Below are 68999 nucleotides of genomic sequence, written 5' to 3' on the forward strand. Positions count from 1 at the left end.
CGATTCTGCATTGAGCTCTGTATCTCAGGGAGGTTTCTGCAGACAGCTCTGTATCTCAGGGAGGTTTCTGCAGACAGCTCTTTATCTCAGGGAGGTTTCTGCAGACAGCTATGTATGTCAGGGAGGTTTCTGCAGACAGCTACGTCCCTAAGAAAGGTTTCTGCAGAGAGCTCCGTATCTCAGGGAGGTTTCTGCAGACAGCACTGTAACTCAGGGACCTTTCGTCAGACAGCTCTGTATCTCAAGGAGGTTTCTGCAGACAGCTCAGGATGTCGGAGGTTTCTGCAGACAGCTCTGTATCTCAGGGAGGTTTCTTTAGACAGCTCTCTATCTCAGGGAGGTTTCTGCAGACAGTTCTGCGCCTGGGGGAGGTTTCTGCAGACAGCTCCGTGCCTCAGGGAGTTTTCTGCAGACAGCTCTGTATCTCAGGGAGGTTTCTGCAGACAGCTATGTATGTCAGGGAGGTTTCTGCAGACAGCTACGTCCCTAAGAAAGGTCTCTGCAGAGAGCTCCGTATCTCAGGGAGGTTTCTGCAGACAGCTCTGTATCTCAGGGTGGCTTCTGCAGACAGCTCTGTATTTCAGGGAGGTTTCTGCAGACATTCCGTGCCTCAGGGAGGTTTCTGCAGACAGCTCTGTATCTCAGGGAGGTTTCTGCAGACAGCACTGTATCTCAGGGACCTTTCGTCAGACAGCTCTGTATCTCAAGGAGGTTTCTGCAGACAGCTCAGGATCTCGGAGGTTTCTGCAGACTGCTCTGTATCTCAGGAAGGTTTCTGCAGATAGCTCCGTGTCTCAGGGAGGTTTCTGCAGACAGCTCTGTATCTCAGAGAGGTTTCTGCAGACAGCTCTGTATCTCAGGGAGGTTTCTGCAAACAGCTCTGTATCTCAGGGAGGTTTCTGCAGACAGCTCCGTATCTCAGGGAGGTTTCTGCACACAGCTCTGTATCTCAGGGTGATTTCTGCAGACATCTCCGTGCCTCAGGGAGGTTTCTGCAGACAACTCTGTGTCTCAGGGAGGTTTCTGCCGACAGCTCTGTATCTCAGGGAGGTTTCTGCAGACAGCTCTGTGTCTCAGGGTGGTTTCTGCAGACAAATCTTTATCTCCGGGAGGTTTCTGCAGACAGCTCTGTATATCAGGGAGGTTTCTGCAGACAGCTCTGTATCTCAGGGAGGTTTCTTTAGACAGCTCTCTATCTCAGGGAGGTTTCTGCAGACAGTTGTGCGCCTCGGGGAGGTTTCTGCAGACAGCACTGCGCCTCAGGGAGGATTCTGCAGACAGCTCTGTGTCTCAGGGAGGTTTCGGCAGACAGCTCTGTAATTCAGGGAGGTTTCTGCAGACAGCTCCTTGCCTCAGGGAGTTTTCTGCAGACAGCTCTGTATCTCAGGCAGGTTTCTACAGACAGCTCTGTATCTCAGGGAGGTTTCTACAGACAGCTTCATTTCTCAGGGAGGATTCTGAGGACAGCTCTGTATCTCAGAGAGGTTTCTGCAGATAGCTCCATATCTCTGGGAGTTTTCAACAGACAGCTCCGTGCCTCAGGGAGGTTTCTGCAGACAATTCTGCATCTCAGGGAGGTTTCTGCAGACAGCTCTGTGCCTTAGGGAGGTTATGACAGACAGCTCTGTATCTCAAGGAGTTTTCTGCAGACAGATCTATATCTCAGGGACGATTCTGCATTGAGCTCTGTATCTCAGGGAGGTTTCTGCAGACAGCTCTGTATCTCAGGGAGGTTTCTGCAGACAGCTCTTTATCTCAGGGAGGTTTCTGCAGACAGCTCTGTATGTCAGGGAGGTTTCTGCAGACAGCTACGTCCCTAAGAAAGGTTTCTGCAGAGAGCTCCGTATCTCAGGGAGGTTTCTGCAGACAGCACTGTAACTCAGGGACCTTTCGTCAGACAGCTCTGTATCTCAAGGAGGTTTCTGCAGACAGCTCAGGATGTCGGAGGTTTCTGCAGACAGCTCTGTATCTCAGGGAGGTTTCTTTAGACAGCTCTCTATCTCAGGGAGGTTTCTGCAGACAGTTCTGCGCCTGGGGGAGGTTTCTGCAGACAGCTCCGTGCCTCAGGGAGTTTTCTGCAGACAGCTCTGTATCTCAGGGAGGTTTCTGCAGACAGCTCTGTATCTCAGGGAGGTTTCTGCAGACAGCTCTGTATCTCAGGGAGGTTTCTGCAGACAGCTCCGTATCTCAGGGAGGTTTCTGCAGACAGCTCTGTATCTCAGGGAGGTTTCTGCAGACAGCTCTGTATCTCAGGGAGGTTTCTGCAGACAGCTCTGTATCTCAGGGAGGTTTCTGCAGACAGCTCTGTATCTCAGGGAGGTTTCTGCAGACAGCTCTGTATCTCAGGGAGGTTTCTGCAGACATCTCTGTATCTCAGGGAGGTTTCTGCAGACAGCTCTGTGTCTCAGGGAGGTTTCTGCAGACAGCTCTGTATCTCAGGGAGGTTTCTGCAGACAGCTCTGTGCCTCAGGGAGGTTTCTGCAGACAGCTCTGTATCTCAGGGAGGTTTCTGCAGACAGCTCTGTATCTCAGGGAGGTTTCTGCAGACAGCTCTGTATCTCAGGGAGGTTTCTGCAGACAGCTCTGTATCTCAGGGAGGTTTCTGCAGACAGCTCTGTATCTCAGGGAGGTTTCTGCAGACTGCTCTGTATCTCAGGGAGGTTTCTGCAGACAGCTCTGTATCTCAGGGAGGTTTCTGCAGACAGCTCTGTATCTCAGGGAGGTTTCTGCAGACAGCTCCCTATCTCAGGGAGGTTTCTGCAGACAGCTCTGTATCTCAGGGAGGTTTCTGCAGACAGCTCTGTATCTCAGGGAGGTTTCTGCAGACAGCTCTGTATCTCAGGAAGGTTTCTGCAGACAGCTCCGTGCCTCAGGGAGGTTTCTGCAGACAGCTCCATGTCTCAGGGATGATTCTGCAGACAGCTCTGTATCTCAGGGAGGTTTCTGCAGACAGCTCTGTATCTCAGGGAGGTTTCTGCAGACAGCTCTGTATCTCAGGGAGGTTTCTGCAGACAGCTCTGTATCTCAGGGAGGTTTCTGCAGACAGCTCTGTATCTCAGGGAGGTTTCTGCAGACAGCTCTGTATCTCAGGGAGGTTTCGGCAGACAGCTCTGTTATTCAGGGACGTTTCTGCAGACAGCTCCGTGCCTCAGGGAGGTTTGTGCAGACAGCTCTGTATCTCAGGCAGGTTTCTACCGACAGCTCTGTATCTCAGGGAGGTTTCTGCAGACAGCTCTGTGTCTCAGGGTGGTTTCTGCAGACAAATCTGTATCTCCGGGAGGTTTCTGCAGACAGCTCTGTACATCTGGGAGGTTTCTGCAGACAGCTCTGTATCTCAGGGAGGTTTCTTTAGACAGCTCTCTATCTCAGGGAGGTTTCTGCAGACAGTTCTGCGCCTCGGGGAGGTTTCTGCAGACAGCTCTGCGCCTCAGGGAGGATTCTGCAGACAGCTCTGTGTCTCAGGGAGGTTTCGGCAGACAGCTCTGTAATTCAGGGAGGTTTCTGCAGACAGCTCCGTATCTCAGGGAGGATTCTGCAGACAGCTCTGTACCTCAGGGAGGTTTCTGCAGACAGCTCTGTGTCTCAGGGCGGTTTCTGCAGACAGCTCTGTATCTTAGGGAGGTTTCTGCAGACAGCTCTGTATCTCACGGAGGTTTCAGCAGACAGCTCTGTATCTCAGGGAATGTTTCTGCAGACAGCCCTGAATTTCAGGGAGGTTTCTGCAGGCAGCTCCGTGCCTCAGGGAGGTTTCTGCAGACATTTCTGTATCTCAGGGAGGTTTCTGCAGACAGTACTGCGCCTCGGGGAGGTTTCTGCAGACATCTCTGTGCCTCAGGGAGGATTCTGCAGACAGCTCTGCGCCTCCGGGATGTTTCTGCAGACAGCTCTATATCTCAGGGAGGGTTCTGCGAAAGCTCCGTGCCTCAGGGAGGTTTCTGCAGACAGCTCTGTATCTCAGGGAGGTTTATGCAGACAGCTCTGTATCTCAGGGAGGTTTCTGCAGACAGCTCTGTATCTCAGGGAGGTTTCTGCAGACAGCTCCGTATCTGAGGGAGGTTTCTGCAGACGGCTCCGTGCCTCAGGGAGGTTTCTGCAGACAGCTCTGTATCTCAGGGAGGTTTCCGCTGACAGCTCCGTATCTCAGGGAGTTTTCTGCAGACAGCTCTGTATCTCAGTGGGGATTCTGCAGACAGCTCTGTATCTCATAGAGGTTTCTGCAGAAAGCTCTGTGTCTCATGGAGTTTTCTGCCGACAGCTCTGTATCTCAGGGAGGTTTCTGCAGACAGCTCTGTATCTCAGGGATGTTTCTGCCAAACAGTTCAGTATCTCAGAGAGATTACTGCAGAAAGCTCTGTATCTCAGAGAGGTTTTTGCAGACAGCTCTGTAACTCAGGGAGGTTACTGCGGACAGCTCTGTATCTCAGGGATGTTTCTGCAGAATGATCTGTATCTCAGGGATGTTTCTGCAGACAGCTCTGTATCTCAGGGGAGGTTTCTGCAGACAGCTCCGTATCTCAGGGAGGATTCTGCAGACAGCTCTGTATCTCAGGGTGGTTTCTGCAGACAGCTCCGTGCCTCAGGGAAGATTCTGCAGACAGCTCCATACCTCAGGGAGGTTTCTGCAACCAGCTCTGTATCTCTGGGAGGTTTCTGCAGACAGCTCTGTATCTCACGGAGGTTTCTGCAGACAGCTCTGTATCTCAGGGAGGTTTCTGCAGTTAGCTCTGTATCTCACGGAGGTTTCTGCAGACAGCTCTGTATCTCAGGGAGGTTTCTGCAGACAGCTCTGTATCTCAGGGGGGTTTCTGCAGACAGCTCTGTATCTCACGGAGGTTTCTGCAGACAGCTCTGTATCTCAGGGTGGCTTCTGCAGACAGCTCTGTATTTCAGGGAGGTTTCTGCAGACATTCCGTGCCTCAGGGAGGTTTCTGCAGACAGCTCTGTATCTCAGGGAGGTTTCTGCAGACAGCACTGGATCTCAGGGACCTTTCGTCAGACAGCTCTGTATCTCAAGGAGGTTTCTTCAGACAGCTCTGGATCTCGGAGGTTTCTGCAGACTGCTCTGTATCTCAAGGTTGTTTCTGCAGACAGCTCTGTATCTCAGGGAGGTTTCTGCAGACAGCTCTGTATCTCAGGGAGGTTTCTGCAAACAGCTCTGAATCTCAAGGTTGTTTCTGCAGACAGCTCTGTATCTCAGGGAGGTTTCTGCAGACAGCTCTGTATCTCAGGGAGGTTTCTGCAAACAGCTCTGTATCTCAGGGAGGTTTCTGCAGACAGCTCCTTATCTCAGGGAGGTTTCTGCACACAGCTCTGTATCTCAGGGTGGTTTCTGCAGACATCTCCGTGCCTCAGGGAGGTTTCTGCAGACAACTCTGTGTCTCAGGGAGGTTTCGGCAGACAGCTCTGTTATTCAGGGAGGTTTCTGCAGACAGCTCCGTGCCTCAGGGAGGTTTCTGCAGACAGCTCTGTATCTCAGGCAGGTTTCTGCCGACAGCTCTGTATCTCAGGGAGGTTTCTGCAGACAGCTCTGTGTCTCAGGGTGGTTTCTGCAGACAAATCTTTATCTCCGGGAGGTTTCTGCAGACAGCTCTGTATATCAGGGAGGTTTCTGCAGACAGCTCTGTATCTCAGGGAGGTTTCTTTAGACAGCTCTCTATCTCAGGGAGGTTTCTGCAGACAGTTCTGCGCCTCGGGGAGGTTTCTGCAGACAGCTCTGCGCCTCAGGGAGGATTCTGCAGACAGCTCTGTGTCTCAGGGAGGTTTCGGCAGACAGCTCTGTAATTCAGGGAGGTTTCTGCATACAGCTCCTTGCCTCAGGGAGTTTTCTGCAGACAGCTCTGTATCTCAGGCAGGTTTCTACAGACAGCTCTGTATCTCAGGGAGGTTTCTACAGACAGCTTCATTTCTCAGGGAGGATTCTGAGGACAGCTCTGTATCTCAGAGAGGTTTCTGCAGACAGCTCCATATCTCTGGGAGTTTTCAACAGACAGCTCCGTGCCTCAGGGAGGTTTCTGCAGACAATTCTGCATCTCAGGGAGGTTTCTGCAGACAGCTCTGTGCCTTAGGGAGGTTATGACAGACAGCTCTGTATCTCAAGGAGTTTTCTGCAGACAGATCTATATCTCAGGGACGATTCTGCATTGAGCTCTGTATCTCAGGGAGGTTTCTGCAGACAGCTCTGTATCTCAGGGAGGTTTCTGCAGACAGCTCTTTATCTCAGGGAGGTTTCTGCAGACAGCTCTGTATGTCAGGGAGGTTTCTGCAGACAGCTATGTCCCTAAGAAAGGTTTCTGCAGAGAGCTCCGTATCTCACGGAGGTTTCTGCAGACAGCTCTGTATCTCAGGGAGGTTTCAGCAGACAACTCTTTATCTCAGGGAGGTTTCTGCAGACAGCTCCAGATCTCATGGAGGTTTCTGCAGACAGCTCTGTATCACAGGGAGGTTTCAGCAGACAACTCTTTATCTCAGGGAGGTTTCTGCAGACAGCTCCGTATCTCAGGGAGGATTCTGCAGACAGCTCTGTATCTCAGGGTGGTTTCTGCAGACAGCTCCGTGCCTCAGGGAAGATTCTGCAGACAGCTCCGTACCTCAGGGAGGTTTCTGCAGACAGCTCTGTATCTCTGGGATGTTTCTGCAGACAGCTCTGAATCTCAGGGTTGTTTCTGCAGACAGCTCTGTATCTCTGGGAGGTTTCTGCAGACAGCTCCATATCTCAGGGAGGTTTCTGCAGACAGCTCTGTATTTCAGGGAGGTTTCTGCCGACAGCTCTGTATCTCACGGAGGTTTCTGCAGACAGCTCTGTATCTCAGGGAGGTTTCTGCAGACAGCTCTGTATCTCACGGAGGTTTCTGCAGACAGCTCTGTATCTCAGGGAGGTTGCTGCAGACTGCTCTGTATCTCAGGGTGGCTTCTGCAGACAGCTCTGTATTTCAGGGAGGTTTCTGCAGACATTCCGTGCCTCAGGGAGGTTTCTGCAGACAGCTCTGTATCTCAGGGAGGTTTCTGCAGACAGCACTGTATCTCAGGGACCTTTCGTCAGACAGCTCTGTATCTCAAGGAGGTTTCTGCAGACAGCTCCGTATCTCAGGGAGGATTCTGCAGACAGCTCTGTACCTCAAGGAGGTTTCTGCAGACAGCTCTGTGTCTCAGGGCGGTTTCTGCAGACAGCTCTGTATCTTAGGGAGGTTTCTGCAGACAGCTCTGTATCTCACGGAGGTTTCAGCAGACAGCTCTGTATCTCAGGGATGTTTCTGCAGACAGCTCTGAATTTCAGGGAGGTTTCTGCAGGCAGCTCCGTGCCTCAGGGAGGTTTCTGCAGACATTTCTGTATCTCAGGGAGGTTTCTGCAGACAGTACTGCGCCTCGGGGAGGTTTCTGCAGACATCTCTGTGCCTCAGGGAGGATTCTGCAGACAGTCTGTGCCTCCGGGATGTTTCTGCAGACAGCTCTATATCTCAGGGAGGGTTCTGCGAAAGCTCCGTGCCTCAGGGAGGTTTCTGCAGACAGCTCTGTATCTCAGGGAGGTTTATGCAGACAGCTCTGTATCTCAGGGAGGTTTCTGCAGACAGCTCTGTATCCCAGGGAGGTTTCTGCAGACAGCTCCGTATCTGAGGGAGGTTTCTGCAGACGGCTCCGTGCCTCAGGGAGGTTTCTGCAGACAGCTCTGTATCTCAGGGAGGTTTCCGCTGTCAGCTCCGTATCTCAGGGAGTTTTCTGCAGACAGCTCTGTATCTCAGTGGGGATTCTGCAGACAGCTCTGTATCTCATAGAGGTTTCTGCAGAAAGCTCTGTGTCTCATGGAGTTTTCTGCCGACAGCTCTGTATCTCAGGGAGGTTTCTGCAGACAGCTCTGTATCTCAGGGATGTTTCTGCCAAACAGTTCAGTATCTCAGAGAGATTACTGCAGAAAGCTCTGTATCTCAGAGAGGTTTTTGCAGACAGCTCTGTAACTCAGGGAGGTTACTGCGGACAGCTCTGTATCTCAGGGATGTTTCTGCAGACAGCTCTGTATCTCAGGGGAGGTTTCTGCAGACAGCTCCGTATCTCAGGGAGGATTCTGCAGACAGCTCTGTATCTCAGGGTGGTTTCTGCAACAGCTCGGTGCCTCAGGGAAGATTCTGCAGACAGCTCCATACCTCAGGGAGGTTTCTGCAGACAGCTCTGTATCTCTGGGAGTTTTCTGCAGACAGCTCTGAATCTCAATGTTGTTTCTGCAGACAGCTCTGTATATCTGGGAGGTTTCTGCAGACAGCTCTGTATCTCAGGGAGGTTTCTGCAGACAGCTCTGTATTTCAGGGAGGTTTCTGCCGACAGCTCTGTATCTCACGGAGGTTTCTGCAGACAGCTCTGTATCTCAGGGAGGTTTCTGCAGACAGCTCTGTATCTCACGGAGGTTTCTGCAGACAGCTCTGTATCTCAGGGAGGTTTCTGCAGACAGCTCTGTATTTCAGGGAGGTTTCTGCCGACAGCTCTGTATCTCACGGAGGTTTCTGCAGACAGCTCTGTATCTCACGGAGGTTTCTGCAGACAGCTCTGTATCTCAGGGAGGTTTCTGCAGACTGCTCTGTATCTCAGGGAGGATTCTGCAGACTGCTCTGTATCTCACGGAGGTTTCTGCAGACAGCTCTGTATCTCAGGGTGGCTTCTGCAGACAGCTCTGAATCTCAAGGTTGTTTCTGCAGACAGCTCTGTATCTCAGGGAGGTTTCTGCAGACAGCTCTGTATCTCAGGGAGGTTTCTGCAAACAGCTCTGTATCTCAGGGAGGTTTCTGCAGACAGCTCCGTATCTCAGGGAGGTTTCTGCACACAGCTCTGTATCTCAGAGTGGTTTCTGCAGACATCTCCGTGCCTCAGGGAGGTTTCTGCAGACAACTCTGTGTCTCAGGGAGGTTTCTGCCGACAGCTCTGTATCTCAGGGAGGTTTCTGCAGACAGCTCTGTGTCTCAGGGTGGTTTCTGCAGACAAATCTGTATCTCCGGGAGGTTTCTGCAGACAGCTCTGTATATCAGGGAGGTTTCTGCAGACAGCTCTGTATCTCAGGGAGGTTTCTTTAGACAGCTCTCTATCTCAGGGAGGTTTCTGCAGACAGTTCTGCGCCTCGGTGAGGTTTCTGCAGACAGCTCTGCGCCTCAGGGAGGATTCTGCAGACAGCTCTGTGTCTCAGGGAGGTTTCGGCAGACAGCTCCGTGCCTCAGGGAAGATTCTGCAGACAGCTCCGTACCTCAGGGAGGTTTCTGCAGACAGCTCTGTATCTCTGGGAGGTTTCTGCAGACAGCTCTGAATCTCAGGGTTGTTTCTGCAGACAGCTCTGTATATCTGGGAGGTTTCTGCAGACAGCTCTGTATCTCACGGAGGTTTCTGCAGACAGCTCTGTATCTCAGGGAGGTTTCTGCAGACAGCTCTGTATCTCACGGAGGTTTCTGCAGACAGCTCTGTATCTCAGGGATTTTTCTGCAGACTGCTCTGTATCTCAGGGAGGATTCTGCAGACTGCTCTGTATCTCACGGAGGTTTCTGCAGACAGCTCTGTATCTCAGGGTGGCTTCTGCAGACAGCTCTGTATTTCAGGGAGGTTTCTGCAGACATTCCGTGCCTCAGGGAGGTTTCTGCAGACAGCTCTGTATCTCAGGGAGGTTTCTGCAGACAGCACTGTATCTCAGGGACCTTTCGTCAGACAGCTCTGTATCTCAAGGAGGTTTCTGCAGACAGCTCAGGATCTCGGAGGTTTCTGCAGACTGCTCTGTATCTCAGGAAGGTTTCTGCAGATAGCTCCGTGTCTCAGGGAGGTTTCTGCAGACAGCTCTGAATCTCAAGGTTGTTTCTGCAGACAGCTCTGTATCTCAGGGAGGTTTCTGCAGACAGCTCTGTATCTCAGGGAGGTTTCTGCAAACAGCTCTGTATCTCAGGGAGGTTTCTGCAGACAGCTCCGTATCTCAGGGAGGTTTCTGCACACAGCACTGTATCTCAGGGTGGTTTCTGCAGACATCTCCGTGCCTCAGGGAGGTTTCTGCAGACAACTCTGTGTCTCAGGGAGGTTTCTGCCGACAGCTCTGTATCTCAGGGAGGTTTCTGCAGACAGCTCTGTGTCTCAGGGAGGTTTCTGCAGACAGCTCTGTATCTCAGGGAGGTTTCTGCAGACAGCTCTGCGCCTCAGGGAGGTTTCTGCAGACAGCTCTGTAGCTCAGGGAGGTTTCTGCAGACAGCTCTGTATCTCAGGGAGGTTTCTGCAGACAGCTCTGTATCTCAGGGAGGTTTCTGCAGACAGCTCCTTGCCTCAGGGAGTTTTCTGCAGACAGCTCTGTATCTCAGGCAGGTTTCTACAGACAGCTCTGTATCTCAGGGAGGTTTCTACAGACAGCTCAGTTCTCAGGGAGGATTCTGAGGACAGCTCTGTATCTCAGAGAGGTTTCTGCAGAAAGCTCATATCTCAGGGAGGTTTCTACAGACAGCTCCGTGCCTCAGGGAGGTTTCTGCAGACAATTCTGCATCTCAGGGAGGTTTCTGCAGACAGCTCTGTGCCTTAGGGAGGTTATGACAGACAGCTCTGTATCTCAAGGAGTTTTCTGCAGACAGATCTATATCTCAGGGACGATTCTGCATTGAGCTCTGTATCTCAGGGAGGTTTCTGCAGACAGCTCTGTATCTCAGGGAGGTTTCTGCAGACAGCTCTTTATCTCAGGGAGGTTTCTGCAGACAGCTATGTATGTCAGGGAGGTTTCTGCAGACAGCTACGTCCCTAAGAAAGGTTTCTGCAGAGAGCTCCGTATCTCAGGGAGGTTTCTGCAGACAGCACTGTAACTCAGGGACCTTTCGTCAGACAGCTCTGTATCTCAAGGAGGTTTCTGCAGACAGCTCAGGATGTCGGAGGTTTCTGCAGACAGCTCTGTATCTCAGGGAGGTTTCTTTAGACAGCTCTCTATCTCAGGGAGGTTTCTGCAGACAGTTCTGCGCCTCGGGGAGGTTTCTGCAGACAGCTCTGCGCCTCAGGGAGGATTCTGCAGACAGCTCTGTGTCTCAGGGAGGTTTCGGCAGACAGCTCTGTAATTCAGGGAGGTTTCTGCAGACAGCTCCGTGCCTCAGGGAGTTTTCTGCAGACAGCTCTGTATCTCAGGGAGGTTTCTGCAGACAGCTCTTTATCTCAGGGAGGTTTCTGCAGACAGCACTGTATGTCAGGGAGGTTTCTGCAGACAGCTACGTCCCTAAGAAAGGTTTCTGCAGAGAGCTCCGTATCTCAGGGAGGTTTCTGCAGACAGCACTGTAACTCAGGGACCTTTCGTCAGACAGCTCTGTATCTCAAGGAGGTTTCTGCAGACAGCTCAGGATGTCGGAGGTTTCTGCAGACTGCTCTGTATCTCAGGAAGGTTTCTGCAGATAGCTCCGTGTCTCAGGGAGGTTTCTGCAAACAGCTCTGTATCTCAGGGAGGTTTCTGCAGACAGCTCCGTATCTCAGGGAGGTTTCTGCACACAGCTCTGTATCTCAGGGTGGTTTCTGCAGACATCTCCGTGCCTCAGGGAGGTTTCTGCAGACAACTCTGTGTCTCAGGGAGGTTTCGGCAGACAGCTCTGTATTCAGGGACGTTTCTGCAGACAGCTCCGTGCCTCAGGGAGGTTTGTGCAGACAGCTCTGTATCTCAGGCAGGTTTCTGCCGACAGCTCTGTATCTCAGGGAGGTTTCTGCAGACAGCTCTGTGTCTCAGGATGGTTTCTGCAGACAAATCTGTATCTCCGGGAGGTTTCTGCAGACAGCTCTGTACATCAGGGAGGTTTCTGCAGACAGCTCTGTATCTCAGGGAGGTTTCTTTAGACAGCTCTCTATCTCAGGGAGGTTTCTGCAGACAGTTCTGCGCCTCGGGGAGGTTTCTGCAGACAGCTCTGCGCCTCAGGGAGGATTCTGCAGACAGCTCTGTGTCTCAGGGAGGTTTCGGCAGACAGCTCTGTAATTCAGGGAGGTTTCTGCAGACAGCTCCGTGTCTCTGGGAGTTTTCAACAGACAGCTCCGTGCCTCAGGGAGGTTTCTGCAGACAATTCTGCATCTCAGGGAGGTTTCTGCAGACAGCTCTGTGCCTTAGGGAGGTTATGACAGACAGCTCTGTATCTCAAGGAGTTTTCTGCAGGCAGATCTATATCTCACAGACGATTCTGCATTGAGCTCTGTATCTCAGGGAGGTTTCTGCAGACAGCTCTGTATCTCAGGGAGGTTTCTGCAGACAGCTCTTTATCTCAGGGAGGTTTCTGCAGACAGCTATGTATGTCAGGGAGGTTTCTGCAGTCAGCTACGTCCCTAAGAAAGGTTTCTGCAGAGAGCTCCGTATCTCAGGGAGGTTTCTGCAGACAGCACTGTAACTCAGGGACCATTCGTCAGACAGCTCTGTATCTCAAGGAGGTTTCTGCAGACAGCTCAGGATGTCGGAGGTTTCTGCAGACTGCTCTGTATCTCAGGAAGGTTTCTGCAGATAGCTCCGTGTCTCAGGGAGGTTTCTGCAGACAGCTCTGTATCTCAGGGAGGTTTCTGCAAACAGCTCTGTATCTCAGGGAGGTTTCTGCAGACAGCTCCGTATCTCAGGGAGGTTTCTGCACACAGCTCTGTATCTCAGGGAGGTTTCTGCAGACAGCTCTGCGCCTCAGGGAGGATTCTGCAGACAGCTCTGTGTCTCAGGGAGGTTTCGGCAGACAGCTCTATAATTCAGGGAGGTTTCTGCAGACAGCTCCTTGCCTCAGGGAGTTTTCTGCAGACAGCTCTGTATCTCAGGCAGGTTTCTACAGACAGCTCTGTATCTCAGGGAGGTTTCTACAGACAGCTTCATTTCTCAGGGAGGATTCTGAGGACAGCTCTGTATCTCAGAGAGGTTTCTGCAGATAGCTGCATATCTCTGGGACTTTTCAACAGACAGCTCCGTGCCTCAGGGAGGTTTCTGCAGACAATTCTGCATCTCAGGGAGGTTTCTGCAGACAGCTCTGTGCCTTAGGGAGGTTATGACAGACAGCTCTGTATCTCATAGAGTTTTCTGCAGACAGATCTATATCTCAGGGACGATTCTGCATTGAGCTCTGTATCTCAGGGAGGTTTCTGCAGACAGCTCTGTATCTCAGGGAGGTTTCTGCAGACAGCTCTTTATCTCAGGGAGGTTTCTGCAGACAGCTATGTATGTCAGGGAGGTTTCTGCAGACAGCTACGTCCCTAAGAAAGGTTTCTGCAGAGAGCTCCGTATCTCAGGGAGGTTTCTGCAGACAGCACTGTAACTCAGGGACCTTTCGTCAGACAGCTCTGTATCTCAAGGAGGTTTCTGCAGACAGCTCAGGATGTCGGAGGTTTCTGCAGACAGCTCTGTATCTCAGGGAGGTTTCTTTAGACAGCTCTCTATCTCAGGGAGGTTTCTGCAGACAGTTCTGCGCCTCGGGGAGGTTTCTGCAGACAGCTCTGCGCCTCAGGGAGGATTCTGCAGACAGCTCTGTGTCTCAGGGAGGTTTCGGCAGACAGCTCTGTAATTCAGGGAGGTTTCTGCAGACAGCTCCGTGCCTCAGGGAGTTTTCTGCAGACAGCTCTGTATCTCAGGGAGGTTTCTGCAGACAGCTCTTTATCTCAGGGAGGTTTCTGCAGACAGCACTGTATGTCAGGGAGGTTTCTGCAGACAGCTACGTCCCTAAGAAAGGTTTCTGCAGAGAGCTCCGTATCTCAGGGAGGTTTCTGCAGACAGCACTGTAACTCAGGGACCTTTCGTCAGACAGCTCTGTATCTCAAGGAGGTTTCTGCAGACAGCTCAGGATGTCGGAGGTTTCTGCAGACTGCTCTGTATCTCAGGAAGGTTTCTGCAGATAGCTCCGTGTCTCAGGGAGGTTTCTGCAAACAGCTCTGTATCTCAGGGAGGTTTCTGCAGACAGCTCCGTATCTCAGGGAGGTTTCTGCACACAGCTCTGTATCTCAGGGTGGTTTCTGCAGACATCTCCGTGCCTCAGGGAGGTTTCTGCAGACAACTCTGTGTCTCAGGGAGGTTTCGGCAGACAGCTCTGTTATTCAGGGACGTTTCTGCAGACAGCTCCGTGCCTCAGGGAGGTTTGTGCAGACAGCTCTGTATCTCAGGCAGGTTTCTGCCGACAGCTCTGTATCTCAGGGAGGTTTCTGCAGACAGCTCTGTGTCTCAGGATGGTTTCTGCAGACAAATCTGTATCTCCGGGAGGTTTCTGCAGACAGCTCTGTACATCAGGGAGGTTTCTGCAGACAGCTCTGTATCTCAGGGAGGTTTCTTTAGACAGCTCTCTATCTCAGGGAGGTTTCTGCAGACAGTTCTGCGCCTCGGGGAGGTTTCTGCAGACAGCTCTGAGCCTCAGGGAGGATTCTGCAGACAGCTCTGTGTCTCAGGGAGGTTTCGGCAGACAGCTCTGTAATTCAGGGAGGTTTCTGCAGACAGCTCCGTGTCTCTGGGAGTTTTCAACAGACAGCTCCGTGCCTCAGGGAGGTTTCTGCAGACAATTCTGCATCTCAGGGAGGTTTCTGCAGACAGCTCTGTGCCTTAGGGAGGTTATGACAGACAGCTCTGTATCTCAAGGAGTTTTCTGCAGACAGATCTATATCTCAGGACGATTCTGCATTGAGCTCTGTATCTCAGGGAGGTTTCTGCAGACAGCTCTGTATCTCAGGGAGGTTTCTGCAGACAGCTCTGTATCTCAGGGAGGTTTCTGCAGACAGCTATGTATGTCAGGGAGGTTTCTGCAGACAGCTACGTCCCTAAGAAAGGTTTCTGCAGAGAGCTCCGTATCTCATGGAGGTTTCTGCAGACAGCACTGTAACTCAGGGACCTTTCGTCAGACAGCTCTGTATCTCAAGGAGGTTTCTGCAGACAGCTCAGGATGTCGGAGGTTTCTGCAGACTGCTCTGTATCTCAGGAAGGTTTCTGCAGATAGCTCCGTGTCTCAGGGAGGTTTCTGCAGACAGCTCTGTATCTCAGGGAGGTTTCTGCAAACAGCTCTGTATCTCAGGGAGGTTTCTGCAGACAGCTCCATATCTCAGGGAGGTTTCTGCACACAGCTCTGTATCTCAGGGTGGTTTCTGCAGACATCTCCGTGCCTCAGGGAGGTTTCTGCAGACAGCTCTGTATCTCAGGGAGGTTTCTGCAGACAGCTCTGTATCTCAGGGTGGTTTCTGCAGACATCTCCGTGCCTCAGGGAGGTTTGTGCAGACAGCTCTGTATCTCAGGCAGGTTTCTGCCGACAGCTCTGTATCTCAGGGAGGTTTCTGCAGACAGCTCTGTGTCTCAGGATGGTTTCTGCAGACAAATCTGTATCTCCGGGAGGTTTCTGCAGACAGCTCTGTACATCAGGGAGGTTTCTGCAGACAGCTCTGTATCTCAGGGAGGTTCTTTAGACAGCTCTCTATCTCAGGAAGGTTTCTGCAGACAGTTCAGTGCCTCTGGGACGTTTCTGCAGACAACTCTGTACCTCAGCGAGGTTTCTGCAGACAGCTCTGTGTCTCAGGGAGGTTTCGGCAGACAGCTCTGTAATTCAGGGAGGTTTCTGCAGACAGCTCTGTATCTCAGGCAGGTTTCTACAGACAGCTCTGTATCTCAGGGAGGTTTCTACAGACAGCTTCTTTTCTCAGGGAGGATTCTGAGGACAGCTCTGTATCTCAGGGAGGTTTCTGCAGACAGCTCTGTGTCTCAGGATGGTTTCTGCAGACAACTCTGTATCTCAGGGAGGTTTCTGCAGACAGCTCTGTACATCAGGGAGGTTTCTGCAGACAGCTCTGTATCTCAGGGAGGTTTCTTTAGACAGCTCTCTATCTCAGGGAGGTTTCTGCAGACAGTTCTGCGCCTCGGGGAGGTTTCTGCAGACAGCTCTGCGCCTCAGGGAGGATTCTGCAGACAGCTCTGTGTCTCAGGGAGGTTTCGGCAGACAGCTCTGTAATTCAGGGAGTTTTCTGCAGACAGCTCTGTATCTCAGGCAGGTTTCTACAGACAGCTCTGTATCTCAGGGAGGTTTCTACAGACAGCTTCATTTCTCAGGGAGGATTCTGAGGACAGCTCTGTATCTCAGAGAGGTTTCTGCAGACAGCTCCATATCTCTGGGAGTTTTCAACAGACAGCTCCGTGCCTCAGGGAGGTTTCTGCAGACAATTCTGCATCTCAGGGAGGTTTCTGCAGACAGCTCTGTGCCTTAGGGAGGTTATGACAGACAGCTCTGTATCTCAATGAGTTTTCTGCAGACAGATCTATATCTCAGGGACGATTCTGCATTGAGCTCTGTATCTCAGCGAGGTTTCTGCAGACAGCTCTGTATCTCAGGGAGGTTTCTGCAGACAGCTCTTTATCTCAGGGAGGTTTCTGCAGACAGCTCTGTATGTCAGGGAGGTTTCTGCAGACAGCTACGTCCCTCAGAAAGGTTTCTGCAGAGAGCTCCGTATCTCAGGGAGGTTTCTGCAGACAGCTCTGTATCTCAGGGAGGTTTCAGCATACAACTCTTTATCTCAGGGAGGTTTCTGCAGACAGCTCCAGATCTCATGGAGGTTTCTGCAGACAGCTCTGTATCTCAGGGAGGTTTCAGCAGACAACTCTATATCTCAGGGAGGATTCTGCAGACAGCTCCAGATCTCATGGAGCTTTCTGCAGACAGCTCTCTATCTCAGGGAGTTTTCTGCAGAAAGCTCTGTATCTCAGTGAGTTTCCTGCAGACAGCTCTGTATCTCAGGGAGGTTTCTGCTGCCAGCTCCGTATCTCAGGGAGGTTTCTGCAGACAGCTCTGTATCTCAGGGGGGTTCTGCAGACAGCTCTGTATCTCAGGGATGTTTCTGCAGAACGCTCTGTGTCTCATGGAGGTTTCTGCAGACAGCTCTGTATCTCAGGGAGGTTTCTGCACACAGCTCAGTATCTCAGGGATGTTTCTGCCAAACAGCTCAGTATCTCAGAGAGGTTATTGCTGAAACCTCTGTATGTCAGAGAGGTTTTTGCAGACAGCTCTGTAACTCAGGGAGTTTACTGCGGACAGCTCTGTATCTCAGGGATGTTTCTGATGAAAGATCTGTATCTCAGGGAGGTTTCTGCAGACAGCTCTGTATCTCAGGGGAGCTTTCGGAAGACAGCTCCGTATCTCAGGCAGGTTTCTGCAGAGAGCTCTTTATCTCAGGGAGGTTTCTGCAGACAGCTCTGTATGTCAGGGAGGTTTCTACAGAGAGCTATGTCCCTAAGAAAGGTTTCTGCAGAGAGCTCCGTATCTCAGGGAGGTTTCTGCAGACAGCTCTGTATCTCAGGGAGGTTTCAGCAGACAACTCTTTATCTCAGGGAGGTTTCTGCAGACAGCTCCAGATCTCATGGAGGTTTCTGCAGACAGCTCTGTATCACAGGGAGGTTTCAGCAGACAACTCTTTATCTCAGGGAGGTTTCTGCAGACAGCTCCGTATCTCAGGGAGGATTCTGCAGACAGCTCTGTATCTCAGGGTAGTTTCTGCAGACAGCTCCGTGCCTCAGGGAAGATTCTGCAGACAGCTCCGTACCTCAGGGAGGTTTCTGCAGACAGCTCTGTATCTCTGGGAGGTTTCTGCAGACAGCTCTGAATCTCAGGGGGGTTCTGCAGACAGCTCTGTATCTCAGGGAGGTTTCTGCAGACAGCTATGTATGTCAGGGAGGTTTCTGCAGACAGCTACGTCCCTAAGAAAGGTTTCTGCAGAGAGCTCCGTATCTCAGGGAGGTTTCTGCAGACAGCACTGTAACTCAGGGACCATTCGTCAGACAGCTCTGTATCTCAAGGAGGTTTCTGCAGACAGCTCAGGATGTCGGAGGTTTCTGCAGACTGCTCTGTATCTCAGGAAGGTTTCTGCAGATAGCTCCGTGTCTCAGGGAGGTTTCTGCAGACAGCTCTGTATCTCAGGGAGGTTTCTGCAAACAGCTCTGAATCTCAGGGAGGTTTCTGCAGACAGCTCCGTATCTCAGGGAGGTTTCTGCACACAGCTCTGTATCTCAGGCTGGTTTCTGCAGACATCTCCGTGCCTCAGGGAGGTTTCTGCAGACAACTCTGTGTCTCAGGGAGGTTTCGGCAGACAGCTCTGTTATTCAGGGACGTTTCTGCAGACAGCTCCGTGCCTCAGGGAGGTTTGTGCAGACAGCTCTGTATCTCAGGAGGTTTCTGCAGACAGCTCTGTATCTCAGGGAGGTTTCTGCAGACAGCTCTGTATCTCAGGATGGTTTCTGCAGACAGCTCTGTATCTCGGGAGGTTTCTGCAGACAGCTCTGTACTCAGGGAGGTTTCTGCAGACAGCTCTGTATCTCAGGGAGGTTTCTGCAGACAGCTCTGTATCTCAGGGAGGTTTCTGCAGACAGCTCTGTATCTCAGGGAGGATTCTGCAGACAGCTCCGTACCTCAGGGAGGATTTTGCAGACAGCTCTGTATCTCAGGGAGGTTTCTGCAGACAGCTCTGTATCTCAGGGAGGTTTCTGCAGACAGCTCTGTATCTCAGGGAGGTTTCTGCAGACAGCTCTGTGTCTCAGGGAGGTTTCTGCAGACAGCTCTGTATCTCAGGGAGGTTTCTGCAGACAGCTCTGTATCTCAGGGAGGTTTCTGCAGACAGCTCTGTATCTCAGGGAGGTTTCTGCAGACAGCTCTGTATCTCAGGGAGGTTTCTGCAGACAGCTCTGTATCTCAGGGAGGTTTCTGCAGACAGCTCTGTATCTCAGGGAGGTTTCTGCAGACAGCTCTGTATCTCAGGGAGGTTTCTGCAGACAGCTCTGTGCCTCAGGGAGGTTTCTGCAGACAGCTCTGTATCTCAGGGAGGTTTCTGCAGACAGCTCTGTATCTCAGGGAGGTTTCTGCAGACAGCTCTGTATCTCAGGGAGGTTTCTGCAGACAGCTCCGTATCTCAGGGAGGTTTCTGCAGACAGCTCTGTATCTCAGGGAGGTTTCTGCAGACAGCTCTGTATCTCAGGGAGGTTTCTGCAGACAGCTCCATATCTCAGGGAGGTTTCTGCAGACAGCTCTGTATCTCAGGGAGGTTTCTGCAGACAGCTCTGTATCTCAGGGAGGTTTCTGCAGACAGCTCTGTATCTCAGGGAGGTTTCTGCAGACAGCTCTGTATCTCAGGAGGTTTCTGCAGACAGCTCTGTATCTCAGGGAGTTTCTGCAGACAGCTCCGTACCTCAGGGAGGTTTCTGCAGACAGCTCTGTATCTCAGGGAGGTTTATGCAGACTGCTCTGTATCTCAGGGAGGTTTCTGCAGACAGCTCTGTATCTCATGGAGGTTTCTGCAGACAGCTCTGTTTTATCAGGGAGGCTTCTGCAGACAGCTCTGTATTTCAGGGAGGTTTCTGCAGACATCTCTGTATCTCAGGGTGGCTTCTGCAGACAGCTCTGTATCTCAAGGAGGTTTCTGCAGACAGCTCAGGATCTCGGAGGTTTCTGCAGACTGCTCTGTATCTCAGGGAGGTTCTGCAGACAGCTCTGTATCTCAGGGAGGTTTCTGCAGACAGCTCGTGAATCCAGGGAGGTTTCTGCAGACAGCTCTGTATCTCAGGGAGGATTTCTGCAGACAGCTCTGTATCTCAGGGAAGTTTCTGCAGACAGCTCTGTATCTCAGGGAGGTTTCTGCAGACAGCTCGTATCTCAGGAGGTTTCTGCAGACAGCTCTGTATCTCAGGGAGGTTTCTGCAGACAGCTCTGTATCTCAGGGAGGTTTCTGCAGACAGCTCTGTATCTCAGGGAGGTTTCTGCAGACAGCTCTGTATCTCAGGGAGGTTTCTGCAGACAGCTCTGTATCTCAGGGAGGTTTCTGCAGACAGCTCTGTATCTCAGGGAGGTTTCTGCAGACAGCTCTGTATCTCAGGGAGGTTTCTGCAGACAGCTCTGTATCTCAGGGAGGTTTCTGCAGACAGCTCTGTATCTCAGGGAGGTTTCTGCAGACAGCTCTGTATCTCAGGGAGGTTTCTGCAGACAGCTCTGTATCTCAGGGAGGTTTCTGCAGACAGCTCTGTATCTCAGGGAGGTTTCTGCAGACAGCTCTGTATCTCAGGGAGGTTTCTGCAGACAGCTCTGTATCTCAGGGAGGTTTCTGCAGACAGCTCTGTATCTCAGGGAGGTTTCTGCAGACAGCTCTGTATCTCAGGGAGGTTTCTGCAGACAGCTCTGTATCTCACGGAGGTTTCAGCAGACAGCTCTGTATCTCAGGGGGTTTCTGCAGACAGCTCTGTATCTCAGGGAGGTTTCTACAGACAGCTCCAGATCTCAGGGAGGTTTCTGCAGACAGCTCTGTATCTCAGAGATGTTGCTGCAGAAAGCACTTTATCTCAGTGAGTTTCCTGCAGACAGCTCTGTATCTCAGGGAGGTTTCTGCAGACAGCTCTGTATCTCAGGGAGGTTTCTGCAGACAGCTCTGTATCTCAGGGAGTTTCTGCAGACTGCTCCGTATCTCCAGGAGGTTTCTGCAGACAGCTCCGTATCTCAGGGAGGTTTTTGCCGACAGCTCTGTATCTCAGGGGTGTTTCTGCAGACAGCTCTGTATCTCAGGGAGGTTTCGCAGACAGCTCTGTATCTCAGGGAGGTTTCTGCAGACAGCTCTGTATCTCAGGGAGGTTTCTGCAGACAGCTCTGTATCTCAGGGAGGTTTCTGCAGACAGCTCTGTATCTCAGGGAGGTTTCTGCAGACAGCTCTGTATCTCAGGGAGGTTTCTGCAGACAGCTCTGTATCTCAGGGAGGTTTCTGCAGACAGCTCTGTATCTCAGGAGGTTTCTGCAGACAGCTCTGTATCTCAGGGAGGTTTCTGCAGACAGCTCTGTATCTCAGGGAGGTTTCTGCAGACAGCTCTGTATCTCAGGGAGGTTTCTGCAGACAGCTCTGTATCTCAGGGAGGTTTCTGCAGACAGCTCTGTATCTCAGGGAGGTTTCTGCAGACAGCTCTGTATCTCAGGGAGGTTTCTGCAGACAGCTCTGTATCTCAGGGAGGTTTCTGCAGACAGCTCTGTATCTCAGGGAGGTTTCTGCAGACAGCTCTGTATCTCAGGGAGGTTTCTGCAGACAGCTCTGTATCTCAGGGAGGTTTCTGCAGACAGCTCTGTATCTCAGGGAGGTTTCTGCAGACAGCTCTGTATCTCGGGAGGTTTCTGCAGACAGCTCTGAATCTCAGGGAGGATTCTGCAGACAGCTCTGTATCTCAGGGAGGTTTCTGCAGACAGTTCCGTGCCTCAGGGAGGAATTCTAGCAGACAGCTCCGTACCTCAGGGAGGTTTCTGCAGACAGCTCTGTATCTCTGTGAGGTTTCTGCAGACAGCTCTGAATCTCAGGGTTGTTTCTGCAGACAAGCTCTGTATATCTGGGAGGGTTTCTGCAGACAGCTCTGTATCTCAGGGAGTTTTCTCTGCAGAGCAGCTCTGTATTTCAGGGAGGTTTCTGCAGACAGCTCTGTATCTCACGGAGGTTTCTGCAGACAGCTCTGTATCTCAGGGAGTTTCTGCAGACTGCTCTGTATCTCAGGGAGGATTCTGCAGACTGCTCTGTATCTCAGGGAGGTTTCTGCAGACAGCTCTGTATCTCAGGGTGGCTTCTGCAGACAGCTCTGTATCTCAGGGAGGTTTCTGCAGACAGCTTCGTAGCCTCAGGGAAGGTTTCTGCAGACAGCTCTGTATCTCAGGGAGGTTTCTGCAGACAGCTCTGTATCTCAGGGAGGTTTCTGCAGACAGCTCTGTATCTCAGGGAGGTTTCTGCAGACAGCTCTGTATCTCAGGGAGGTTTCTGCAGACAGCTCTGTATCTCAGGGAGGTTTCTGCAGACAGCTCTGTATCTCAGGGAGGTTTCTGCAGACAGCTCTGTATCTCAGGAGGTTTCTGCAGACAGCTCTGTATCTCAGGGAGGTTTCTGCAGACAGCTCTGTATCTCAGGGAGGTTTCTGCAGACAGCTCTGTATCTCAGGGAGGTTTCTGCAGACAGCTCTGTATCTCAGGGAGGTTTCTGCAGACAGCTCTGTATCTCAGGGAGGTTTCTGCAGACAGCTCTGTATCTCAGGGAGGTTTCTGCAGACAGCTCTGTATCTCAGGGAGGTTTCTGCAGACAGCTCTGTATCTCAGGGAGGTTTCTGCAGACAGCTCTGTATCTCAGGGAGGTTTCTGCAGACAGCTCTGTATCTCAGGGAGGTTTCTGCAGACAGCTCTGTATCTCAGGGAGGTTTCTGCAGACAGCTCTGTATCTCAGGGAGGTTTCTGCAGACAGCTCTGTATCTCAGGGAGGTTTCTGCAGACAGCTCTGTATCTCAGGGAGGTTTCTGCAGACAGCTCTGTATCTCAGGGAGGTTTCTGCAGACAGCTCTGTATCTCAGGGAGGTTTCTGCAGACAGCTCTGTATCTCAGGGAGGTTTCTGCAGACAGCTCTGTATCTCAGGGAGGTTTCTGCAGACAGCTCTGTATCTCAGGGAGGTTTCTGCAGACAGCTCTGTATCTCAGGGAGGTTTCTGCAGACAGCTCTGTATCTCAGGGAGGTTTCTGCAGACAGCTCTGTATCTCAGGGAGATTACTGCAGACAGCTCTGTATCTCAGGGAGGTTTCTGCAGACAGCTCTGTATCTCAGGGAGGTTTCTGCAGACAGCTCTGTATCTCAGGGGAGGTTTCTGCAGACAGCTCTGTATCTCAGGGAGGTTTCTGCAGACAGCTCTGTATCTCAGGGAGGGTTCTGCAGACAGCTCCGTGCCTCAGGGAAGATTCTGCAGACAGCTCCGTACCTCAGGGAGGTTTCTGCAGACAGCTCTGTATCTCTGGGAGGTTTCTGCAGACAGCTCTGAATCTCAGGGGGGTTCTGCAGACAGCTCTGTATCTCAGGGATGTTTCTGCAGAACGCTCTGTGTCTCATGGAGGTTTCTGCAGACAGCTCTGTATCTCAGGGAGGTTTCTGCACACAGCTCAGTATCTCAGGGATGTTTCTGCCAAAAAGCTCAGTATCTCAGAGAGGTTATTGCTGAAACCTCTGTATGTCAGAGAGGTTTTTGCAGACAGCTCTGTAACTCAGGGAGTTTACTGCGGACAGCTCTGTATCTCAGGGATGTTTCTGATGAAAGATCTGTATCTCAGGGAGGTTTCTGCAGACAGCTCTGTATCTCAGGGGAGCTTTCGGAAGACAGCTCCGTATCTCAGGGAGGTTTCTGCAGACAGCTCTGTATCTCAGGGAGGTTTCTGCAGACAGCTCTGTATCTCAGGGAGGTTTCTGCAGACAGTTCCGTGCCTCAGGGAGGTTTCTGCAGACAGCTCTCTATCTCAGTGAGCTTTCTGCAGACAGCTCTGTATCTCAGGGAGGTTTCTGCATACAGCTCATTACCTCAGGGAGGTTTCTGCAGACAGCTCTGTATCTCAGGGAGGTTTCTGCAGACAGCTCCTTGCCTCAGGTAGTTTTATGCTGACAGCTCTGTATCTCAGGGAGGTTTATGCAGACAGCTCTGTATCTCAGGGATGTTTCTGCAGACAGCTCTGTATCTCAAGGAGGTTTCTGCAGACAGCTCTGTATCTCAGCGAGGTTTCTGCAGACAGCTCTGAATCTCAGGGATGTTTCTGCAGACAGCTCTGTATCTCAGGGAGGTTTCTGCAGACAGCTCTGTATCTCAGGGATGTTTCTGCAGACAGCTCTGTATCTCAGGGAGGTTTCTGCAGACAGCTCTGTATCTCAGGGAGGTTTCTGCAGACAGCTCTGTATCTCAGGGAGGTTTCTGCAGACAGCTCTGTATCTCAGGGAGGTTTCTGCAGACAGCTCTGTATCTCAGGGAGGTTTCTGCAGACAGCTCTGTACTTCAGGGAGGTTTCTGCAGACAGCTCTGTATCTCAGGGAGGTTTCGGCAGACGGCTCTGAATCTCAGGGAGGTTTCTGTAGGAAGATCTGTATCTCAGGGAGGTTTCTGCAGACAGCTCTGTATCTCAGGGAGGTTTCTGCAGACAGCTCTGTATCTCAGGGAGGTTTCTGCAGACAGCTCTGTATCTCAGGGAGGTTTCTGCAGACAGCTCTGTATCTCAGGGAGGTTTCTGCAGACAGCTCTGTATCTCAGGGAGGTTTCTGCAGACAGCTCTGTATCTCAGGGAGGTTTCTGCAGACAGCTCTGTATCTCAGGGAGGTTTCTGCAGACAGCTCTGTATCTCAGGGAGGTTTCTGCAGACAGCTCTGTATCTCAGGGAGGTTTCTGCAGACAGCTCTGTATCTCAGGGAGGTTTCTGCAGACAGCTCTGTATCTCAGGGAGGTTTCTGCAGACAGCTCTGTATCTCAGGGAGGTTTCTGCAGACAGCTCTGTATCTCAGGGAGGTTTCTGCAGACAGCTCTGTATCTCAGGGAGGTTTCTGCAGACAGCTCTGTATCTCAGGGAGGTTTCTGCAGACAGCTCTGTATCTCAGGGAGGTTTCTGCAGACAGCTCTGTATCTCAGGGAGGTTTCTGCAGACAGCTCTGTATCTCAGGGAGGTTTCTGCAGACAGCTCTGTATCTCAGGGAGGTTTCTGCAGACAGCTCTGTATCTCAGGGAGGTTTCTGCAGACAGCTCTGTATCTCAGGGAGGTTTCTGCAGACAGCTCTGTATCTCAGGGAGGTTTCTGCAGACAGCTCTGTATCTCAGGGAGGTTTCTGCAGACAGCTCTGTATCTCAGGGAGGTTTCTGCAGACAGCTCTGTATCTCAGGGAGGTTTCTGCAGACAGCTCTGTATCTCAGGGAGGTTTCTGCAGACAGCTCTGTATCTCAGGGAGGTTTCTGCAGACAGCTCTGTATCTCAGGGAGGTTTCTGCAGACAGCTCTGTATCTCAGGGAGGTTTCTGCAGACAGCTCTGTATCTCAGGGAGGTTTCTGCAGACAGCTCTGTATCTCAGGGAGGTTTCTGCAGACAGCTCTGTATCTCAGGGAGGTTTCTGCAGACAGCTCTGTATCTCAGGGAGGTTTCTGCAGACAGCTCTGTATCTCAGGGAGGTTTCTGCAGACAGCTCTGTATCTCAGGGAGGTTTCTGCAGACAGCTCTGTATCTCAGGGAGGTTTCTGCAGACAGCTCTGTATCTCAGGGAGGTTTCTGCAGACAGCTCTGTATCTCAGGGAGGTTTCTGCAGACAGCTCTGTATCTCAGGGAGGTTTCTGCAGACAGCTCTGTATCTCAGGGAGGTTTCTGCAGACAGCTCTGTATCTCAGGGAGGTTTCTGCAGACAGCTCTGTATCTCAGGGAGGTTTCTGCAGACAGCTCTGTATCTCAGGGAGGTTTCTGCAGACAGCTCTGTATCTCAGGGAGGTTTCTGCAGACAGCTCTGTATCTCAGGGAGGTTTCTGCAGACAGCTCTGTATCTCAGGGAGGTTTCTGCAGACAGCTCTGTATCTCAGGGAGGTTTCTGCAGACAGCTCTGTATCTCAGGGAGGTTTCTGCAGACAGCTCTGTATCTCAGGGAGGTTTCTGCAGACAGCTCTGTATCTCAGGGAGGTTTCTGCAGACAGCTCTGTATCTCAGGGAGGTTTCTGCAGACAGCTCTGTATCTCAGGGAGGTTTCTGCAGACAGCTCTGTATCTCAGGGAGGTTTCTGCAGACAGCTCTGTATCTCAGGGAGGTTTCTGCAGACAGCTCTGTATCTCAGGGAGGTTTCTGCAGACAGCTCTGTATCTCAGGGAGGTTTCTGCAGACAGCTCTGTATCTCAGGGAGGTTTCTGCAGACAGCTCTGTATCTCAGGGAGGTTTCTGCAGACAGCTCTGTATCTCAGGGAGGTTTCTGCAGACAGCTCTGTATCTCAGGGAGGTTTCTGCAGACAGCTCTGTATCTCAGGGAGGTTTCTGCAGACAGCTCTGTATCTCAGGGAGGTTTCTGCAGACAGCTCTGTATCTCAGGGAGGTTTCTGCAGACAGCTCTGTATCTCAGGGAGGTTTCTGCAGACAGCTCTGTATCTCAGGGAGGTTTCTGCAGACAGCTCTGTATCTCAGGGAGGTTTCTGCAGACAGCTCTGTATCTCAGGGAGGTTTCTGCAGACAGCTCTGTATCTCAGGGAGGTTTCTGCAGACAGCTCTGTATCTCAGGGAGGTTTCTGCAGACAGCTCTGTATCTCAGGGAGGTTTCTGCAGACAGCTCTGTATCTCAGGGAGGTTTCTGCAGACAGCTCTGTATCTCAGGGAGGTTTCTGCAGACAGCTCTGTATCTCAGGGAGGTTTCTGCAGACAGCTCTGTATCTCAGGGAGGTTTCTGCAGACAGCTCTGTATCTCAGGGAGGTTTCTGCAGACAGCTCTGTATCTCAGGGAGGTTTCTGCAGACAGCTCTGTATCTCAGGGAGGTTTCTGCAGACAGCTCTGTATCTCAGGGAGGTTTCTGCAGACAGCTCTGTATCTCAGGGAGGTTTCTGCAGACAGCTCTGTATCTCAGGGAGGTTTCTGCAGACAGCTCTGTATCTCAGGGAGGTTTCTGCAGACAGCTCTGTATCTCAGGGAGGTTTCTGCAGACAGCTCTGTATCTCAGGGAGGTTTCTGCAGACAGCTCTGTATCTCAGGGAGGTTTCTGCAGACAGCTCTGTATCTCAGGGAGGTTTCTGCAGACAGCTCTGTATCTCAGGGAGGTTTCTGCAGACAGCTCTGTATCTCAGGGAGGTTTCTGCAGACAGCTCTGTATCTCAGGGAGGTTTCTGCAGACAGCTCTGTATCTCAGGGAGGTTTCTGCAGACAGCTCTGTATCTCAGGGAGGTTTCTGCAGACAGCTCTGTATCTCAGGGAGGTTTCTGCAGACAGCTCTGTATCTCAGGGAGGTTTCTGCAGACAGCTCTGTATCTCAGGGAGGTTTCTGCAGACAGCTCTGTATCTCAGGGAGGTTTCTGCAGACAGCTCTGTATCTCAGGGAGGTTTCTGCAGACAGCTCTGTATCTCAGGGAGGTTTCTGCAGACAGCTCTGTATCTCAGGGAGGTTTCTGCAGACAGCTCTGTATCTCAGGGAGGTTTCTGCAGACAGCTCTGTATCTCAGGGAGGTTTCTGCAGACAGCTCTGTATCTCAGGGAGGTTTCTGCAGACAGCTCTGTATCTCAGGGAGGTTTCTGCAGACAGCTCTGTATCTCAGGGAGGTTTCTGCAGACAGCTCTGTATCTCAGGGAGGTTTCTGCAGACAGCTCTGTATCTCAGGGAGGTTTCTGCAGACAGCTCTGTATCTCAGGGAGGTTTCTGCAGACAGCTCTGTATCTCAGGGAGGTTTCTGCAGACAGCTCTGTATCTCAGGGAGGTTTCTGCAGACAGCTCTGTATCTCAGGGAGGTTTCTGCAGACAGCTCTGTATCTCAGGGAGGTTTCTGCAGACAGCTCTGTATCTCAGGGAGGTTTCTGCAGACAGCTCTGTATCTCAGGGAGGTTTCTGCAGACAGCTCTGTGTCTCAGGGAGGTTTCTGCAGACAGCTCCTGTATCTCAGGGAGGTTTCTGCAGACAAGCTCTGTATCTCACGGAGGTTTCTGCAGACAGCTCTGATCTCAGGGAGGTTTCTGCAGACAGCTCTGTATTTCAGGGAGGTTTCTGCAGAAGCTCTTGCTCAGGTAGGTTTCTGCAGACAGCTCTGTATCTCAGGGAGGTTTTCTGCAGACAGCTCTGTGTCTCAGGGAGGTTTCTGCAGACAGCTCAGTTGCCTCAGGAGGTTTCTGCAGACAGCTCTGTATCTCCGGGAGATTTCTGCAGAGCAGCTCTGAATCTCAGGGAGGTTTCTGCGAAAGCTCTGTATCTCAGGGAGGTTTTCTGCAGACAGCTCCCTGTATATCAGGGAGGTTTCTGCAGACAGCTCTGTATCTCAGGGAGGTTTCTGCAGACAGCTACTGTATCTCAGGGAGGTTTCTGCAGACAGCTCCGTGCATCGGAGGAGGTTCTGCAGACAGCTCCGTACCTCAGGGAGGTTTCTGCAGACAGCTCTGTGATCTCAGGGAGGTTTCTGCAGACAGCTCTGTATCTCCGGGAGGTTTCCTGCAGACATGCTCTGTAATCTCAGGGAGGATTCTGCAGACAGCTCTGTATCTCAGGGAGTTTCTGCAGACAGCTCTGTGTCTCATGGAGGTTTCTGCAGACAGCTCTGTATCTCAGGAGGTTTCTGCAGACAGCTCTGTATCTCAGGAGGTTTCTGCAGACAGCTCATGTAGCTCAGGAGGATTCTGCAGACAGCTCTGTATCTCAGCGAGGTTTTGCAGACAGCTTCTGTATCTCAGGGAGGGTTCTGCAGACAGCTCTGTATCTCAGGGAGGTTTCGCAGACAGCTCTGTATCTCAGGGTGTTTACTGCAGACAGCTCGTATCTCAGGGAGGTTTCTGCAGACAGCTCTGTATCCTCAGGGAGGTTTCTGCAGCAGCTCTGTATCTCAGGGAGTTTCTGCTAGACAGCTCCTGATCCTCAGGGGAGGTTTCTGCAGACAGCTCTGTATCTCAGGGAGGTTTCTGCAGACAGCTCAGTATCTCAGGGAGGTTTCTGCAGACAGCTCTGTATCTCAGGGAGGTTTTCTGCAGACCGCTCAGGATCTCGGGTAGTTCTGCAGACTAGCTCTGTATTGCAGGAGGTTTCTGCAGACAGCTCCGTAGCCTCAGGGGAGGGTTTCTGGCCGACAGCTCTGTATCTCTCAGCGGATGTTTCTGCAGACAGCCTCTGTATCTCAGAGAGGTTTCTGCTGACAGCTCTGTATCTCACGGAGGTTTCTGCTGACAGCTCTGTATCTCAGGGAGGTTCTGCAGACAGCTCTGTAGCCTCAGGGAGGTTTCTGCAGACAGCTCTGAATCCTCAGGGAGGTTTCTGCAGACAGCGCTGTCATCTCAGGGATGTTTCTGCCGACAGCTCTGTATCTCAGGGAGGTTTCTGCAGACAGCTCCGTGCCTCAGGGAGGTTTCTGCAGACAGCTCCATATCTCAGGGATGTTTCTGCAGACAGCTCTGTATCTCAGGGGGTTTCTGCAGACAGCTCTGTATCTCAGGGAGGTTTCTGCAGACAGCTCTGTATCTCAGGGAGGTTATTGCCGACAGCTCTGTATCTCAGGGATGTTTCTGCAGACAGCTCGGTGCCTCAGGGAGGTTTCTGCAGACAGCTCTGTATCTCAGGGAGGTTTCTGCAGACAGCTCTGTATCTCAGGGAGGTTTCTGCAGACAGCTCTGTATCTCAGGGAGGTTTCTGCAGACAGCTCTGTATCTCAGGGAGGTTTCTGCAGACAGCTCCGTATCTCAGGGAGGTTTCTGCAGACAGCTCTGTATCTCAGGGAGGTTTCTGCAGACAGCTCCGTGCCTCAGGGAGGTTTCTGCAGACAGCTCTGTATCTCAGGGAGGTTTCTGCAGACAGCTCTGTATCTCAGGGAGGTTTCTGCAGACAGCTCTGTATCTCAGGGAGGTTTCTGCAGACAGCTCTGTATCTCAGGGAGGTTTCTGCAGACAGCTCTGTATCTCAGGGAGGTTTCTGCAGACAGCTCTGTATCTCAGGGAGGTTTCTGCAGACAGCTCTCTATCTCAGGGAGGTTTCTGCAGACAGCTCTGCGCCTCAGGGAGGTTTCTGCAGACAGCTCTGCGCCTCAGGAAGGATTCTGCAGACAGCTCTGCGCCTCAGGGAGGTTTCTGCAGACAGCTCTATATCTCAGGGAGGGTTCTGCAGACAGCTCCTTGCCTCAGGGAGTTTTCTGCAGACAGCTCTGTATCTCAGGGAGGTTTCTGCAGACAGCTCTGTATCTCAGGGAGGTTTCTACAGACAGCTTCATTTCTCAGGGAGGATTCTGCAGACAGCTCTGTATCTCAGAGAGGTTTCTGCAGACAGCTCTATATCTCAGGGCGGGTTCTGCAGACAGCTCCGTGCCTCAGGGAGGTTTCTGCAGACAGCTCTGCATCTCAGGGAGGTTTCTGCAGACAGCTCTGTGCCTCAGGGAGGTTTCGGCAGACAGCTCTGTATCTCAAGGAGTTTTCTGCAGACAGATCTATATCTCAGGGACGATTCTGCATTGAGCTCTGTATCTCAGGGAGGTTTCTGCAGACAGCTCTGTATCTCAGGGAGGTTTCTGCAGACAGCTCTTTATCTCAGGGAGGTTTCTGCAGACAGCTCTGTATCTCAGGGAGGTTTCTGCAGACAGCTCGTCCCTCAGAAAGGTTTCTGCAGACAGCTCCGTATCTCAGGGAGGTTTCTGCAGACAGCTCTGTATCTCAGGGAGGTTTCTGCAGACAGCTCTGTATCTCAGGGAGGTTTCTGCAGACAGCTCAGTATCTCGGAGGTTTCTGCAGACAGCTCTGTATCTCAGGGAGGTTTCTGCAGACAGCTCTCTATCTCAGGGAGGTTTCTGCAGACAGCTCTGCGCCTCAGGGAGGTTTCTGCAGACAGCTCTGCGCCTCAGGGAGGTTTCTGCAGACAGCTCTGTATCTCAGGGAGGTTTCTGCAGACAGCTCTGTATCTCAGGGAGGTTTCTGCAGACAGCTCCGTGCCTCAGGGAGGTTTCTGCAGACAGCTCTGTATCTCAGGGAGGTTTCTGCAGACAGCTCTGTATCTCAGGGAGGTTTCTGCAGACAGCTCTGTATCTCAGGGAGGTTTCTGCAGACAGTTCTGTATCTCAGGGAGGTTTCTGCAGACAGCTCTGTATCTCAGGGAGGTTTCTGCAGACAGCTCTGTATCTCAGGGAGGTTTCTGCAGACAGCTCTGTATCTCAGGGAGGTTTCTTCAGACAGCTCTGTATCTCACGGAGGTTTCTGCAGACAGCTCTGTATCTCAGGGAGGTTTCTGCAGACAGCTCTGAATCTCAGGGGTGTTTCTGCAGACAGCTCTGAATCTCAGGGAGGTTTCTGCAGACAGCTCTGTATCTCAGGGAGGTTTCTGCAGACAGCTCTGTATCTCAGGGAGGTTTCTGCAGACAGCTCTGTATCTCAGGGAGGTTTCTGCAGACAGCTCTGTATCTCAGGGAGGTTTCTGCAGACAGCTCTGTATCTCAGGGAGGTTTCTGCAGACAGCTCTGTATCTCAGGGAGGTTTCTGCAGACAGCTCTGTATCTCAGGGAGGTTTCTGCAGACAGCTCTGTATCTCAGGGAGGTTTCTGCAGACAGCTCTGTATCTCAGGGAGGTTTCTGCAGACAGCTCTGTATCTCAGGGAGGTTTCTGCAGACAGCTCTGTATCTCAGGGAGGTTTCTGCAGACAGCTCTGTATCTCAGGGAGGTTTCTGCAGACAGCTCTGTATCTCAGGGAGGTTTCTGCAGACAGCTCTGTATCTCAGGGAGGTTTCTGCAGACAGCTCTGTATCTCAGGGAGGTTTCTGCAGACAGCTCTGTATCTCAGGGAGGTTTCTGCAGACAGCTCTGTATCTCAGGGAGGTTTCTGCAGACAGCTCTGTATCTCAGGGAGGTTTCTGCAGACAGCTCTGTATCTCAGGGAGGTTTCTGCAGACAGCTCTGTATCTCAGGGAGGTTTCTGCAGACAGCTCTGTATCTCAGGGAGGTTTCTGCAGACAGCTCTGTATCTCAGGGAGGTTTCTGCAGACAGCTCTGTATCTCAGGGAGGTTTCTGCAGACAGCTCTGTATCTCAGGGAGGTTTCTGCAGACAGCTCTGTATCTCAGGGAGGTTTCTGCAGACAGCTCTGTATCTCAGGGAGGTTTCTGCAGACAGCTCTGTATCTCAGGGAGGTTTCTGCAGACAGCTCTGTATCTCAGGGAGGTTTCTGCAGACAGCTCTGTATCTCAGGGAGGTTTCTGCAGACAGCTCTGTATCTCAGGGAGGTTTCTGCAGACAGCTCTGTATCTCAGGGAGGTTTCTGCAGACAGCTCTGTATCTCAGGGAGGTTTCTGCAGACAGCTCTGTATCTCAGGGAGGTTTCTGCAGACAGCTCTGTATCTCAGGGAGGTTTCTGCAGACAGCTCTGTATCTCAGGGAGGTTTCTGCAGACAGCTCTGTATCTCAGGGAGGTTTCTGCAGACAGCTCTGTATCTCAGGGAGGTTTCTGCAGACAGCTCTGTATCTCAGGGAGGTTTCTGCAGACAGCTCTGTATCTCAGGGAGGTTTCTGCAGACAGCTCTGTATCTCAGGGAGGTTTCTGCAGACAGCTCTGTATCTCAGGGAGGTTTCTGCAGACAGCTCTGTATCTCAGGGAGGTTTCTGCAGACAGCTCTGTATCTCAGGGAGGTTTCTGCAGACAGCTCTGTATCTCAGGGAGGTTTCTGCAGACAGCTCTGTATCTCAGGGAGGTTTCTGCAGACAGCTCTGTATCTCAGGGAGGTTTCTGCAGACAGCTCTGTATCTCAGGGAGGTTTCTGCAGACAGCTCTGTATCTCAGGGAGGTTTCTGCAGACAGCTCTGTATCTCAGGGAGGTTTCTGCAGACAGCTCTGTATCTCAGGGAGGTTTCTGCAGACAGCTCTGTATCTCAGGGAGGTTTCTGCAGACAGCTCTGTATCTCAGGGAGGTTTCTGCAGACAGCTCTGTATCTCAGGGAGGTTTCTGCAGACAGCTCTGTTCTCAGGGAGGTTTCTGCAGACAGCTCTGTATCTCAGGGAGGTTTCTGCAGACAGCTCTGTATCTCAGGGAGGTTTCTGCAGACAGCTCTGTATCTCAGGGAGGTTTCTGCAGACAGCTCTGTATCTCAGGGAGGTTTCTGCAGACAGCTCTGTATCTCAGGGAGGTTTCTGCAGACAGCTCTGTATCTCAGGGAGGTTTCTGCAGACAGCTCTGTATCTCAGGGAGGTTTCTGCAGACAGCTCTGTATCTCAGGGAGGTTTCTGCAGACAGCTCTGTATCTCAGGGAGGTTTCTGCAGACAGCTCTGTATCTCAGGGAGGTTTCTGCAGACAGCTCTGTATCTCAGGGAGGTTTCTGCAGACAGCTCTGTATCTCAGGGAGGTTTCTGCAGACAGCTCTGTATCTCAGGGAGGTTTCTGCAGACAGCTCTGTATCTCAGGGAGGTTTCTGCAGACAGCTCTGTATCTCAGGGAGGTTTCTGCAGACAGCTCTGTATCTCAGGGAGGTTTCTGCAGACAGCTCTGTATCTCAGGGAGGTTTCTGCAGACAGCTCTGTATCTCAGGGAGGTTTCTGCAGACAGCTCTGTATCTCAGGGAGGTTTCTGCAGACAGCTCTGTATCTCAGGGAGGTTTCTGCAGACAGCTCTGTATCTCAGGGAGGTTTCTGCAGACAGCTCTGTATCTCAGGGAGGTTTCTGCAGACAGCTCTGTATCTCAGGGAGGTTTCTGCAGACAGCTCTGTATCTCAGGGAGGTTTCTGCAGACAGCTCTGTATCTCAGGGAGGTTTCTGCAGACAGCTCTGTATCTCAGGGAGGTTTCTGCAGACAGCTCTGTATCTCAGGGAGGTTTCTGCAGACAGCTCTGTATCTCAGGGAGGTTTCTGCAGACAGCTCTGTATCTCAGGGAGGTTTCTGCAGACAGCTCTGTATCTCAGGGAGGTTTCTGCAGACAGCTCTGTATCTCAGGGAGGTTTCTGCAGACAGCTCTGTATCTCAGGGAGGTTTCTGCAGACAGCTCTGTATCTCAGGGAGGTTTCTGCAGACAGCTCTGTATCTCAGGGAGGTTTCTGCAGACAGCTCTGTATCTCAGGGAGGTTTCTGCAGACAGCTCTGTATCTCAGGGAGGTTTCTGCAGACAGCTCTGTATCTCAGGGAGGTTTCTGCAGACAGCTCTGTATCTCAGGGAGGTTTCTGCAGACAGCTCTGTATCTCAGGGAGGTTTCTGCAGACAGCTCTGTATCTCAGGGAGGTTTCTGCAGACAGCTCTGTATCTCAGGGAGGTTTCTGCAGACAGCTCTGTATCTCAGGGAGGTTTCTGCAGACAGCTCTGTATCTCAGGGAGGTTTCTGCAGACAGCTCTGTATCTCAGGGAGGTTTCTGCAGACAGCTCTGTATCTCAGGGAGGTTTCTGCAGACAGCTCTGTATCTCAGGGAGGTTTCTGCAGACAGCTCTGTATCTCAGGGAGGTTTCTGCAGACAGCTCTGTATCTCAGGGAGGTTTCTGCAGACAGCTCTGTATCTCAGGGAGGTTTCTGCAGACAGCTCTGTATCTCAGGGAGGTTTCTGCAGACAGCTCTGTATCTCAGGGAGGTTTCTGCAGACAGCTCTGTATCTCAGGGAGGTTTCTGCAGACAGCTCTGTATCTCAGGGAGGTTTCTGCAGACAGCTCTGTATCTCAGGGAGGTTTCTGCAGACAGCTCTGTATCTCAGGGAGGTTTCTGCAGACAGCTCTGTATCTCAGGGAGGTTTCTGCAGACAGCTCTGTATCTCAGGGAGGTTTCTGCAGACAGCTCTGTATCTCAGGGAGGTTTCTGCAGACAGCTCTGTATCTCAGGGAGGTTTCTGCAGACAGCTCTGTATCTCAGGGAGGTTTCTGCAGACAGCTCTGTATCTCAGGGAGGTTTCTGCAGACAGCTCTGTATCTCAGGGAGGTTTCTGCAGACAGCTCTGTATCTCAGGGAGGTTTCTGCAGACAGCTCTGTATCTCAGGGAGGTTTCTGCAGACAGCTCTGTATCTCAGGGAGGTTTCTGCAGACAGCTCTGTATCTCAGGGAGGTTTCTGCAGACAGCTCTGTATCTCAGGGAGGTTTCTGCAGACAGCTCTGTATCTCAGGGAGGTTTCTGCAGACAGCTCTGTATCTCAGGGAGGTTTCTGCAGACAGCTCTGTATCTCAGGGAGGTTTCTGCAGACAGCTCTGTATCTCAGGGAGGTTTCTGCAGACAGCTCTGTATCTCAGGGAGGTTTCTGCAGACAGCTCTGTATCTCAGGGAGGTTTCTGCAGACAGCTCTGTATCTCAGGGAGGTTTCTGCAGACAGCTCTGTATCTCAGGGAGGTTTCTGCAGACAGCTCTGTATCTCAGGGAGGTTTCTGCAGACAGCTCTGTATCTCAGGGAGGTTTCTGCAGACAGCTCTGTATCTCAGGGAGGTTTCTGCAGACAGCTCTGTATCTCAGGGAGGTTTCTGCAGACAGCTCTGTATCTCAGGGAGGTTTCTGCAGACAGCTCTGTATCTCAGGGAGGTTTCTGCAGACAGCTCTGTATCTCAGGGAGGTTTCTGCAGACAGCTCTGTATCTCAGGGAGGTTTCTGCAGACAGCTCTGTATCTCAGGGAGGTTTCTGCAGACAGCTCTGTATCTCAGGGAGGTTTCTGCAGACAGCTCTGTATCTCAGGGAGGTTTCTGCAGACAGCTCTGTATCTCAGGGAGGTTTCTGCAGACAGCTCTGTATCTCAGGGAGGTTTCTGCAGACAGCTCTGTATCTCAGGGAGGTTTCTGCAGACAGCTCTGTATCTCAGGGAGGTTTCTGCAGACAGCTCTGTATCTCAGGGAGGTTTCTGCAGACAGCTCTGTATCTCAGGGAGGTTTCTGCAGACAGCTCTGTATCTCAGGGAGGTTTCTGCAGACAGCTCTGTATCTCAGGGAGGTTTCTGCAGACAGCTCTGTATCTCAGGGAGGTTTCTGCAGACAGCTCTGTATCTCAGGGAGGTTTCTGCAGACAGCTCTGTATCTCAGGGAGGTTTCTGCAGACAGCTCTGTATCTCAGGGAGGTTTCTGCAGACAGCTCTGTATCTCAGGGAGGTTTCTGCAGACAGCTCTGTATCTCAGGGAGGTTTCTGCAGACAGCTCTGTATCTCAGGGAGGTTTCTGCAGACAGCTCTGTATCTCAGGGAGGTTTCTGCAGACAGCTCTGTATCTCAGGGAGGTTTCTGCAGACAGCTCTGTATCTCAGGGAGGTTTCTGCAGACAGCTCTGTATCTCAGGGAGGTTTCTGCAGACAGCTCTGTATCTCAGGGAGGTTTCTGCAGACAGCTCTGTATCTCAGGGAGGTTTCTGCAGACAGCTCTGTATCTCAGGGAGGTTTCTGCAGACAGCTCTGTATCTCAGGGAGGTTTCTGCAGACAGCTCTGTATCTCAGGGAGGTTTCTGCAGACAGCTCTGTATCTCAGGGAGGTTTCTGCAGACAGCTCTGTATCTCAGGGAGGTTTCTGCAGACAGCTCTGTATCTCAGGGAGGTTTCTGCAGACAGCTCTGTATCTCAGGGAGGTTTCTGCAGACAGCTCTGTATCTCAGGGAGGTTTCTGCAGACAGCTCTGTATCTCAGGGAGGTTTCTGCAGACAGCTCTGTATCTCAGGGAGGTTTCTGCAGACAGCTCTGTATCTCAGGGAGGTTTCTGCAGACAGCTCTGTATCTCAGGGAGGTTTCTGCAGACAGCTCTGTATCTCAGGGAGGTTTCTGCAGACAGCTCTGTATCTCAGGGAGGTTTCTGCAGACAGCTCTGTATCTCAGGGAGGTTTCTGCAGACAGCTCTGTATCTCAGGGAGGTTTCTGCAGACAGCTCTGTATCTCAGGGAGGTTTCTGCAGACAGCTCTGTATCTCAGGGAGGTTTCTGCAGACAGCTCTGTATCTCAGGGAGGTTTCTGCAGACAGCTCTGTATCTCAGGGAGGTTTCTGCAGACAGCTCTGTATCTCAGGGAGGTTTCTGCAGACAGCTCTGTATCTCAGGGAGGTTTCTGCAGACAGCTCTGTATCTCAGGGAGGTTTCTGCAGACAGCTCTGTATCTCAGGGAGGTTTCTGCAGACAGCTCTGTATCTCAGGGAGGTTTCTGCAGACAGCTCTGTATCTCAGGGAGGTTTCTGCAGACAGCTCTGTATCTCAGGGAGGTTTCTGCAGACAGCTCTGTATCTCAGGGAGGTTTCTGCAGACAGCTCTGTATCTCAGGGAGGTTTCTGCAGACAGCTCTGTATCTCAGGGAGGTTTCTGCAGACAGCTCTGTATCTCAGGGAGGTTTCTGCAGACAGCTCTGTATCTCAGGGAGGTTTCTGCAGACAGCTCTGTATCTCAGGGAGGTTTCTGCAGACAGCTCTGTATCTCAGGGAGGTTTCTGCAGACAGCTCTGTATCTCAGGGAGGTTTCTGCAGACAGCTCTGTATCTCAGGGAGGTTTCTGCAGACAGCTCTGTATCTCAGGGAGGTTTCTGCAGACAGCTCTGTATCTCAGGGAGGTTTCTGCAGACAGCTCTGTATCTCAGGGAGGTTTCTGCAGACAGCTCTGTATCTCAGGGAGGTTTCTGCAGACAGCTCTGTATCTCAGGGAGGTTTCTGCAGACAGCTCTGTATCTCAGGGAGGTTTCTGCAGACAGCTCTGTATCTCAGGGAGGTTTCTGCAGACAGCTCTGTATCTCAGGGAGGTTTCTGCAGACAGCTCTGTATCTCAGGGAGGTTTCTGCAGACAGCTCTGTATCTCAGGGAGGTTTCTGCAGACAGCTCTGTATCTCAGGGAGGTTTCTGCAGACAGCTCTGTATCTCAGGGAGGTTTCTGCAGACAGCTCTGTATCTCAGGGAGGTTTCTGCAGACAGCTCTGTATCTCAGGGAGGTTTCTGCAGACAGCTCTGTATCTCAGGGAGGTTTCTGCAGACAGCTCTGTATCTCAGGGAGGTTTCTGCAGACAGCTCTGTATCTCAGGGAGGTTTCTGCAGACAGCTCTGTATCTCAGGGAGGTTTCTGCAGACAGCTCTGTATCTCAGGGAGGTTTCTGCAGACAGCTCTGTATCTCAGGGAGGTTTCTGCAGACAGCTCTGTATCTCAGGGAGGTTTCTGCAGACAGCTCTGTATCTCAGGGAGGTTTCTGCAGACAGCTCTGTATCTCAGGGAGGTTTCTGCAGACAGCTCTGTATCTCAGGGAGGTTTCTGCAGACAGCTCTGTATCTCAGGGAGGTTTCTGCAGACAGCTCTGTATCTCAGGGAGGTTTCTGCAGACAGCTCTGTATCTCAGGGAGGTTTCTGCAGACAGCTCTGTATCTCAGGGAGGTTTCTGCAGACAGCTCTGTATCTCAGGGAGGTTTCTGCAGACAGCTCTGTATCTCAGGGAGGTTTCTGCAGACAGCTCTGTATCTCAGGGAGGTTTCTGCAGACAGCTCTGTATCTCAGGGAGGTTTCTGCAGACAGCTCTGTATCTCAGGGAGGTTTCTGCAGACAGCTCTGTATCTCAGGGAGGTTTCTGCAGACAGCTCTGTATCTCAGGGAGGTTTCTGCAGACAGCTCTGTATCTCAGGGAGGTTTCTGCAGACAGCTCTGTATCTCAGGGAGGTTTCTGCAGACAGCTCTGTATCTCAGGGAGGTTTCTGCAGACAGCTCTGTATCTCAGGGAGGTTTCTGCAGACAGCTCTGTATCTCAGGGAGGTTTCTGCAGACAGCTCTGTATCTCAGGGAGGTTTCTGCAGACAGCTCTGTATCTCAGGGAGGTTTCTGCAGACAGCTCTGTATCTCAGGGAGGTTTCTGCAGACAGCTCTGTATCTCAGGGAGGTTTCTGCAGACAGCTCTGTATCTCAGGGAGGTTTCTGCAGACAGCTCTGTATCTCAGGGAGGTTTCTGCAGACAGCTCTGTATCTCAGGGAGGTTTCTGCAGACAGCTCTGTATCTCAGGGAGGTTTCTGCAGACAGCTCTGTATCTCAGGGAGGTTTCTGCAGACAGCTCTGTATCTCAGGGAGGTTTCTGCAGACAGCTCTGTATCTCAGGGAGGTTTCTGCAGACAGCTCTGTATCTCAGGGAGGTTTCTGCAGACAGCTCTGTATCTCAGGGAGGTTTCTGCAGACAGCTCTGTATCTCAGGGAGGTTTCTGCAGACAGCTCTGTATCTCAGGGAGGTTTCTGCAGACAGCTCTGTATCTCAGGGAGGTTTCTGCAGACAGCTCTGTATCTCAGGGAGGTTTCTGCAGACAGCTCTGTATCTCAGGGAGGTTTCTGCAGACAGCTCTGTATCTCAGGGAGGTTTCTGCAGACAGCTCTGTATCTCAGGGAGGTTTCTGCAGACAGCTCTGTATCTCAGGGAGGTTTCTGCAGACAGCTCTGTATCTCAGGGAGGTTTCTGCAGACAGCTCTGTATCTCAGGGAGGTTTCTGCAGACAGCTCTGTATCTCAGGGAGGTTTCTGCAGACAGCTCTGTATCTCAGGGAGGTTTCTGCAGACAGCTCTGTATCTCAGGGAGGTTTCTGCAGACAGCTCTGTATCTCAGGGAGGTTTCTGCAGACAGCTCTGTATCTCAGGGAGGTTTCTGCAGACAGCTCTGTATCTCAGGGAGGTTTCTGCAGACAGCTCTGTATCTCAGGGAGGTTTCTGCAGACAGCTCTGTATCTCAGGGAGGTTTCTGCAGACAGCTCTGTATCTCAGGGAGGTTTCTGCAGACAGCTCTGTATCTCAGGGAGGTTTCTGCAGACAGCTCTGTATCTCAGGGAGGTTTCTGCAGACAGCTCTGTATCTCAGGGAGGTTTCTGCAGACAGCTCTGTATCTCAGGGAGGTTTCTGCAGACAGCTCTGTATCTCAGGGAGGTTTCTGCAGACAGCTCTGTATCTCAGGGAGGTTTCTGCAGACAGCTCTGTATCTCAGGGAGGTTTCTGCAGACAGCTCTGTATCTCAGGGAGGTTTCTGCAGACAGCTCTGTATCTCAGGGAGGTTTCTGCAGACAGCTCTGTATCTCAGGGAGGTTTCTGCAGACAGCTCTGTATCTCAGGGAGGTTTCTGCAGACAGCTCTGTATCTCAGGGAGGTTTCTGCAGACAGCTCTGTATCTCAGGGAGGTTTCTGCAGACAGCTCTGTATCTCAGGGAGGTTTCTGCAGACAGCTCTGTATCTCAGGGAGGTTTCTGCAGACAGCTCTGTATCTCAGGGAGGTTTCTGCAGACAGCTCTGTATCTCAGGGAGGTTTCTGCAGACAGCTCTGTATCTCAGGGAGGTTTCTGCAGACAGCTCTGTATCTCAGGGAGGTTTCTGCAGACAGCTCTGTATCTCAGGGAGGTTTCTGCAGACAGCTCTGTATCTCAGGGAGGTTTCTGCAGACAGCTCTGTATCTCAGGGAGGTTTCTGCAGACAGCTCTGTATCTCAGGGAGGTTTCTGCAGACAGCTCTGTATCTCAGGGAGGTTTCTGCAGACAGCTCTGTATCTCAGGGAGGTTTCTGCAGACAGCTCTGTATCTCAGGGAGGTTTCTGCAGACAGCTCTGTATCTCAGGGAGGTTTCTGCAGACAGCTCTGTATCTCAGGGAGGTTTCTGCAGACAGCTCTGTATCTCAGGGAGGTTTCTGCAGACAGCTCTGTATCTCAGGGAGGTTTCTGCAGACAGCTCTGTATCTCAGGGAGGTTTCTGCAGACAGCTCTGTATCTCAGGGAGGTTTCTGCAGACAGCTCTGTATCTCAGGGAGGTTTCTGCAGACAGCTCTGTATCTCAGGGAGGTTTCTGCAGACAGCTCTGTATCTCAGGGAGGTTTCTGCAGACAGCTCTGTATCTCAGGGAGGTTTCTGCAGACAGCTCTGTATCTCAGGGAGGTTTCTGCAGACAGCTCTGTATCTCAGGGAGGTTTCTGCAGACAGCTCTGTATCTCAGGGAGGTTTCTGCAGACAGCTCTGTATCTCAGGGAGGTTTCTGCAGACAGCTCTGTATCTCAGGGAGGTTTCTGCAGACAGCTCTGTATCTCAGGGAGGTTTCTGCAGACAGCTCTGTATCTCAGGGAGGTTTCTGCAGACAGCTCTGTATCTCAGGGAGGTTTCTGCAGACAGCTCTGTATCTCAGGGAGGTTTCTGCAGACAGCTCTGTATCTCAGGGAGGTTTCTGCAGACAGCTCTGTATCTCAGGGAGGTTTCTGCAGACAGCTCTGTATCTCAGGGAGGTTTCTGCAGACAGCTCTGTATCTCAGGGAGGTTTCTGCAGACAGCTCTGTATCTCAGGGAGGTTTCTGCAGACAGCTCTGTATCTCAGGGAGGTTTCTGCAGACAGCTCTGTATCTCAGGGAGGTTTCTGCAGACAGCTCTGTATCTCAGGGAGGTTTCTGCAGACAGCTCTGTATCTCAGGGAGGTTTCTGCAGACAGCTCTGTATCTCAGGGAGGTTTCTGCAGACAGCTCTGTATCTCAGGGAGGTTTCTGCAGACAGCTCTGTATCTCAGGGAGGTTTCTGCAGACAGCTCTGTATCTCAGGGAGGTTTCTGCAGACAGCTCTGTATCTCAGGGAGGTTTCTGCAGACAGCTCTGTATCTCAGGGAGGTTTCTGCAGACAGCTCTGTATCTCAGGGAGGTTTCTGCAGACAGCTCTGTATCTCAGGGAGGTTTCTGCAGACAGCTCTGTATCTCAGGGAGGTTTCTGCAGACAGCTCTGTATCTCAGGGAGGTTTCTGCAGACAGCTCTGTATCTCAGGGAGGTTTCTGCAGACAGCTCTGTATCTCAGGGAGGTTTCTGCAGACAGCTCTGTATCTCAGGGAGGTTTCTGCAGACAGCTCTGTATCTCAGGGAGGTTTCTGCAGACAGCTCTGTATCTCAGGGAGGTTTCTGCAGACAGCTCTGTATCTCAGGGAGGTTTCTGCAGACAGCTCTGTATCTCAGGGAGGTTTCTGCAGACAGCTCTGTATCTCAGGGAGGTTTCTGCAGACAGCTCTGTATCTCAGGGAGGTTTCTGCAGACAGCTCTGTATCTCAGGGAGGTTTCTGCAGACAGCTCTGTATCTCAGGGAGGTTTCTGCAGACAGCTCTGTATCTCAGGGAGGTTTCTGCAGACAGCTCTGTATCTCAGGGAGGTTTCTGCAGACAGCTCTGTATCTCAGGGAGGTTTCTGCAGACAGCTCTGTATCTCAGGGAGGTTTCTGCAGACAGCTCTGTATCTCAGGGAGGTTTCTGCAGACAGCTCTGTATCTCAGGGAGGTTTCTGCAGACAGCTCTGTATCTCAGGGAGGTTTCTGCAGACAGCTCTGTATCTCAGGGAGGTTTCTGCAGACAGCTCTGTATCTCAGGGAGGTTTCTGCAGACAGCTCTGTATCTCAGGGAGGTTTCTGCAGACAGCTCTGTATCTCAGGGAGGTTTCTGCAGACAGCTCTGTATCTCAGGGAGGTTTCTGCAGACAGCTCTGTATCTCAGGGAGGTTTCTGCAGACAGCTCTGTATCTCAGGGAGGTTTCTGCAGACAGCTCTGTATCTCAGGGAGGTTTCTGCAGACAGCTCTGTATCTCAGGGAGGTTTCTGCAGACAGCTCTGTATCTCAGGGAGGTTTCTGCAGACAGCTCTGTATCTCAGGGAGGTTTCTGCAGACAGCTCTGTATCTCAGGGAGGTTTCTGCAGACAGCTCTGTATCTCAGGGAGGTTTCTGCAGACAGCTCTGTATCTCAGGGAGGTTTCTGCAGACAGCTCTGTATCTCAGGGAGGTTTCTGCAGACAGCTCTGTATCTCAGGGAGGTTTCTGCAGACAGCTCTGTATCTCAGGGAGGTTTCTGCAGACAGCTCTGTATCTCAGGGAGGTTTCTGCAGACAGCTCTGTATCTCAGGGAGGTTTCTGCAGACAGCTCTGTATCTCAGGGAGGTTTCTGCAGACAGCTCTGTATCTCAGGGAGGTTTCTGCAGACAGCTCTGTATCTCAGGGAGGTTTCTGCAGACAGCTCTGTATCTCAGGGAGGTTTCTGCAGACAGCTCTGTATCTCAGGGAGGTTTCTGCAGACAGCTCTGTATCTCAGGGAGGTTTCTGCAGACAGCTCTGTATCTCAGGGAGGTTTCTGCAGACAGCTCTGTATCTCAGGGAGGTTTCTGCAGACAGCTCTGTATCTCAGGGAGGTTTCTGCAGACAGCTCTGTATCTCAGGGAGGTTTCTGCAGACAGCTCTGTATCTCAGGGAGGTTTCTGCAGACAGCTCTGTATCTCAGGGAGGTTTCTGCAGACAGCTCTGTATCTCAGGGAGGTTTCTGCAGACAGCTCTGTATCTCAGGGAGGTTTCTGCAGACAGCTCTGTATCTCAGGGAGGTTTCTGCAGACAGCTCTGTATCTCAGGGAGGTTTCTGCAGACAGCTCTGTATCTCAGGGAGGTTTCTGCAGACAGCTCTGTATCTCAGGGAGGTTTCTGCAGACAGCTCTGTATCTCAGGGAGGTTTCTGCAGACAGCTCTGTATCTCAGGGAGGTTTCTGCAGACAGCTCTGTATCTCAGGGAGGTTTCTGCAGACAGCTCTGTATCTCAGGGAGGTTTCTGCAGACAGCTCTGTATCTCAGGGAGGTTTCTGCAGACAGCTCTGTATCTCAGGGAGGTTTCTGCAGACAGCTCTGTATCTCAGGGAGGTTTCTGCAGACAGCTCTGTATCTCAGGGAGGTTTCTGCAGACAGCTCTGTATCTCAGGGAGGTTTCTGCAGACAGCTCTGTATCTCAGGGAGGTTTCTGCAGACAGCTCTGTATCTCAGGGAGGTTTCTGCAGACAGCTCTGTATCTCAGGGAGGTTTCTGCAGACAGCTCTGTATCTCAGGGAGGTTTCTGCAGACAGCTCTGTATCTCAGGGAGGTTTCTGCAGACAGCTCTTATCTCAGGGAGTTTTCTGCAGACAGCTCTGTATCTCAGGGAGGTTTCTGCAGACAGCTCTGTATCTCAGGGAGGTTTCTGCAGACAGCTCTTATCTCAGGGAGGTTTCTGCAGACAGCTCTGTATCTCAGGGAGGTTTATGCAGACAGCTCTGTATCTCAGGGAGTTTTCTGCAGACAGCTCTGTATCTCAGGGAGGTTTCTGCAGACAGCTCTGTATCTCAGGGAGGTTTCTGCAGACAGCTCTGTGCCTCAGGGAGGTTTCTGCAGACAGCTCTGTATCTCAGGGAGGTTTCTGCAGACAGCTCTGTATCTCAGGGAGGTTTCTGCAGACAGCTCTGTATCTCAGGGAGGTTTCTGCAGACAGCTCTGTATCTCAGGGAGTTTTCTGCAGACAGCTCTGTATCTCAGGGAGGTTTCTGCAGACAGCTCTGTATCTCAGGGAGGTTTCTGCAGACAGCTCGTATCTCAGGGAGGTTTCTGCAGACAGCTCTGTATCTCAGGGAGGTTTCTGCAGACAGCTCTGTATCTCAGGGAGGTTTCTGCAGACAGCTCTGTATCTCAGGGAGGTTTCTGCAGACAGCTCTGTATCTCAGGAGGTTTCTGCAGACAGCTCTGTATCTCAGGGAGGTTTCTGCAGACAGCTCTGTATCTCAGGGAGGTTTCTGCAGACAGCTCTGTATCTCAGGGAGGTTTCTGCAGACAGCTCTGTATCTCAGGGAGGTTTCTGCAGACAGCTCTGTATCTCAGGGAGGTTTCTGCAGACAGCTCTGTATCTCAGGGAGGTTTCTGCAGACAGCTCTGTATCTCAGGGAGGTTTCTGCAGACAGCTCTGTATCTCAGGGAGGTTTCTGCAGACAGCTCTGTATCTCAGGGAGGTTTCTGCAGACAGCTCTGTATCTCAGGGAGGTTTCTGCAGACAGCTCTGTATCTCAGGGAGGTTTCTGCAGACAGCTCTGTATCTCAGGGAGGTTTCTGCAGACAGCTCTGTATCTCAGGGAGGTTTCTGCAGACAGCTCTGTATCTCAGGGAGGTTTCTGCAGACAGCTCTGTATCTCAGGGAGGTTTCTGCAGACAGCTCTGTATCTCAGGGAGGTTTCTGCAGACAGCTCTGTATCTCAGGGAGGTTTCTGCAGACAGCTCTGTATCTCAGGGAGGTTTCTGCAGACAGCTCTGTATCTCAGGGAGGTTTCTGCAGACAGCTCTGTATCTCAGGGAGGTTTCTGCAGACAGCTCTGTATCTCAGGGAGGTTTCTGCAGACAGCTCTGTATCTCAGGGAGGTTTCTGCAGACAGCTCTGTATCTCAGGGAGGTTTCTGCAGACAGCTCTGTATCTCAGGGAGGTTTCTGCAGACAGCTCTGTATCTCAGGGAGGTTTCTGCAGACAGCTCTGTATCTCAGGGAGGTTTCTGCAGACAGCTCTGTATCTCAGGGAGGTTTCTGCAGACAGCTCTGTATCTCAGGGAGGTTTCTGCAGACAGCTCTGTATCTCAGGGAGGTTTCTGCAGACAGCTCTGTATCTCAGGGAGGTTTCTGCAGACAGCTCTGTATCTCAGGGAGGTTTCTGCAGACAGCTCTGTATCTCAGGGAGGTTTCTGCAGACAGCTCTGTATCTCAGGGAGGTTTCTGCAGACAGCTCTGTATCTCAGGGAGGTTTCTGCAGACAGCTCTGTATCTCAGGGAGGTTTCTGCAGACAGCTCTGTATCTCAGGGAGGTTTCTGCAGACAGCTCTGTATCTCAGGGAGGTTTCTGCAGACAGCTCTGTATCTCAGGGAGGTTTCTGCAGACAGCTCTGTATCTCAGGGAGGTTTCTGCAGACAGCTCTGTATCTCAGGGAGGTTTCTGCAGACAGCTCTGTATCTCAGGGAGGTTTCTGCAGACAGCTCTGTATCTCAGGGAGGTTTCTGCAGACAGCTCTGTATCTCAGGGAGGTTTCTGCAGACAGCTCTGTATCTCAGGGAGGTTTCTGCAGACAGCTCGTATCTCAGGGAGGTTTCTGCAGACAGCTCTGTATCTCAGGGAGGTTTCTGCAGACAGCTCTGTATCTCAGGGAGGTTTCTGCAGACAGCTCTGTATCTCAGGGAGGTTTCTGCAGACAGCTCTGTATCTCAGGAGGTTTCTGCAGACAGCTCTGTATCTCAGGGAGGTTTCTGCAGACAGCTCTGTATCTCAGGGAGGTTTCTGCAGACAGCTCTGTATCTCAGGGAGGTTTCTGCAGACAGCTCTGTATCTCAGGGAGGTTTCTGCAGACAGCTCTGTATCTCAGGGAGGTTTCTGCAGACAGCTCTGTATCTCAGGGAGGTTTCTGCAGACAGCTCTGTATCTCAGGGAGGTTTCTGCAGACAGCTCTGTATCTCAGGGAGGTTTCTGCAGACAGCTCTGTATCTCAGGGAGGTTTCTGCAGACAGCTCTGTATCTCAGGGAGGTTTCTGCAGACAGCTCTGTATCTCAGGGAGGTTTCTGCAGACAGCTCTGTATCTCAGGGAGGTTTCTGCAGACAGCTCTGTATCTCAGGGAGGTTTCTGCAGACAGCTCTGTATCTCAGGGAGGTTTCTGCAGACAGCTCTGTATCTCAGGGAGGTTTCTGCAGACAGCTCTGTATCTCAGGGAGGTTTCTGCAGACAGCTCTGTATCTCAGGGAGGTTTCTGCAGACAGCTCTGTATCTCAGGGAGGTTTCTGCAGACAGCTCTGTATCTCAGGGAGGTTTCTGCAGACAGCTCTGTATCTCAGGGAGGTTTCTGCAGACAGCTCTGTATCTCAGGGAGGTTTCTGCAGACAGCTCTGTATCTCAGGGAGGTTTCTGCAGACAGCTCTGTATCTCAGGGAGGTTTCTGCAGACAGCTCTGTATCTCAGGGAGGTTTCTGCAGACAGCTCTGTATCTCAGGGAGGTTTCTGCAGACAGCTCTGTATCTCAGGGAGGTTTCTGCAGACAGCTCTGTATCTCAGGGAGGTTTCTGCAGACAGCTCTGTATCTCAGGGAGGTTTCTGCAGACAGCTCTGTATCTCAGGGAGGTTTCTGCAGACAGCTCTGTATCTCAGGGAGGTTTCTGCAGACAGCTCTGTATCTCAGGGAGGTTTCTGCAGACAGCTCTGTATCTCAGGGAGGTTTCTGCAGACAGCTCTGTATCTCAGGGAGGTTTCTGCAGACAGCTCTGTATCTCAGGGAGGTTTCTGCAGACAGCTCTGTATCTCAGGGAGGTTTCTGCAGACAGCTCTGTATCTCAGGGAGGTTTCTGCAGACAGCTCTGTATCTCAGGGAGGTTTCTGCAGACAGCTCTGTATCTCAGGGAGGTTTCTGCAGACAGCTCTGTATCTCAGGGAGGTTTCTGCAGACAGCTCTGTATCTCAGGGAGGTTTCTGCAGACAGCTCTGTATCTCAGGGAGGTTTCTGCAGACAGCTCTGTATCTCAGGGAGGTTTCTGCAGACAGCTCTGTATCTCAGGGAGGTTTCTGCAGACAGCTCTGTATCTCAGGGAGGTTTCTGCAGACAGCTCTGTATCTCAGGGAGGTTTCTGCAGACAGCTCTGTATCTCAGGGAGGTTTCTGCAGACAGCTCTGTATCTCAGGGAGGTTTCTGCAGACAGCTCTGTATCTCAGGGAGGTTTCTGCAGACAGCTCTGTATCTCAGGGAGGTTTCTGCAGACAGCTCTGTATCTCAGGGAGGTTTCTGCAGACAGCTCTGTATCTCAGGGAGGTTTCTGCAGACAGCTCTGTATCTCAGGGAGGTTTCTGCAGACAGCTCTGTATCTCAGGGAGGTTTCTGCAGACAGCTCTGTATCTCAGGGAGGTTTCTGCAGACAGCTCTGTATCTCAGGGAGGTTTCTGCAGACAGCTCTGTATCTCAGGGAGGTTTCTGCAGACAGCTCTGTATCTCAGGGAGGTTTCTGCAGACAGCTCTGTATCTCAGGGAGGTTTCTGCAGACAGCTCTGTATCTCAGGGAGGTTTCTGCAGACAGCTCTGTATCTCAGGGAGGTTTCTGCAGACAGCTCTGTATCTCAGGGAGGTTTCTGCAGACAGCTCTGTATCTCAGGGAGGTTTCTGCAGACAGCTCTGTATCTCAGGGAGGTTTCTGCAGACAGCTCTGTATCTCAGGGAGGTTTCTGCAGACAGCTCTGTATCTCAGGGAGGTTTCTGCAGACAGCTCTGTATCTCAGGGAGGTTTCTGCAGACAGCTCTGTATCTCAGGGAGGTTTCTGCAGACAGCTCTGTATCTCAGGGAGGTTTCTGCAGACAGCTCTGTATCTCAGGGAGGTTTCTGCAGACAGCTCTGTATCTCAGGGAGGTTTCTGCAGACAGCTCTGTATCTCAGGGAGGTTTCTGCAGACAGCTCTGTATCTCAGGGAGGTTTCTGCAGACAGCTCTGTATCTCAGGGAGGTTTCTGCAGACAGCTCTGTATCTCAGGGAGGTTTCTGCAGACAGCTCTGTATCTCAGGGAGGTTTCTGCAGACAGCTCTGTATCTCAGGGAGGTTTCTGCAGACAGCTCTGTATCTCAGGGAGGTTTCTGCAGACAGCTCTGTATCTCAGGGAGGTTTCTGCAGACAGCTCTGTATCTCAGGGAGGTTTCTGCAGACAGCTCTGTATCTCAGGGAGGTTTCTGCAGACAGCTCTGTATCTCAGGGAGGTTTCTGCAGACAGCTCTGTATCTCAGGGAGGTTTCTGCAGACAGCTCTGTATCTCAGGGAGGTTTCTGCAGACAGCTCTGTATCTCAGGGAGGTTTCTGCAGACAGCTCTGTATCTCAGGGAGGTTTCTGCAGACAGCTCTGTATCTCAGGGAGGTTTCTGCAGACAGCTCTGTATCTCAGGGAGGTTTCTGCAGACAGCTCTGTATCTCAGGGAGGTTTCTGCAGACAGCTCTGTATCTCAGGGAGGTTTCTGCAGACAGCTCTGTATCTCAGGGAGGTTTCTGCAGACAGCTCTGTATCTCAGGGAGGTTTCTGCAGACAGCTCTGTATCTCAGGGAGGTTTCTGCAGACAGCTCTGTATCTCAGGGAGGTTTCTGCAGACAGCTCTGTATCTCAGGGAGGTTTCTGCAGACAGCTCTGTATCTCAGGGAGGTTTCTGCAGACAGCTCTGTATCTCAGGGAGGTTTCTGCAGACAGCTCTGTATCTCAGGGAGGTTTCTGCAGACAGCTCTGTATCTCAGGGAGGTTTCTGCAGACAGCTCTGTATCTCAGGGAGGTTTCTGCAGACAGCTCTGTATCTCAGGGAGGTTTCTGCAGACAGCTCTGTATCTCAGGGAGGTTTCTGCAGACAGCTCTGTATCTCAGGGAGGTTTCTGCAGACAGCTCTGTATCTCAGGGAGGTTTCTGCAGACAGCTCTGTATCTCAGGGAGGTTTCTGCAGACAGCTCTGTATCTCAGGGAGGTTTCTGCAGACAGCTCTGTATCTCAGGGAGGTTTCTGCAGACAGCTCTGTATCTCAGGGAGGTTTCTGCAGACAGCTCTGTATCTCAGGGAGGTTTCTGCAGACAGCTCTGTATCTCAGGGAGGTTTCTGCAGACAGCTCTGTATCTCAGGGAGGTTTCTGCAGACAGCTCTGTATCTCAGGGAGGTTTCTGCAGACAGCTCTGTATCTCAGGGAGGTTTCTGCAGACAGCTCTGTATCTCAGGGAGGTTTCTGCAGACAGCTCTGTATCTCAGGGAGGTTTCTGCAGACAGCTCTGTATCTCAGGGAGGTTTCTGCAGACAGCTCTGTATCTCAGGGAGGTTTCTGCAGACAGCTCTGTATCTCAGGGAGGTTTCTGCAGACAGCTCTGTATCTCAGGGAGGTTTCTGCAGACAGCTCTGTATCTCAGGGAGGTTTCTGCAGACAGCTCTGTATCTCAGGGAGGTTTCTGCAGACAGCTCTGTATCTCAGGGAGGTTTCTGCAGACAGCTCTGTATCTCAGGGAGGTTTCTGCAGACAGCTCTGTATCTCAGGGAGGTTTCTGCAGACAGCTCTGTATCTCAGGGAGGTTTCTGCAGACAGCTCTGTATCTCAGGGAGGTTTCTGCAGACAGCTCTGTATCTCAGGGAGGTTTCTGCAGACAGCTCTGTATCTCAGGGAGGTTTCTGCAGACAGCTCTGTATCTCAGGGAGGTTTCTGCAGACAGCTCTGTATCTCAGGGAGGTTTCTGCAGACAGCTCTGTATCTCAGGGAGGTTTCTGCAGACAGCTCTGTATCTCAGGGAGGTTTCTGCAGACAGCTCTGTATCTCAGGGAGGTTTCTGCAGACAGCTCTGTATCTCAGGGAGGTTTCTGCAGACAGCTCTGTATCTCAGGGAGGTTTCTGCAGACAGCTCTGTATCTCAGGGAGGTTTCTGCAGACAGCTCTGTATCTCAGGGAGGTTTCTGCAGACAGCTCTGTATCTCAGGGAGGTTTCTGCAGACAGCTCTGTATCTCAGGGAGGTTTCTGCAGACAGCTCTGTATCTCAGGGAGGTTTCTGCAGACAGCTCTGTATCTCAGGGAGGTTTCTGCAGACAGCTCTGTATCTCAGGGAGGTTTCTGCAGACAGCTCTGTATCTCAGGGAGGTTTCTGCAGACAGCTCTGTATCTCAGGGAGGTTTCTGCAGACAGCTCTGTATCTCAGGGAGGTTTCTGCAGACAGCTCTGTATCTCAGGGAGGTTTCTGCAGACAGCTCTGTATCTCAGGGAGGTTTCTGCAGACAGCTCTGTATCTCAGGGAGGTTTCTGCAGACAGCTCTGTATCTCAGGGAGGTTTCTGCAGACAGCTCTGTATCTCAGGGAGGTTTCTGCAGACAGCTCTGTATCTCAGGGAGGTTTCTGCAGACAGCTCTGTATCTCAGGGAGGTTTCTGCAGACAGCTCTGTATCTCAGGGAGGTTTCTGCAGACAGCTCTGTATCTCAGGGAGGTTTCTGCAGACAGCTCTGTATCTCAGGGAGGTTTCTGCAGACAGCTCTGTATCTCAGGGAGGTTTCTGCAGACAGCTCTGTATCTCAGGGAGGTTTCTGCAGACAGCTCTGTATCTCAGGGAGGTTTCTGCAGACAGCTCTGTATCTCAGGGAGGTTTCTGCAGACAGCTCTGTATCTCAGGGAGGTTTCTGCAGACAGCTCTGTATCTCAGGGAGGTTTCTGCAGACAGCTCTGTATCTCAGGGAGGTTTCTGCAGACAGCTCTGTATCTCAGGGAGGTTTCTGCAGACAGCTCTGTATCTCAGGGAGGTTTCTGCAGACAGCTCTGTATCTCAGGGAGGTTTCTGCAGACAGCTCTGTATCTCAGGGAGGTTTCTGCAGACAGCTCTGTATCTCAGGGAGGTTTCTGCAGACAGCTCTGTATCTCAGGGAGGTTTCTGCAGACAGCTCTGTATCTCAGGGAGGTTTCTGCAGACAGCTCTGTATCTCAGGGAGGTTTCTGCAGACAGCTCTGTATCTCAGGGAGGTTTCTGCAGACAGCTCTGTATCTCAGGGAGGTTTCTGCAGACAGCTCTGTATCTCAGGGAGGTTTCTGCAGACAGCTCTGTATCTCAGGGAGGTTTCTGCAGACAGCTCTGTATCTCAGGGAGGTTTCTGCAGACAGCTCTGTATCTCAGGGAGGTTTCTGCAGACAGCTCTGTATCTCAGGGAGGTTTCTGCAGACAGCTCTGTATCTCAGGGAGGTTTCTGCAGACAGCTCTGTATCTCAGGGAGGTTTCTGCAGACAGCTCTGTATCTCAGGGAGGTTTCTGCAGACAGCTCTGTATCTCAGGGAGGTTTCTGCAGACAGCTCTGTATCTCAGGGAGGTTTCTGCAGACAGCTCTGTATCTCAGGGAGGTTTCTGCAGACAGCTCTGTATCTCAGGGAGGTTTCTGCAGACAGCTCTGTATCTCAGGGAGGTTTCTGCAGACAGCTCTGTATCTCAGGGAGGTTTCTGCAGACAGCTCTGTATCTCAGGGAGGTTTCTGCAGACAGCTCTGTATCTCAGGGAGGTTTCTGCAGACAGCTCTGTATCTCAGGGAGGTTTCTGCAGACAGCTCTGTATCTCAGGGAGGTTTCTGCAGACAGCTCTGTATCTCAGGGAGGTTTCTGCAGACAGCTCTGTATCTCAGGGAGGTTTCTGCAGACAGCTCTGTATCTCAGGGAGGTTTCTGCAGACAGCTCTGTATCTCAGGGAGGTTTCTGCAGACAGCTCTGTATCTCAGGGAGGTTTCTGCAGACAGCTCTGTATCTCAGGGAGGTTTCTGCAGACAGCTCTGTATCTCAGGGAGGTTTCTGCAGACAGCTCTGTATCTCAGGGAGGTTTCTGCAGACAGCTCTGTATCTCAGGGAGGTTTCTGCAGACAGCTCTGTATCTCAGGGAGGTTTCTGCAGACAGCTCTGTATCTCAGGGAGGTTTCTGCAGACAGCTCTGTATCTCAGGGAGGTTTCTGCAGACAGCTCTGTATCTCAGGGAGGTTTCTGCAGACAGCTCTGTATCTCAGGGAGGTTTCTGCAGACAGCTCTGTATCTCAGGGAGGTTTCTGCAGACAGCTCTGTATCTCAGGGAGGTTTCTGCAGACAGCTCTGTATCTCAGGGAGGTTTCTGCAGACAGCTCTGTATCTCAGGGAGGTTTCTGCAGACAGCTCTGTATCTCAGGGAGGTTTCTGCAGACAGCTCTGTATCTCAGGGAGGTTTCTGCAGACAGCTCTGTATCTCAGGGAGGTTTCTGCAGACAGCTCTGTATCTCAGGGAGGTTTCTGCAGACAGCTCTGTATCTCAGGGAGGTTTCTGCAGACAGCTCTGTATCTCAGGGAGGTTTCTGCAGACAGCTCTGTATCTCAGGGAGGTTTCTGCAGACAGCTCTGTATCTCAGGGAGGTTTCTGCAGACAGCTCTGTATCTCAGGGAGGTTTCTGCAGACAGCTCTGTATCTCAGGGAGGTTTCTGCAGACAGCTCTGTATCTCAGGGAGGTTTCTGCAGACAGCTCTGTATCTCAGGGAGGTTTCTGCAGACAGCTCTGTATCTCAGGGAGGTTTCTGCAGACAGCTCTGTATCTCAGGGAGGTTTCTGCAGACAGCTCTGTATCTCAGGGAGGTTTCTGCAGACAGCTCTGTATCTCAGGGAGGTTTCTGCAGACAGCTCTGTATCTCAGGGAGGTTTCTGCAGACAGCTCTGTATCTCAGGGAGGTTTCTGCAGACAGCTCTGTATCTCAGGGAGGTTTCTGCAGACAGCTCTGTATCTCAGGGAGGTTTCTGCAGACAGCTCTGTATCTCAGGGAGGTTTCTGCAGACAGCTCTGTATCTCAGGGAGGTTTCTGCAGACAGCTCTGTATCTCAGGGAGGTTTCTGCAGACAGCTCTGTATCTCAGGGAGGTTTCTGCAGACAGCTCTGTATCTCAGGGAGGTTTCTGCAGACAGCTCTGTATCTCAGGGAGGTTTCTGCAGACAGCTCTGTATCTCAGGGAGGTTTCTGCAGACAGCTCTGTATCTCAGGGAGGTTTCTGCAGACAGCTCTGTATCTCAGGGAGGTTTCTGCAGACAGCTCTGTATCTCAGGGAGGTTTCTGCAGACAGCTCTGTATCTCAGGGAGGTTTCTGCAGACAGCTCTGTATCTCAGGGAGGTTTCTGCAGACAGCTCTGTATCTCAGGGAGGTTTCTGCAGACAGCTCTGTATCTCAGGGAGGTTTCTGCAGACAGCTCTGTATCTCAGGGAGGTTTCTGCAGACAGCTCTGTATCTCAGGGAGGTTTCTGCAGACAGCTCTGTATCTCAGGGAGGTTTCTGCAGACAGCTCTGTATCTCAGGGAGGTTTCTGCAGACAGCTCTGTATCTCAGGGAGGTTTCTGCAGACAGCTCTGTATCTCAGGGAGGTTTCTGCAGACAGCTCTGTATCTCAGGGAGGTTTCTGCAGACAGCTCTGTATCTCAGGGAGGTTTCTGCAGACAGCTCTGTATCTCAGGGAGGTTTCTGCAGACAGCTCTGTATCTCAGGGAGGTTTCTGCAGACAGCTCTGTATCTCAGGGAGGTTTCTGCAGACAGCTCTGTATCTCAGGGAGGTTTCTGCAGACAGCTCTGTATCTCAGGGAGGTTTCTGCAGACAGCTCTGTATCTCAGGGAGGTTTCTGCAGACAGCTCTGTATCTCAGGGAGGTTTCTGCAGACAGCTCTGTATCTCAGGGAGGTTTCTGCAGACAGCTCTGTATCTCAGGGAGGTTTCTGCAGACAGCTCTGTATCTCAGGGAGGTTTCTGCAGACAGCTCTGTATCTCAGGGAGGTTTCTGCAGACAGCTCTGTATCTCAGGGAGGTTTCTGCAGACAGCTCTGTATCTCAGGGAGGTTTCTGCAGACAGCTCTGTATCTCAGGGAGGTTTCTGCAGACAGCTCTGTATCTCAGGGAGGTTTCTGCAGACAGCTCTGTATCTCAGGGAGGTTTCTGCAGACAGCTCTGTATCTCAGGGAGGTTTCTGCAGACAGCTCTGTATCTCAGGGAGGTTTCTGCAGACAGCTCTGTATCTCAGGGAGGTTTCTGCAGACAGCTCTGTATCTCAGGGAGGTTTCTGCAGACAGCTCTGTATCTCAGGGAGGTTTCTGCAGACAGCTCTGTATCTCAGGGAGGTTTCTGCAGACAGCTCTGTATCTCAGGGAGGTTTCTGCAGACAGCTCTGTATCTCAGGGAGGTTTCTGCAGACAGCTCTGTATCTCAGGGAGGTTTCTGCAGACAGCTCTGTATCTCAGGGAGGTTTCTGCAGACAGCTCTGTATCTCAGGGAGGTTTCTGCAGACAGCTCTGTATCTCAGGGAGGTTTCTGCAGACAGCTCTGTATCTCAGGGAGGTTTCTGCAGACAGCTCTGTATCTCAGGGAGGTTTCTGCAGACAGCTCTGTATCTCAGGGAGGTTTCTGCAGACAGCTCTGTATCTCAGGGAGGTTTCTGCAGACAGCTCTGTATCTCAGGGAGGTTTCTGCAGACAGCTCTGTATCTCAGGGAGGTTTCTGCAGACAGCTCTGTATCTCAGGGAGGTTTCTGCAGACAGCTCTGTATCTCAGGGAGGTTTCTGCAGACAGCTCTGTATCTCAGGGAGGTTTCTGCAGACAGCTCTGTATCTCAGGGAGGTTTCTGCAGACAGCTCTGTATCTCAGGGAGGTTTCTGCAGACAGCTCTGTATCTCAGGGAGGTTTCTGCAGACAGCTCTGTATCTCAGGGAGGTTTCTGCAGACAGCTCTGTATCTCAGGGAGGTTTCTGCAGACAGCTCTGTATCTCAGGGAGGTTTCTGCAGACAGCTCTGTATCTCAGGGAGGTTTCTGCAGACAGCTCTGTATCTCAGGGAGGTTTCTGCAGACAGCTCTGTATCTCAGGGAGGTTTCTGCAGACAGCTCTGTATCTCAGGGAGGTTTCTGCAGACAGCTCTGTATCTCAGGGAGGTTTCTGCAGACAGCTCTGTATCTCAGGGAGGTTTCTGCAGACAGCTCTGTATCTCAGGGAGGTTTCTGCAGACAGCTCTGTATCTCAGGGAGGTTTCTGCAGACAGCTCTGTATCTCAGGGAGGTTTCTGCAGACAGCTCTGTATCTCAGGGAGGTTTCTGCAGACAGCTCTGTATCTCAGGGAGGTTTCTGCAGACAGCTCTGTATCTCAGGGAGGTTTCTGCAGACAGCTCTGTATCTCAGGGAGGTTTCTGCAGACAGCTCTGTATCTCAGGGAGGTTTCTGCAGACAGCTCTGTATCTCAGGGAGGTTTCTGCAGACAGCTCTGTATCTCAGGGAGGTTTCTGCAGACAGCTCTGTATCTCAGGGAGGTTTCTGCAGACAGCTCTGTATCTCAGGGAGGTTTCTGCAGACAGCTCTGTATCTCAGGGAGGTTTCTGCAGACAGCTCTGTATCTCAGGGAGGTTTCTGCAGACAGCTCTGTATCTCAGGGAGGTTTCTGCAGACAGCTCTGTATCTCAGGGAGGTTTCTGCAGACAGCTCTGTATCTCAGGGAGGTTTCTGCAGACAGCTCTGTATCTCAGGGAGGTTTCTGCAGACAGCTCTGTATCTCAGGGAGGTTTCTGCAGACAGCTCTGTATCTCAGGGAGGTTTCTGCAGACAGCTCTGTATCTCAGGGAGGTTTCTGCAGACAGCTCTGTATCTCAGGGAGGTTTCTGCAGACAGCTCTGTATCTCAGGGAGGTTTCTGCAGACAGCTCTGTATCTCAGGGAGGTTTCTGCAGACAGCTCTGTATCTCAGGGAGGTTTCTGCAGACAGCTCTGTATCTCAGGGAGGTTTCTGCAGACAGCTCTGTATCTCAGGGAGGTTTCTGCAGACAGCTCTGTATCTCAGGGAGGTTTCTGCAGACAGCTCTGTATCTCAGGGAGGTTTCTGCAGACAGCTCTGTATCTCAGGGAGGTTTCTGCAGACAGCTCTGTATCTCAGGGAGGTTTCTGCAGACAGCTCTGTATCTCAGGGAGGTTTCTGCAGACAGCTCTGTATCTCAGGGAGGTTTCTGCAGACAGCTCTGTATCTCAGGGAGGTTTCTGCAGACAGCTCTGTATCTCAGGGAGGTTTCTGCAGACAGCTCTGTATCTCAGGGAGGTTTCTGCAGACAGCTCTGTATCTCAGGGAGGTTTCTGCAGACAGCTCTGTATCTCAGGGAGGTTTCTGCAGACAGCTCTGTATCTCAGGGAGGTTTCTGCAGACAGCTCTGTATCTCAGGGAGGTTTCTGCAGACAGCTCTGTATCTCAGGGAGGTTTCTGCAGACAGCTCTGTATCTCAGGGAGGTTTCTGCAGACAGCTCTGTATCTCAGGGAGGTTTCTGCAGACAGCTCTGTATCTCAGGGAGGTTTCTGCAGACAGCTCTGTATCTCAGGGAGGTTTCTGCAGACAGCTCTGTATCTCAGGGAGGTTTCTGCAGACAGCTCTGTATCTCAGGGAGGTTTCTGCAGACAGCTCTGTATCTCAGGGAGGTTTCTGCAGACAGCTCTGTATCTCAGGGAGGTTTCTGCAGACAGCTCTGTATCTCAGGGAGGTTTCTGCAGACAGCTCTGTATCTCAGGGAGGTTTCTGCAGACAGCTCTGTATCTCAGGGAGGTTTCTGCAGACAGCTCTGTATCTCAGGGAGGTTTCTGCAGACAGCTCTGTATCTCAGGGAGGTTTCTGCAGACAGCTCTGTATCTCAGGGAGGTTTCTGCAGACAGCTCTGTATCTCAGGGAGGTTTCTGCAGACAGCTCTGTATCTCAGGGAGGTTTCTGCAGACAGCTCTGTATCTCAGGGAGGTTTCTGCAGACAGCTCTGTATCTCAGGGAGGTTTCTGCAGACAGCTCTGTATCTCAGGGAGGTTTCTGCAGACAGCTCTGTATCTCAGGGAGGTTTCTGCAGACAGCTCTGTATCTCAGGGAGGTTTCTGCAGACAGCTCTGTATCTCAGGGAGGTTTCTGCAGACAGCTCTGTATCTCAGGGAGGTTTCTGCAGACAGCTCTGTATCTCAGGGAGGTTTCTGCAGACAGCTCTGTATCTCAGGGAGGTTTCTGCAGACAGCTCTGTATCTCAGGGAGGTTTCTGCAGACAGCTCTGTATCTCAGGGAGGTTTCTGCAGACAGCTCTGTATCTCAGGGAGGTTTCTGCAGACAGCTCTGTATCTCAGGGAGGTTTCTGCAGACAGCTCTGTATCTCAGGGAGGTTTCTGCAGACAGCTCTGTATCTCAGGGAGGTTTCTGCAGACAGCTCTGTATCTCAGGGAGGTTTCTGCAGACAGCTCTGTATCTCAGGGAGGTTTCTGCAGACAGCTCTGTATCTCAGGGAGGTTTCTGCAGACAGCTCTGTATCTCAGGGAGGTTTCTGCAGACAGCTCTGTATCTCAGGGAGGTTTCTGCAGACAGCTCTGTATCTCAGGGAGGTTTCTGCAGACAGCTCTGTATCTCAGGGAGGTTTCTGCAGACAGCTCTGTATCTCAGGGAGGTTTCTGCAGACAGCTCTGTATCTCAGGGAGGTTTCTGCAGACAGCTCTGTATCTCAGGGAGGTTTCTGCAGACAGCTCTGTATCTCAGGGAGGTTTCTGCAGACAGCTCTGTATCTCAGGGAGGTTTCTGCAGACAGCTCTGTATCTCAGGGAGGTTTCTGCAGACAGCTCTGTATCTCAGGGAGGTTTCTGCAGACAGCTCTGTATCTCAGGGAGGTTTCTGCAGACAGCTCTGTATCTCAGGGAGGTTTCTGCAGACAGCTCTGTATCTCAGGGAGGTTTCTGCAGACAGCTCTGTATCTCAGGGAGGTTTCTGCAGACAGCTCTGTATCTCAGGGAGGTTTCTGCAGACAGCTCTGTATCTCAGGGAGGTTTCTGCAGACAGCTCTGTATCTCAGGGAGGTTTCTGCAGACAGCTCTGTATCTCAGGGAGGTTTCTGCAGACAGCTCTGTATCTCAGGGAGGTTTCTGCAGACAGCTCTGTATCTCAGGGAGGTTTCTGCAGACAGCTCTGTATCTCAGGGAGGTTTCTGCAGACAGCTCTGTATCTCAGGGAGGTTTCTGCAGACAGCTCTGTATCTCAGGGAGGTTTCTGCAGACAGCTCTGTATCTCAGGGAGGTTTCTGCAGACAGCTCTGTATCTCAGGGAGGTTTCTGCAGACAGCTCTGTATCTCAGGGAGGTTTCTGCAGACAGCTCTGTATCTCAGGGAGGTTTCTGCAGACAGCTCTGTATCTCAGGGAGGTTTCTGCAGACAGCTCTGTATCTCAGGGAGGTTTCTGCAGACAGCTCTGTATCTCAGGGAGGTTTCTGCAGACAGCTCTGTATCTCAGGGAGGTTTCTGCAGACAGCTCTGTATCTCAGGGAGGTTTCTGCAGACAGCTCTGTATCTCAGGGAGGTTTCTGCAGACAGCTCTGTATCTCAGGGAGGTTTCTGCAGACAGCTCTGTATCTCAGGGAGGTTTCTGCAGACAGCTCTGTATCTCAGGGAGGTTTCTGCAGACAGCTCTGTATCTCAGGGAGGTTTCTGCAGACAGCTCTGTATCTCAGGGAGGTTTCTGCAGACAGCTCTGTATCTCAGGGAGGTTTCTGCAGACAGCTCTGTATCTCAGGGAGGTTTCTGCAGACAGCTCTGTATCTCAGGGAGGTTTCTGCAGACAGCTCTGTATCTCAGGGAGGTTTCTGCAGACAGCTCTGTATCTCAGGGAGGTTTCTGCAGACAGCTCTGTATCTCAGGGAGGTTTCTGCAGACAGCTCTGTATCTCAGGGAGGTTTCTGCAGACAGCTCTGTATCTCAGGGAGGTTTCTGCAGACAGCTCTGTATCTCAGGGAGGTTTCTGCAGACAGCTCTGTATCTCAGGGAGGTTTCTGCAGACAGCTCTGTATCTCAGGGAGGTTTCTGCAGACAGCTCTGTATCTCAGGGAGGTTTCTGCAGACAGCTCTGTATCTCAGGGAGGTTTCTGCAGACAGCTCTGTATCTCAGGGAGGTTTCTGCAGACAGCTCTGTATCTCAGGGAGGTTTCTGCAGACAGCTCTGTATCTCAGGGAGGTTTCTGCAGACAGCTCTGTATCTCAGGGAGGTTTCTGCAGACAGCTCTGTATCTCAGGGAGGTTTCTGCAGACAGCTCTGTATCTCAGGGAGGTTTCTGCAGACAGCTCTGTATCTCAGGGAGGTTTCTGCAGACAGCTCTGTATCTCAGGGAGGTTTCTGCAGACAGCTCTGTATCTCAGGGAGGTTTCTGCAGACAGCTCTGTATCTCAGGGAGGTTTCTGCAGACAGCTCTGTATCTCAGGGAGGTTTCTGCAGACAGCTCTGTATCTCAGGGAGGTTTCTGCAGACAGCTCTGTATCTCAGGGAGGTTTCTGCAGACAGCTCTGTATCTCAGGGAGGTTTCTGCAGACAGCTCTGTATCTCAGGGAGGTTTCTGCAGACAGCTCTGTATCTCAGGGAGGTTTCTGCAGACAGCTCTGTATCTCAGGGAGGTTTCTGCAGACAGCTCTGTATCTCAGGGAGGTTTCTGCAGACAGCTCTGTATCTCAGGGAGGTTTCTGCAGACAGCTCTGTATCTCAGGGAGGTTTCTGCAGACAGCTCTGTATCTCAGGGAGGTTTCTGCAGACAGCTCTGTATCTCAGGGAGGTTTCTGCAGACAGCTCTGTATCTCAGGGAGGTTTCTGCAGACAGCTCTGTATCTCAGGGAGGTTTCTGCAGACAGCTCTGTATCTCAGGGAGGTTTCTGCAGACAGCTCTGTATCTCAGGGAGGTTTCTGCAGACAGCTCTGTATCTCAGGGAGGTTTCTGCAGACAGCTCTGTATCTCAGGGAGGTTTCTGCAGACAGCTCTGTATCTCAGGGAGGTTTCTGCAGACAGCTCTGTATCTCAGGGAGGTTTCTGCAGACAGCTCTGTATCTCAGGGAGGTTTCTGCAGACAGCTCTGTATCTCAGGGAGGTTTCTGCAGACAGCTCTGTATCTCAGGGAGGTTTCTGCAGACAGCTCTGTATCTCAGGGAGGTTTCTGCAGACAGCTCTGTATCTCAGGGAGGTTTCTGCAGACAGCTCTGTATCTCAGGGAGGTTTCTGCAGACAGCTCTGTATCTCAGGGAGGTTTCTGCAGACAGCTCTGTATCTCAGGGAGGTTTCTGCAGACAGCTCTGTATCTCAGGGAGGTTTCTGCAGACAGCTCTGTATCTCAGGGAGGTTTCTGCAGACAGCTCTGTATCTCAGGGAGGTTTCTGCAGACAGCTCTGTATCTCAGGGAGGTTTCTGCAGACAGCTCTGTATCTCAGGGAGGTTTCTGCAGACAGCTCTGTATCTCAGGGAGGTTTCTGCAGACAGCTCTGTATCTCAGGGAGGTTTCTGCAGACAGCTCTGTATCTCAGGGAGGTTTCTGCAGACAGCTCTGTATCTCAGGGAGGTTTCTGCAGACAGCTCTGTATCTCAGGGAGGTTTCTGCAGACAGCTCTGTATCTCAGGGAGGTTTCTGCAGACAGCTCTGTATCTCAGGGAGGTTTCTGCAGACAGCTCTGTATCTCAGGGAGGTTTCTGCAGACAGCTCTGTATCTCAGGGAGGTTTCTGCAGACAGCTCTGTATCTCAGGGAGGTTTCTGCAGACAGCTCTGTATCTCAGGGAGGTTTCTGCAGACAGCTCTGTATCTCAGGGAGGTTTCTGCAGACAGCTCTGTATCTCAGGGAGGTTTCTGCAGACAGCTCTGTATCTCAGGGAGGTTTCTGCAGACAGCTCTGTATCTCAGGGAGGTTTCTGCAGACAGCTCTGTATCTCAGGGAGGTTTCTGCAGACAGCTCTGTATCTCAGGGAGGTTTCTGCAGACAGCTCTGTATCTCAGGGAGGTTTCTGCAGACAGCTCTGTATCTCAGGGAGGTTTCTGCAGACAGCTCTGTATCTCAGGGAGGTTTCTGCAGACAGCTCTGTATCTCAGGGAGGTTTCTGCAGACAGCTCTGTATCTCAGGGAGGTTTCTGCAGACAGCTCTGTATCTCAGGGAGGTTTCTGCAGACAGCTCTGTATCTCAGGGAGGTTTCTGCAGACAGCTCTGTATCTCAGGGAGGTTTCTGCAGACAGCTCTGTATCTCAGGGAGGTTTCTGCAGACAGCTCTGTATCTCAGGGAGGTTTCTGCAGACAGCTCTGTATCTCAGGGAGGTTTCTGCAGACAGCTCTGTATCTCAGGGAGGTTTCTGCAGACAGCTCTGTATCTCAGGGAGGTTTCTGCAGACAGCTCTGTATCTCAGGGAGGTTTCTGCAGACAGCTCTGTATCTCAGGGAGGTTTCTGCAGACAGCTCTGTATCTCAGGGAGGTTTCTGCAGACAGCTCTGTATCTCAGGGAGGTTTCTGCAGACAGCTCTGTATCTCAGGGAGGTTTCTGCAGACAGCTCTGTATCTCAGGGAGGTTTCTGCAGACAGCTCTGTATCTCAGGGAGGTTTCTGCAGACAGCTCTGTATCTCAGGGAGGTTTCTGCAGACAGCTCTGTATCTCAGGGAGGTTTCTGCAGACAGCTCTGTATCTCAGGGAGGTTTCTGCAGACAGCTCTGTATCTCAGGGAGGTTTCTGCAGACAGCTCTGTATCTCAGGGAGGTTTCTGCAGACAGCTCTGTATCTCAGGGAGGTTTCTGCAGACAGCTCTGTATCTCAGGGAGGTTTCTGCAGACAGCTCTGTATCTCAGGGAGGTTTCTGCAGACAGCTCTGTATCTCAGGGAGGTTTCTGCAGACAGCTCTGTATCTCAGGGAGGTTTCTGCAGACAGCTCTGTATCTCAGGGAGGTTTCTGCAGACAGCTCTGTATCTCAGGGAGGTTTCTGCAGACAGCTCTGTATCTCAGGGAGGTTTCTGCAGACAGCTCTGTATCTCAGGGAGGTTTCTGCAGACAGCTCTGTATCTCAGGGAGGTTTCTGCAGACAGCTCTGTATCTCAGGGAGGTTTCTGCAGACAGCTCTGTATCTCAGGGAGGTTTCTGCAGACAGCTCTGTATCTCAGGGAGGTTTCTGCAGACAGCTCTGTATCTCAGGGAGGTTTCTGCAGACAGCTCTGTATCTCAGGGAGGTTTCTGCAGACAGCTCTGTATCTCAGGGAGGTTTCTGCAGACAGCTCTGTATCTCAGGGAGGTTTCTGCAGACAGCTCTGTATCTCAGGGAGGTTTCTGCAGACAGCTCTGTATCTCAGGGAGGTTTCTGCAGACAGCTCTGTATCTCAGGGAGGTTTCTGCAGACAGCTCTGTATCTCAGGGAGGTTTCTGCAGACAGCTCTGTATCTCAGGGAGGTTTCTGCAGACAGCTCTGTATCTCAGGGAGGTTTCTGCAGACAGCTCTGTATCTCAGGGAGGTTTCTGCAGACAGCTCTGTATCTCAGGGAGGTTTCTGCAGACAGCTCTGTATCTCAGGGAGGTTTCTGCAGACAGCTCTGTATCTCAGGGAGGTTTCTGCAGACAGCTCTGTATCTCAGGGAGGTTTCTGCAGACAGCTCTGTATCTCAGGGAGGTTTCTGCAGACAGCTCTGTATCTCAGGGAGGTTTCTGCAGACAGCTCTGTATCTCAGGGAGGTTTCTGCAGACAGCTCTGTATCTCAGGGAGGTTTCTGCAGACAGCTCTGTATCTCAGGGAGGTTTCTGCAGACAGCTCTGTATCTCAGGGAGGTTTCTGCAGACAGCTCTGTATCTCAGGGAGGTTTCTGCAGACAGCTCTGTATCTCAGGGAGGTTTCTGCAGACAGCTCTGTATCTCAGGGAGGTTTCTGCAGACAGCTCTGTATCTCAGGGAGGTTTCTGCAGACAGCTCTGTATCTCAGGGAGGTTTCTGCAGACAGCTCTGTATCTCAGGGAGGTTTCTGCAGACAGCTCTGTATCTCAGGGAGGTTTCTGCAGACAGCTCTGTATCTCAGGGAGGTTTCTGCAGACAGCTCTGTATCTCAGGGAGGTTTCTGCAGACAGCTCTGTATCTCAGGGAGGTTTCTGCAGACAGCTCTGTATCTCAGGGAGGTTTCTGCAGACAGCTCTGTATCTCAGGGAGGTTTCTGCAGACAGCTCTGTATCTCAGGGAGGTTTCTGCAGACAGCTCTGTATCTCAGGGAGGTTTCTGCAGACAGCTCTGTATCTCAGGGAGGTTTCTGCAGACAGCTCTGTATCTCAGGGAGGTTTCTGCAGACAGCTCTGTATCTCAGGGAGGTTTCTGCAGACAGCTCTGTATCTCAGGGAGGTTTCTGCAGACAGCTCTGTATCTCAGGGAGGTTTCTGCAGACAGCTCTGTATCTCAGGGAGGTTTCTGCAGACAGCTCTGTATCTCAGGGAGGTTTCTGCAGACAGCTCTGTATCTCAGGGAGGTTTCTGCAGACAGCTCTGTATCTCAGGGAGGTTTCTGCAGACAGCTCTGTATCTCAGGGAGGTTTCTGCAGACAGCTCTGTATCTCAGGGAGGTTTCTGCAGACAGCTCTGTATCTCAGGGAGGTTTCTGCAGACAGCTCTGTATCTCAGGGAGGTTTCTGCAGACAGCTCTGTATCTCAGGGAGGTTTCTGCAGACAGCTCTGTATCTCAGGGAGGTTTCTGCAGACAGCTCTGTATCTCAGGGAGGTTTCTGCAGACAGCTCTGTATCTCAGGGAGGTTTCTGCAGACAGCTCTGTATCTCAGGGAGGTTTCTGCAGACAGCTCTGTATCTCAGGGAGGTTTCTGCAGACAGCTCTGTATCTCAGGGAGGTTTCTGCAGACAGCTCTGTATCTCAGGGAGGTTTCTGCAGACAGCTCTGTATCTCAGGGAGGTTTCTGCAGACAGCTCTGTATCTCAGGGAGGTTTCTGCAGACAGCTCTGTATCTCAGGGAGGTTTCTGCAGACAGCTCTGTATCTCAGGGAGGTTTCTGCAGACAGCTCTGTATCTCAGGGAGGTTTCTGCAGACAGCTCTGTATCTCAGGGAGGTTTCTGCAGACAGCTCTGTATCTCAGGGAGGTTTCTGCAGACAGCTCTGTATCTCAGGGAGGTTTCTGCAGACAGCTCTGTATCTCAGGGAGGTTTCTGCAGACAGCTCTGTATCTCAGGGAGGTTTCTGCAGACAGCTCTGTATCTCAGGGAGGTTTCTGCAGACAGCTCTGTATCTCAGGGAGGTTTCTGCAGACAGCTCTGTATCTCAGGGAGGTTTCTGCAGACAGCTCTGTATCTCAGGGAGGTTTCTGCAGACAGCTCTGTATCTCAGGGAGGTTTCTGCAGACAGCTCTGTATCTCAGGGAGGTTTCTGCAGACAGCTCTGTATCTCAGGGAGGTTTCTGCAGACAGCTCTGTATCTCAGGGAGGTTTCTGCAGACAGCTCTGTATCTCAGGGAGGTTTCTGCAGACAGCTCTGTATCTCAGGGAGGTTTCTGCAGACAGCTCTGTATCTCAGGGAGGTTTCTGCAGACAGCTCTGTATCTCAGGGAGGTTTCTGCAGACAGCTCTGTATCTCAGGGAGGTTTCTGCAGACAGCTCTGTATCTCAGGGAGGTTTCTGCAGACAGCTCTGTATCTCAGGGAGGTTTCTGCAGACAGCTCTGTATCTCAGGGAGGTTTCTGCAGACAGCTCTGTATCTCAGGGAGGTTTCTGCAGACAGCTCTGTATCTCAGGGAGGTTTCTGCAGACAGCTCTGTATCTCAGGGAGGTTTCTGCAGACAGCTCTGTATCTCAGGGAGGTTTCTGCAGACAGCTCTGTATCTCAGGGAGGTTTCTGCAGACAGCTCTGTATCTCAGGGAGGTTTCTGCAGACAGCTCTGTATCTCAGGGAGGTTTCTGCAGACAGCTCTGTATCTCAGGGAGGTTTCTGCAGACAGCTCTGTATCTCAGGGAGGTTTCTGCAGACAGCTCTGTATCTCAGGGAGGTTTCTGCAGACAGCTCTGTATCTCAGGGAGGTTTCTGCAGACAGCTCTGTATCTCAGGGAGGTTTCTGCAGACAGCTCTGTATCTCAGGGAGGTTTCTGCAGACAGCTCTGTATCTCAGGGAGGTTTCTGCAGACAGCTCTGTATCTCAGGGAGGTTTCTGCAGACAGCTCTGTATCTCAGGGAGGTTTCTGCAGACAGCTCTGTATCTCAGGGAGGTTTCTGCAGACAGCTCTGTATCTCAGGGAGGTTTCTGCAGACAGCTCTGTATCTCAGGGAGGTTTCTGCAGACAGCTCTGTATCTCAGGGAGGTTTCTGCAGACAGCTCTGTATCTCAGGGAGGTTTCTGCAGACAGCTCTGTATCTCAGGGAGGTTTCTGCAGACAGCTCTGTATCTCAGGGAGGTTTCTGCAGACAGCTCTGTATCTCAGGGAGGTTTCTGCAGACAGCTCTGTATCTCAGGGAGGTTTCTGCAGACAGCTCTGTATCTCAGGGAGGTTTCTGCAGACAGCTCTGTATCTCAGGGAGGTTTCTGCAGACAGCTCTGTATCTCAGGGAGGTTTCTGCAGACAGCTCTGTATCTCAGGGAGGTTTCTGCAGACAGCTCTGTATCTCAGGGAGGTTTCTGCAGACAGCTCTGTATCTCAGGGAGGTTTCTGCAGACAGCTCTGTATCTCAGGGAGGTTTCTGCAGACAGCTCTGTATCTCAGGGAGGTTTCTGCAGACAGCTCTGTATCTCAGGGAGGTTTCTGCAGACAGCTCTGTATCTCAGGGAGGTTTCTGCAGACAGCTCTGTGTCTCAGGGAGGTTTCTGCAGAAAGCTCTGTATCTCAGGGAGGTTCTGCAGACAGCTCTGTATCTCAGAGAGGATTCTGCAGACAGCTCTGTATCTCAGGGAGGTTTCTGCAGAAAGCTCTGTGTGTCATGGAGGTTTCTGCAGACAGCTCCGTGCCTCAGGGAGGATTCTGCAGATAGCTCTGTGTCTCAGGGAGGTTTCTGCAGACTGCTCTGTATCTCAGGGAGGTTTCTGCAGACAGCTCTGTATCTCAGGGAGGTTTCTGCAGACAGCTCTGTATCTCAGGGAGGTTTCTGCAGACAGCTCTGTATCTCAGGGAGGTTTCTGCAGACAGCTCTGTATCTCAGGGAGGTTTCTGCAGACAGCTCTGTATCTCAGGGAGGTTTCTGCAGACAGCTCTGTATCTCAGGGAGGTTTCTGCAGACAGCTCTGTATCTCAGGGAGGTTTCTGCAGACAGCTCTGTATCTCAGGGAGGTTTCTGCAGACAGCTCTGTATCTCAGGGAGGTTTCTGCAGACAGCTCTGTATCTCAGGGAGGTTTCTGCAGACAGCTCTGTATCTCAGGGAGGTTTCTGCAGACAGCTCTGTATCTCAGGGAGGTTTCTGCAGACAGCTCTGTATCTCAGGGAGGTTTCTGCAGACAGCTCTGTATCTCAGGGAGGTTTCTGCAGACAGCTCTGTATCTCAGGGAGGTTTCTGCAGACAGCTCTGTATCTCAGGGAGGTTTCTGCAGACAGCTCTGTATCTCAGGGAGGTTTCTGCAGACAGCTCTGTATCTCAGGGAGGTTTCTGCAGACAGCTCTGTATCTCAGGGAGGTTTCTGCAGACAGCTCTGTATCTCAGGGAGGTTTCTGCAGACAGCTCTGTATCTCAGGGAGGTTTCTGCAGACAGCTCTGTATCTCAGGGAGGTTTCTGCAGACAGCTCTGTATCTCAGGGAGGTTTCTGCAGACAGCTCTGTATCTCAGGGAGGTTTCTGCAGACAGCTCTGTATCTCAGGGAGGTTTCTGCAGACAGCTCTGTATCTCAGGGAGGTTTCTGCAGACAGCTCTGTATCTCAGGGAGGTTTCTGCAGACAGCTCTGTATCTCAGGGAGGTTTCTGCAGACAGCTCTGTATCTCAGGGAGGTTTCTGCAGACAGCTCTGTATCTCAGGGAGGTTTCTGCAGACAGCTCTGTATCTCAGGGAGGTTTCTGCAGACAGCTCTGTATCTCAGGGAGGTTTCTGCAGACAGCTCTGTATCTCAGGGAGGTTTCTGCAGACAGCTCTGTATCTCAGGGAGGTTTCTGCAGACAGCTCTGTATCTCAGGGAGGTTTCTGCAGACAGCTCTGTATCTCAGGGAGGTTTCTGCAGACAGCTCTGTATCTCAGGGAGGTTTCTGCAGACAGCTCTGTATCTCAGGGAGGTTTCTGCAGACAGCTCTGTATCTCAGGGAGGTTTCTGCAGACAGCTCTGTATCTCAGGGAGGTTTCTGCAGACAGCTCTGTATCTCAGGGAGGTTTCTGCAGACAGCTCTGTATCTCAGGGAGGTTTCTGCAGACAGCTCTGTATCTCAGGGAGGTTTCTGCAGACAGCTCTGTATCTCAGGGAGGTTTCTGCAGACAGCTCTGTATCTCAGGGAGGTTTCTGCAGACAGCTCTGTATCTCAGGGAGGTTTCTGCAGACAGCTCTGTATCTCAGGGATGTTTCTGCAGACAGCTCTGTATCTCAGGGAGGTTTCTGCAGACAGCTCTGTATCTCAGGGAGGTTTCTGCAGACAGCTCTGTATCTCAGGGAGTTTTCTGCAGACAGCTCTGTATCTCAGGGAGGTTTCTGCAGACAGCTCTGTATCTCAGGGAGGTTTCTGCAGACAGCTCTGTATCTCAGGGAGGTTTCTGCAGACAGCTCTGTATCTCAGGGAGGTTTCTGCAGACAGCTCTGTATCTCAGGGAGGTTTCTGCAGACAGCTCTGTATCTCAGGGAGGTTTCTGCAGACAGCTCTGTATCTCAGGGAGGTTTCTGCAGACAGCTCTGTATCTCAGGGAGGTTTCTGCAGACAGCTCTGTATCTCAGGGAGGTTTCTGCAGACAGCTCTGTATCTCAGGGAGGTTTCTGCAGACAGCTCTGTATCTCAGGGAGGTTTCTGCAGACAGCTCTGTATCTCAGGGAGGTTTCTGCAGACAGCTCTGTATCTCAGGGAGGTTTCTGCAGACAGCTCTGTATCTCAGGGAGGTTTCTGCAGACAGCTCTGTATCTCAGGGAGGTTTCTGCAGACAGCTCTGTATCTCAGGGAGGTTTCTGCAGACAGCTCTGTATCTCAGGGAGGTTTCTGCAGACAGCTCTGTATCTCAGGGAGGTTTCTGCAGACAGCTCTGTATCTCAGGGAGGTTTCTGCAGACAGCTCTGTATCTCAGGGAGGTTTCTGCAGACAGCTCTGTATCTCAGGGAGGTTTCTGCAGACAGCTCTGTATCTCAGGGAGGTTTCTGCAGACAGCTCTGTATCTCAGGGAGGTTTCTGCAGACAGCTCTGTATCTCAGGGAGGTTTCTGCAGACAGCTCTGTATCTCAGGGAGGTTTCTGCAGACAGCTCTGTATCTCAGGGAGGTTTCTGCAGACAGCTCTGTATCTCAGGGAGGTTTCTGCAGACAGCTCTGTATCTCAGGGAGGTTTCTGCAGACAGCTCTGTATCTCAGGGAGGTTTCTGCAGACAGCTCTGTATCTCAGGGAGGTTTCTGCAGACAGCTCTGTATCTCAGGGAGGTTTCTGCAGACAGCTCTGTATCTCAGGGAGGTTTCTGCAGACAGCTCTGTATCTCAGGGAGGTTTCTGCAGACAGCTCTGTATCTCAGGGAGGTTTCTGCAGACAGCTCTGTATCTCAGGGAGGTTTCTGCAGACAGCTCTGTATCTCAGGGAGGTTTCTGCAGACAGCTCTGTATCTCAGGGAGGTTTCTGCAGACAGCTCTGTATCTCAGGGAGGTTTCTGCAGACAGCTCTGTATCTCAGGGAGGTTTCTGCAGACAGCTCTGTATCTCAGGGAGGTTTCTGCAGACAGCTCTGTATCTCAGGGAGGTTTCTGCAGACAGCTCTGTATCTCAGGGAGGTTTCTGCAGACAGCTCTGTATCTCAGGGAGGTTTCTGCAGACAGCTCTGTATCTCAGGGAGGTTTCTGCAGACAGCTCTGTATCTCAGGGAGGTTTCTGCAGACAGCTCTGTATCTCAGGGAGGTTTCTGCAGACAGCTCTGTATCTCAGGGAGGTTTCTGCAGACAGCTCTGTATCTCAGGGAGGTTTCTGCAGACAGCTCTGTATCTCAGGGAGGTTTCTGCAGACAGCTCTGTATCTCAGGGAGGTTTCTGCAGACAGCTCTGTATCTCAGGGAGGTTTCTGCAGACAGCTCTGTATCTCAGGGAGGTTTCTGCAGACAGCTCTGTATCTCAGGGAGGTTTCTGCAGACAGCTCTGTATCTCAGGGAGGTTTCTGCAGACAGCTCTGTATCTCAGGGAGGTTTCTGCAGACAGCTCTGTATCTCAGGGAGGTTTCTGCAGACAGCTCTGTATCTCAGGGAGGTTTCTGCAGACAGCTCTGTATCTCAGGGAGGTTTCTGCAGACAGCTCTGTATCTCAGGGAGGTTTCTGCAGACAGCTCTGTATCTCAGGGAGGTTTCTGCAGACAGCTCTGTATCTCAGGGAGGTTTCTGCAGACAGCTCTGTATCTCAGGGAGGTTTCTGCAGACAGCTCTGTATCTCAGGGAGGTTTCTGCAGACAGCTCTGTATCTCAGGGAGGTTTCTGCAGACAGCTCTGTATCTCAGGGAGGTTTCTGCAGACAGCTCTGTATCTCAGGGAGGTTTCTGCAGACAGCTCTGTATCTCAG

Source organism: Carcharodon carcharias, chromosome 22, assembly GCF_017639515.1.
Source record: "Carcharodon carcharias isolate sCarCar2 chromosome 22, sCarCar2.pri, whole genome shotgun sequence".
Lineage (NCBI taxonomy): Eukaryota > Metazoa > Chordata > Chondrichthyes > Lamniformes > Lamnidae > Carcharodon > Carcharodon carcharias.